The sequence below is a fragment of the Phocoena phocoena genome, chromosome 13 (assembly GCF_963924675.1).
Source record: "Phocoena phocoena chromosome 13, mPhoPho1.1, whole genome shotgun sequence".
Classification (NCBI taxonomy): Eukaryota; Metazoa; Chordata; class Mammalia; order Artiodactyla; family Phocoenidae; genus Phocoena; species Phocoena phocoena.
Genome location: NC_089231.1, coordinates 90366496 through 90419435, shown reverse-complemented (window position 1 = coordinate 90419435; position 52940 = coordinate 90366496). Strand labels below are relative to the sequence as shown.

General features: G+C 41.7%; 2 protein-coding genes across 2 annotated transcripts; both read right to left on the bottom strand.

The window, feature by feature from the left end:
• Window positions 1-8122: 8122 nt before the first annotated feature.
• On the bottom strand, window positions 8123-20400 carry ZNF140 (zinc finger protein 140). The gene is made up of 4 exons (XM_065889550.1): window positions 20392-20400; window positions 18681-18807; window positions 18217-18309; window positions 8123-9309 (listed from the first exon to the last, which is right to left on the bottom strand). The coding sequence occupies exons 1-4, from the start codon at window positions 20398-20400 to the stop codon at window positions 8123-8125; spliced, it is 1416 nt and encodes a 471-aa protein (XP_065745622.1).
• A 16386-nt stretch (window positions 20401-36786) lies between these two features.
• On the bottom strand, window positions 36787-41643 carry ZNF84 (zinc finger protein 84; the record flags this gene model as incomplete). The annotated part of the gene is made up of 3 exons (XM_065889549.1): window positions 36787-38771; window positions 40578-40673; window positions 41502-41643. Coding segments are annotated over 3 exons (2223 nt in total), but the record flags the coding sequence as incomplete, so codon positions are not given.
• Window positions 41644-52940: the final 11297 nt, after the last annotated feature.

Here is a 52940-nt window from a genome sequence, read left to right as displayed (position 1 = left end):
GCTCTGCTTGGTTGGGCGCTGGCATTTATGCACTAGTTTTGGCTCACCAGTGACTTGGCACACCAGCAGCTGTGGGCTCAAGCAGTCTCACCCGGTGTCTCACCTGGATTTTACTGCAGCAGCCTTGTGATGGGTTTCTCTGACTCAGACCTTACTTTGTTCCAGTACGTTTCCTGTGCAGCTAGCCCAGTATCCTTCTATCATTTTTTATTATTTATTACTCTTGGTGTTTTTTTATTATAAAAGTAATACATGCATATGAGAAAAAATGTAAACAACATCAGCCCTACACAAGAGAAAGTCCTCCTCCTTCACAGATCCTCCTGCCTTAGAAATTTAATATTGTGGATGAGTGCACTTTCTGTACATTCCATGTACATACAAATACAGATTTCTTTGTACAGAAATCGAGTCATAACTTTCATTCCATCTTTTTTTTTTTTTTTGCGGTACGTGGGCCTCTCACTGTTGCGGCCTCTCCCGTTGCGGAGCACAGGCTCCAGACGCGCAGGCTCAGCGGCCATGGCCCACGGACCCAGCCGCTCCACGGCACGTGGGATCTTCCCGGACCGGGGCACGAACCCGTGTCCCCTGCATCGGCAGGCGGACTCCCCACCACTGCGCCACCAGGGAAGCCCTCCATCTTTTTTTAATCATATCTTTCTATGTCATAGTATATGTCGTTCTGTTTCATTCTTTCATTGAAATAGTTTAGTATTTGATTATGTGGATGGACTATAATGTACATTTAATCCATTTTCCCCTCCAGATGTTCCATAATAACAACGAACACTGCATGAGCAATATTGTTAATACATTTTGCTTTCCTTTCATCTGTCCTCCATACTGCTCCCAGGGTGATTCGTCTCAAGTACTAATCTGGTTATATTACATCTCACTCTTAAATCCTCAAGCGGACTTCCCTCCTTTTACCTTAAATGTTCTACAAGACCCTTCATGCTAAACTCTTACCTGTCTTTTCAGGCCACAGCCCTTGCTGCTCCATCTCTTCACTCTCTCTGGACCTTAACCTGGCCTGTTCATCCTTTAGGTATTGTATCCTACATCTGCGTTAACATGCTTTTCACACCTTCACAGTATTGCCTGGTTAATAATGTGTCTTGCCCTCTAAACTTTAAGCTTTGGTAAGGTAGGAACTCTAAATTGTTCATTGTTTTATTCCTAGTACTTGTCCCATAATAGGTACTTATTTAAACATGTATGGTTTTTCCCAAACTTTTGTGCCTTTTATTTGTTTACTTAGTATTTCAGTGGAGGCTGAACTTAAAATAAGAATTGGGTTTCAAGTGATTGTATAAGGCAAAAATTGCATAAAATCAAAATTTTTTTCCAAGCGCTGGAGTCACACTCAGCATAGCAAGATATTCTAACAATTGACAGGCACGCAGATACTAAGACTGTTAAGAGAAGTGAGGTTTAATTATTCATATACCCTGCCCTGCCTCTACCACCCTCAAGTTCATATACCTTGTTTGGCCACTGTTCATATGCTGCTACAGTGTGTATTACATTAAAAGGGGTGAAATGACCCAGTACTGGTGAGGGTGCCATGTTCTTTAGGCTACTGATGGAAACATAAATTCACAGAACCTTTCTGGGGGACAGGTAAGCAGTACGTGTCCAAAGCGAGAATATTCTAAACCTGTAACCTAGCAATTTTTTCTTAGCTTTTATAAAAGAACCCTTCATTCAAACATGTATAAGTAACAATAGTCATCTGAGTTTCATACTCTAGTGAGAAACTGAAATTCCTAAATTCCCAATAACAGCTAATTGGTTTTTAAAAATTATGTATGACCATAAAATGGAATGTAATGTGGTCATTAAAATGTTATTATGTATTTATTGACAAATGGGGATGTATCTAATATACAGTAAGTCCCCTACATACGAACCTTCAAAGATGCGAACCTACGTTCGCATGTCCGATCACGTCAGTTCATGTGTCTAGTGTACATTGTCACGTGCATGCATCCTCTACAAGTGGTTGTGCTTTTGTGTACTTTACAGTACTGTATAGAATACAGTAACAGTGTCTTTACTTCAAGCCCAGGATGTCCGGAAGCAAGCATAAAAGCAGCGGTGATGTAGCTTGTACTACTGTATTTTTCAAGGTACTGTACTATAATATTAAAAACTTCTACTTTTTGTGTTTGTTTTTTACGTATTTGTGTGAAAAGTATTACAGTACAGTACTATATAGACAATTTTGTTAGTTGGGTACCTAGGCTAACTTTGTTGGACTTAACGAACAAATTGGACTTACGAACGCGCTCTCAGAATGGAACTCATTTGTATGTAGGGGACTTACTGTACTGTGATTTTTAAATACAATTATAAAATATCAGAGTATAACCATGTTTTTATTAAAATATATATTGTAAATATGTGTGTATGTGTGTGCATTGAAATATCCTGGAAGATTATATACCAAAACGTTATCAGTGGTCATTTCTGAGTCGTAATTTTTTTACTTGTTGCTAAATTTTCTAGTTTACATAGTAAATAGAGCTAAGTTGTCTATTTTTTTAAATAGTAAACAATTCCATCATGAACTACTTAAATAATTTTCAAAAGCATGATTTTAATATCTTCAAAGTTGTATATAGATTTGCTCAGGCTATTGTTGGATATATAGATTCTAGCCATTTTTTTTTTTTTTTTTGGTACATGGGCCTCTCACTGTTGTGGCCTCTCCCGTTGTGGAGCACAGGCTCCGGACGCGCAGGCTCAGCGGCCATGGCTCACAGGCCTAGCCACTCCGCGGCATGTGGGATCTTCCCGGACCGGGGCACGAACCCGTGTCCCCTGCATTGACAGGCGGACTCTCAACCACTGCGCCACCAGGGAAGCCCTCTAGCCATTTTTTAAAATCAGATAATTTTTTTTTACACTCTTTAAGCCAACTTTTCTATCTACAGCTTTTTAAAGGCACTTTTTGAAAATGTTGCTAAAGGGCCTGGGCTCTTTTTAGACTTCATCTAAATTGACCTCTAGGCAAAATTCAAAATATGAGGGAAACAAATAAGGTGCTATGATTAGAGGAACATATGTTCGATAAGGCAGTCAGGGAGGGCCCCCATGAGAAGGTGACATTCGAGCTGAAATCTGAAGGAAAGGAGTCATCCACAGAGGATTGGAGAAGTGGAGGGACACAGAGCTTGGTAAGTACAACAGCAAGAACAGAAGTCCTCATTGAGATCTTGACATGTTTGTTTAAAAAAAAAAAGTCCTAGACCAGTGGCTGGAACGTGGGCAGGCAAGGTGGTAAAGAGAGGCATATGTGAAACCAGGCTGGAGAGTAGGCCGGATTTAGAAAACACCTTACCAGCTCCGGCATGAGTTTATATTTTATTTGAAGAGCCATCAGAAGCTCTTTAAGAATCTTTCATAAGAGATTAGTTTTTGAAAATTACACTGACTATTGTATAGAAAAGTCTTGGGAGACCAGTTTAGGAGGCTACTGTAGCAGTTCATGTATGAAATTTGGATTACAGATAACTGTCATTTCCTTAGCAGACAGAGTTCTTTTAAGACAACAAATAAAATGAGATATTTACTTAACGTGAACAGGAAATTCACAGGTTGATAAATGTCACGACATAAACTCACCTGTAATTTAAGGCACAGCAAACAGATAAAATTATATTTTTCACCCATCAGCAAAGTTTCACATTGAATCTGAAATTTCTATTTTCTGATCAATTTCCATTTTTCTACATAATATTGTTCTCTGTGATATTGAGAGTATTGGTGATGCAGAATTTCTTAAAACTTAAAAAAAAAACTTTTCTTAAAATTCATTTCTTAAAAAATTTTTTAGAATATCAGATAACTAATTTGTTTACCCTTTTCTTTACTACCTTTTCTCTCTCCCAGTCTTTAAAGGCAGACTTTTTGAAAGTGTTACCTCTTTCTTCCAAGTCATTCACACCCAATCTGCAAGTTTTGCTGCCTCTCTGCTTTGAAATTTCTTCCATCTCTTCAGAAGGATTTAACACAGTTTCCTGTCCTGAGACGCACTGTATAATATTCAATAGAAAATTCTTTGGGGTCATTTCTCAGTAACAAAACTTGACCCAGCCTGAACTCTATGTGGGTATCTTATTTTAAGTCCCCTGAAGCACCGGTTGTTGCTTTCTAAGAAAATATAGAATTCTGATTGTTCTTGCAACAACTAATATTTACATCACTAGTACTGAATGTACCTGTTGCTCCATCTCCTTATCCTTCTGCATTTATAGTAACTTCTTGTTTTAATGTTGAAGTGTAATAATCTTTCGGGAAACTTGCAAAAACTTTACTGAAGCATAATACATAGAGAAATGTGTACAGCTTAATGAATTTCCCCCAAATAGAATACACCTATTTAGTCGGCCCCTAGATCGAGAGAACGAAATGAGTACTTTCACTGATGCTACTAGGATCTTACACTCAACTCCATTCATCCCCTCCAATCAAGTGTTACTGTCCTGCTTCTTTAGCTTCATGTATATTTTAAACTCCAGCTGGTATTATAATTGTGTTGACAATATTCATTTATATTTCTTGCAGAGTCATCTTTTTAACAGCCATTTAAAATGTGAAAACCTTTCTTAGCTTACAGGCCCTGATATAGCCCATGGGCCTTAGTTTCCCAATACCTGACTTATATTTACCCCTTGTGTTCTTTACTGCCTTCTGCACTGCAAGGTTTCCATTTAGGACCAGTTCATGCTGCCTGAAGAACTCATCTTTAATGTTTCTTCTAGCACAGTCATGCTACACAAGTTCCCTCCATTTTTGTTTATCTGAAACATCTTTATTTCTGCTTTATCTCTAAAGCACTTTTAGCTTGGTATAGAAATCTAGATTGGTCGAATATTTTGTTTTTTTCCTTGTCAGCACTTTAAAAGTGTTGTTTCATTATCTTCTTCCATCGTTTCATTTGAGATGGAAACTTGCAGTCTTCTTGTTGCTGCTGTGAAAGTAGTCTCTCCCCTACCCTGTACCAGCTCCTGATAACCAGGCTTTATCTTTTGTTACAATGTGCATAGTTGTGGTGATGTCCCACTTTAGCCTGCTTGGAACTTGCTGAGCTTCCTGAACCTGAGGGCTGATATCTTGCATCTCTTTGCAAGGTTCTTCACTAACTCCTCAAATATTTCTTCTGTCATCCTCTTCTTAAAAGACTAACTACACACATTAGAACTTTTGAGTTTGTCCTAAATGTCTATGTCTTTTCCCTTCTCCCTTCTGTTTTAGTACGGATAATTAGATCATCATGACAACAGAGTAATAAAAATATTATAACTGTTTCAGAGCTATCATGGTTTCCTTCCTATGTTTCACACAAAGTGTTCACAACTTGAATAGGCAAACCTAAGACAATTGTGTGTCTGTAATACAAACTCCTTATAAGTTTGTTTATTATAAGTTTATTATATTATAAACTCCTAGATCACAATGTTCAAATTGGATGTTTAGCCCTTCACATGTATTGAGATGGTCACACTATGTATCACCATTATCTCTTTGTCAAACCAACTGGAACTGAAATAATGTATTATACAAGTAATTTAAAGTACATCATATGCTTTATTCCCACTGTTTGCTTTTATACCTTAATGTGTCTGGCTGGCTATTGCTACTGAATTTCATATTGAAAAACAGGAAGCTTTTCTTTTGGTCTTCTGCTACCTCTGAAAAGTGCCACAGCTTATAAATGTTAAATACGGAAAGATATAACACAGACTTGGGTGCTGAAATTGACTGAAAGCAACTATGAACCTTGCCAGCACTGACTTGCTATGACAAAGAAAGCATACTGTATAAATGAAAATATCCACAAACTATTCACTTTGTTTTTTCAGTGGCAACAGTGTTTTGACATATCTTTTACTGTATAGCCTAGGAATTAACTGTATTTTGATTTAGTGTATTTAATACATTATCTGTATTTTAATTAAATTAAAAATAGCATAGTTATTTTGTGAAATATTTTACCACAAATGAACAAGAGGAATATTTGGGTGAGTTACATAGTTCAGAATGATGTTGCATGAAGTAAATTTTAGGGGAAATTTCTTATTTTTGATAAAAATGATTCAAGCAATATATTTGGTGAGCTACCTGCAAAGGCACTCCCTTTCCTGAGTGCCCCTCACTCACCTGATCATAGGCCTCTTCCCACTTTTTTCTCCATCATTCTTCACTCTCCCTTGCTCCATTAAGGAGGTCACATTTGCTTTCGAAATAAAAGTCCTGCTTACTAGGAGAAAATAGATAATTCAAAATATTATGGTTTTCCTAGACCCTAGGGAAGAGATGCTACTACAAGAAGAACAAAAACAGAAGAATGCATGCCATTTCCTACTTGGGCCAATTTTAAAACATTCCCTCAAGAACATGGAGTACAAATTCAGCCAGGCAACTTACAGCCCACCCCCTGATACTTCCTATGGAGAAGGCAGATACCTAAATTCAGATTCTGAATTTGGAGGATTGGTAAACTCCTTAGGCCAGAGTCCCATAGTTCTCCATCATTACATTCCTATATAAAGAACTGGGGGCAGGGTCTAATCAGTCCCATTCCTCCTGGGAGAAGTCTATGGCCACACCTCTGAATGTTACACACCTCTGAGATGACAAATACATTCTTGTTCACCAAAGACTGCCACAGGGTGTGAGGGAAATTATTAATACTGGCCACCACTATAGGAAAGAGGGGACTTATGCAGTGGAGTTGTTCTGATAGTTTGAGGCTTTGAATTGCTCTAGAAAAGTAAATATTAGGCAACAGCTGTGTTTTGTTGTTACATTGAATGGAAAAGAAATATGCCAGCCTCTCACTTTGTAAAAGAACAATTATATATGCGTGAAAAAATATGCTTAAATGAGGCACTCATTCAAGTTCTAAATTACGTATTTCATGTACTAAACGCAAGAGAAGTTCTTGAAAGGAGGCAATCAGATGCTTTAAAGGTAAGATAACCTTTACAATGGGAAAATAAAGTTTGGGCAGGTGTATGTGGAGATGAAAACAATCTGATTTATTTGGACAAATATGTGCTTACAGAAGAAATGTTCTTACTGAAAATGGAACAAAAGAGGTAAACAACCTTGACATTTTCCTGTGATGTACCTTATTTACATTTATTTCAGACTAAGACATCTAGTCAGATTCAAGGGTAAACATGAGTTAGCATAACCTTAAGTCCAAACGCTGTCTCAAAATTAAAACCATAATATATCTAAAGATGTTTCTATAATGTCTGTATGTTTTTTAAAAAGCATGCTACTCCTCATTGTTGATGTCAACATTGTGATAGTTGCATATTCAGAATCACACACGCTGTAGGAAAAAAATTCAGCCAATACTACATTAATTTACTATGAATCAAGATTTATTCGTAGCTTTTCTGAATTTGCCTTGAAACAAAAAAACAAAACCCAAACAAACATCCCCCTGTAAAAAATCCTCCCACACCGATTCTCTCCAGTATAACTTCTCAGAACTCTTATGACTTTGCCACGCTCATTACAATGGTAGTTTTTCCCCAGGATAATTCTGTAGGTTTGAAATACTGCAGAAAGTCACCCTATGTTAAGTTCATTTATAGGGTTGCTTTTTCTCCTTAGAAGAGTATTTAAGAATTTAATAAATATTGCATGGTACATGAAGGCATTCCGAAATCATTGTTTGTATGACTTGCCTTCATTATGAATTTTCTGATGTCCAGGAAAAAGTACACCCTTACCCATGTGCTCTGTCCTGTCCTGAGCTGACAGATGCAGAATGAGACCTAATCTCTAAAAGTTTTCTCACATTTATTGGACATGTATCCTTTCCTGGTAGGAATTTACAAATGTAGATTAAGGGAATCCTACCAGATGAAGAGTCTTCTTAGTATTGTTTGATTTCATTTTCTGGTATTACAAAAAGAATGAACAGCTATTAATGGCTTTCCCATACATTCCTTAGGTTTTTCTCCAGAATACTGAGTAAAGCAGAGACCACGTTTCATCACAATAAGCACATTCACATAAGGCTTCTTTCCAAGAGTTCTCTGAAGTCAAAGTAAGGCATTAGCTGCTTTTTTTTTTTTTAATCCATACATTCTTAGGTTTTCTCTACAGTGTGAATTCCCTGGTGTTCAGCAAGGAATGAGTGGTAGTTAAATGAATTTTCATATTCATAGGGGTTCTCTAGTGTGTGTGTTCTCTGATGTTTAGTAAGGTTTGAGCTCCAGCTGAAGGATTTATTGCATACCTTACATACATAGGGCTTCTCCCCAGTATGAGTTATCTGATGTAGAATGAGGGAAAAGCTCCGACTAAAGGTTTTGTCACATTCAGTACATGCATAGGGCTTTTCTCCAGTATGAATTTTCATATGTTGTGCAAGGGATGCATGCCATGTGAAAACTTTACCACATTCATCACATTCATAGAGCTTTTCTCCAGCATGAATTCTCTGATGTTTAATAAGGAATGAGTGGCAACGGAAGGCTTTACTGCATTCATTACATTCATAGGGGGTTTTGGAGGTATGGACACTCTGGTGTCGGGTAAGGTGTGAAGAACGGCGAAATGCCTTCCCACACTCAATGCATTCATAAGGTTTCTCTCCAGTGTGTGTAATCTGATGGCGAATGAGTTCAGAGCCACTGCTAAAGGCCTTCCCACATCTCCTACATACATACTGTTTCTTTCCTATGTGAATTCTCTGATGTCGAGTGAGGTTTGAGGCACGGCTAAAGGCCTTTCCACATTCGGTACATTCGTAGGGTTTCTCCCCGGTATGTGTTCTCTGATGTTCAATGAGGAATGAAAGGTAACTGAATGTTTTATTACAGTCTTTACACTCATGGGGTTTCTTTCCTGTATGTATCATCTGATGTTTTACGAGGTTTGAGATCTGGCTAAAGGTTTTCCCACATTCCTTACATACATATGGTTTCTCTCCAGTATGAGTTCTCTGATGTAACACAAGGGAAAAGCGCCGACTGAAAGTTTTTCCACATTCATGGCATCCATAGGGTCTCTCCACAGTACTAACATTCATATGTTGAGACAGGGCTTCTTGATGGGAAACTGTCACTTGCCCGATATATCCCTGATTTCCCTGCAGCATCTCAGTATCACCCTGACATTTCCAGCCTCCTTTAAAATTGGAATACTCAAGGCCTTGGCTTAGAAATCTTTCAAATGAAAGATCTGAAGATCTTATCAAATACTGGGATGAATCTTCTTCGTATATGACATTTTTTGGAGAAAACTCTTTGATCTCACCATTTGACTCTGAAGCTGAAAAAACAAAGCAAATGTTTCTTATTTTCTGTGTTGAGTAAAATAAAAGCCACTCCTCCATTTTTTAATGAGAATTACATTGAAAAAAAAAATCTTAGCATTGCATTTCTTTTACAGTTATCACATATGACTCTGAAATCTGAGCAGTAGACCCAGAAATTCAGAAGACATCAAACAGAGGAGAGCTGTAGGTGAATAAGGAGAAGATTAAAAATAAGAAACTGAAGGTGAGGGAAAAACAGAACTATCAGAAAGATAAGTGATTGTAAAGGATAGGTAGTTAATCTTCCTCACCTCCAGGTAAACTTTATTTGCTGCCAGAATGACTTGAAAATGACAATTTCATAATGATGCTAATAGACTACAAGCATTCCTCAGGTCCCACAAAGAAATGAGATTGTGTTCACTTAGTGCCTTTGGAACATCTTACAGTAACTTATTCTGAATGAATGAATAAAAAGGTTTCTCTGAATATCTTCTAGCATCCTCACTCTACCTCTACCTTCTAAACAGACATGTGAAGCTCAATTTAGGGATAACAGTGTCTTTCCATCAGATGCTTTTGACAGATAAACACAGGATTTTCTCCAGGCTAAATTTTAGTAAAGGATTTTATCATTTTGGGAGAACAGAGTTTTATAATAATACAAAAGTTTAAAAAACATATCTTTATTCTTAGGAAATATGTGGAGTTAAAGACTATGATGTATACAATTTATTCCCAAATGTTTCAGGGAAAAAAAATCATATACCAAATGACAAAACAAACGGCAAAATATTAGCCATGGGTGAATGTGAGTAAAGGGCATATGGGTATTTTTGCACTATTCTTGCAACTTTTCTGGAAGTTTAAAATTATTTCCAACTCGGTATATAGATTCAACAAAATCCCAATCAAAATCCCGGCAAGTTATTTCACAGATCTCCAACAAACTGATTCTAAAGTTTATACAAAACAGCAAATGACCTAGAATACCTAACACAGCACTGAAGGAGAAGAACAGTCAGAGGACTTGACTTCAGGACTTCTGTAGCACTACAGTAATCAAGACAGTGCAGCACTGGTGAAAGGCTGGACAAGTAGATCAGTGGAACAGAGTACAGAGCTCAGAACAGACCTGCATAATTATAGTCAACTCATCTTTGACAAAGGAGCAAGGACATCACAAGGGAGCAAATACAGTCTTCTCAACAAATGGTACTGGAACAACTAGATATCCACGTGTGTAAAAGTGAATCTAGATACAGATTTACACTCTTAACAAAAATTAACTCAAAATGGATCACAGACAAAAATGTAAAACACAAAACTATAAAACTCCTAGAAGATAACAAAGGAGAGAAGCTAGATGATGTTAGGGAGTGATGACTTTTTGGGTATAACGCCAAAGGCACAATCCATGAAAGAAATAATTGATAAGCTGGACTTCATTAAAATTAAAAACCTCTGCTCTGCAAAAGCCAATGTCAAGGGCTTCCCTGGTGGCGCAGTAGTTGAAAATCCGCCTGCCAATGCAGGGCACACGGGTTCAAGCCCTGGTCAGGGAAGATCCCACATGCCGTGGAGCAACTAAGCCTGTGCGCCACAACTACTGAAGCCTGAGTGCCTGGAGCCCATGCTCCGCGACAGGAGACGCCGCCGCGGCGAGAGGCCCACATACCGCAATGAAGAGTAGCCCCTGCTCGCCACAACTAGAGAAAGCCCACGCGCAGCAACAAAGACCCAACACAACCAAAAATAAATATAATTCATTAATTAATTAAGTTTTTTTTAAAAAAGCCAATGTCAAGAGAATGAGAAGACAGGATGAGAAGACTGACAGAAAATAGTTGCAAAATACACATCTGACAAGTTATTACCCAAAATATACAAAGAACTGTTAAAACTCAACAATAAGAAAATGAACAATTCAATTTAAAAACAGGCAAAAGACATGAACAGAAACCTCACCAAAGAAGATTTACAGATCCAAGTAAGAATATGAAAAGACATTCAACATCATGTCATTAGGAAACTGTAAATTAAAATAAGACACCACTTCACACCTATCAAAATGGCCAAACTCCAATTCACCGACAACAACACATGCTGGTGAGGATGTGGAGCAACAGGAACTCTCATCACTGCTGGTGGGGACGCAGAATGGTGCAGCCACTTTGGAAGACAGTGTGTCAGTTTCTTATAGAACTGAACATCCTCTTACCATACAATTCAGCAATCACATTCCTTGATATTTACCCAAGTGAATTAAAACTTACATCCACACAAAAACCTGGACGTGGAATAGCAGCTTTATTTATAACTGCCAAAACTTAGAAGCAACAAGATGTCCTTCAGTAGGAGAATGGAAAAGTAAACTGTGGTACATCCAGACCATGGGCTATTACTCAGCACTAAAAAAAAAAAAAGTTATCAAGCCATGAAAGGATATAAAGGAATGAGCCTCAAATGCATAATATGAAGTGAAAGAAGCCAATCTGAGAAAGGTAAATATCCTATGAATTCAACTATATGACATTCTGGAAAAGGAAAAACTATGGAAACAGTAAAAAAATCAGTAGTTACCAGGGGTTAGTGGGGAGAGGGGGATGAATAGGCAGAGCACAGAGAATTTTTAGGGCAGTAAAACTATCCTGTATCATACTAACATATGGATACATGTCACTGCACATTTGTCAAAACCCATAGAATGTATGACACTAAGAATGAAACTTAAGGTCAACTATGGACTTTGGGTGATAATGATGTGTCAGGGTAGGTTCATCAATTGTGAAAAATGTACCACTGTGGTGTGGGATGTTGACAGTGGGGAAGACTGGGCAGGGGGATATATAGGAACCCTCTGAACTTTCCATTCAATTTTGCTATGAACCCAGAACTGCTTGAAAGAAAATAAAGTTTATTAATTTAAAAAAATCATTACAGTATTTGCAGGGAAGGTTTAGAGTATTTTAATTGCTACAGTAAAGACTGAGAGATATAAATATACAAATTCACTAGCATCCCTATAGAAAAACAATATAACTTCTTAGAAAAGAAACTGAAGAAAGTTGCTTAAGAATAAATTCAACAACAGGTGTACAGGGATTTTACAAAAAAAATTCAAAATCTTAAGAAGCTGTGCGGATAACTCCTAAATCCTACTTTAGCTCAGCATCACCTGGGAGCTTGTTAAAATGTAAATTCCTGAGTTCCACCCCAAACCTAATAACTTAGAATTTCTGGAGTGGGGCCTGGGGTTATGCATTTTAAAATGATCCAAAGGACTGAACTTTGGGAAGCACTGTGATATCTCTCTTAAGCACCAGAATATGATACTCAATTGCTTACTGAATTTATATACTCGACTATCCCAGAGACCCAAAACTCAGTAAGTCACAAATTGATATAATCTTTCCCTCCCCTTCAAACTTGTTCATCCTTGTTTTTTTTTTTAAGGAGCTAATAATACCAGCAAAAAGAGTGCTGTCAACCACAATTCCTCAATCTTCTTAATGTCTTTTATCTAGTCAATCACCAGGTCTTTCTGAGTCCACTCCCTTACGTTGTTACCGTCTGTATACCTTCTTCCATTCCCTGGACACCTCCAAGGTTCAGGTGATGATTACATCTAGCCTAGGTTATGGCAACAACTCTTAAATGGCTGTGCTGTTTCCTAGTCTCGCTTCCAATAAATCTGTTTTCCAAACTGCAGCTAGAATGACCTTACTAAAATGCTCGCCTGCCTGCCTAAAATCTTTTGATGACTCCTTATTAGCCTACGGATGAACTCTAAGTTCATTAATAGGACCTATAAAACACCGGCATGATCTGACCAGTGCTTTCCCTAACCATCCTTAATTCCCACCATTTTCCTCCTTACACTTTATACTTCTGCTCAATCTAGACTGAACCTCATACTCTCATTTTATTAGTATGATCTTTATACATGCTGTAACTTTGGGGTTTTGTTTCAGTTATAAAATATGAATGGCTCCAGTCCTGTAAAGATGGAGTAAGTACACTCCAACCTGGCTCTCCCACTGAACACAAGTGAAAACCATGAACAGAATGCATAAAGCAGCTAGCTGAGAACTCTAAAAAGTAAACGGGGAACTTCCCTGGTGGCACAGTGGTTAAGAATCTGCCTGCCAATGCAGGGACACAAGTTTGAGCCCTGGTCCGTGAAGATCCCACATGCCGCGGAGCAACTAAGCCCATGCACCACAACTACTGAGCCCACGCACTGCAACTACTGAAGCCAGCGCACTCTAGGGCCCATGTGCCACAACTACTGAGCCCGGGTGCCCAAACTACTGAGCCTGCGTGCCTAGAGCCCGTGCTCCGCAACAAGAGAAGCCACTGCAATGAGAAGCCCGTGCACCGCATTGAAGAGTAGTCCCCTCTCGCCACAACTAGAGAAAGCCCGTGCACAGCAGTGAAGACTCAATGCAGCCAACAATAAAGAAATAAAAAATTTTAAATCTATTCAAAAAAAAAGTAAACGGTAGCAAGCTGCTTGCAGAAGGAAGCCAGAACACAAAGTAACACTGAACTGGTGATGAGTTTCTTGGGTTTTTTTCCCCCCTCCAGTCTCTCCAGGCCTAAACTCAAATGCAGCCTGAAAGCAGGAACTGGGCAGCAGGTGTGAGGAGAAAGAGCTCCATGAGAAGCCTCTATTTCTGTTCTTAGGAATGGGAAAGGGGAGTCCATACTGGTTAGAGAAATCTTATTGTCTGTTCATTTCCGATTCTCTTCTGCCCAAACCCAAAGCGTGTTGCAGCAGCTGTGGCCATACAGGCAATTAAACCTCTAAGGCAGGGTAACCTTCCTCCCTCAGCAGAAAGATCAATGGTCCCAAGAGCAGAGAGGTAATATCTCCCCCCTTTTTTTCTTTTTCTCTCCATCCCCTCGCTGCATGGCTGCAGAGGCAGACAAACTTGCAGGAAGTGCAGAGGGGAACCTACAGGCCTGCCTTTCTATCCAGAAGACCTGAAAGAGGGGGCCCTGGGAGCCAAAAAGGAAAGGGGACATGGTGAAAAAGGGAGCACAAGAAGATGGTCCCATAAAGTTGTGTATGAAATTCTGGGCTCCTCCCTGAGCTGTGCATGCATGGATCTGACCCTAAACAGCACACCTAAAGCTGTGAGAACTGAAACAAAGGGGAACCCGCTGCCTAAGGGGAACCCAGTGCCCAACACCACTAGGAGGTGCATATGGGGACAAATAAGAGAGACCTGAGAAGTCTTTGAAAACTGGACTGTCATTGGAACCACATGCACAGAAGACAGGTTAGAACTGTGGCTTCAACTTACGCATATCAACAGCCTGCTTAAAGTTAACATCTCAACAGGATTTAAATAAGACCCAAAGTCTTCATATTTAAAAAAAAAAGTTACAAGTCAAAGTTATAGGACATACAGAGAAACAAGAATTTCATCACCCCACAGGGGAAAGACAATCCAATTATAAAACACATTTATGGAGTATTTATATTATATATGGACAGTGCATTAAAATGAAATTAAGCAAAACATTTTGATGTGAAAATATTTCAGTGATGTAGAAAATATCCCTATACTTTATACATGATAGTGAAGTACTGTGTAGTGAAATATCAAGGTATCTGTAAATTACATTATTCAGCAAAAAAAGGGATGAGGTGAGGCAAATACAGTAAAATGTTATCCATTATTAAACCCATAACTAAGACTGTATAGATTTATGCAAAGATAGAAAAATAGAAAAACAAAAACTAAAGAACCCAGAAACATACGCAAAAACTGACACTTAACTTATGACAAACCAGTGAAGGAAAGGACAGACATGTCAATAAATGGTGCCTCGAGATCTGGATGTCCATGCAGAAGAGACCAAAACTGACCACTAAGTCACGTGACACACAAAAATAAATCCAAAGTGGACCATGGATCTAAATGTGAATGCAAAGTGACTTTTTAAAGAGAAAATCTAGGAAACTGTCATCATGACCTCATGGTAGGGAAAGATTTCTTAAACAGATCAAAAATATGTATATATATATATTGGGACTTCCCTGGTGGTCCAGTGGTTAAGACTCCGCACTTCCACTGCAGTGGGCAAGGGTCTGATCCCTGATCAGGGAACCAAGATACTGCATGCTGCACGGCACAGCACAGCCGAAAAAAAAGAATACTAATCATAAAGGAAAAGACTGACAAATCTGACTATACTAGAATTAAGAGTCTGTTCATTAAAAGAGGTTTTAAGGAGAAAAGCCGGCCACAGGTAAGAGGAGGTATTTGTAGTGAATATAATTACAATGATTTGTATCCAAAATATACAACTCCTACAAAACAAGAAAAAGATGGAGAATCCAATAGATAAATGAGCAAAAACCTTCAAGAAGCACTTCATAAATGAGGGTATCTAAATACTCAATAAACATACGAAAAGGTGTTCAACCTCATTAGTAACTGGAGAAATGCACGTTTAAACCAGAATAAGCTACCACTGCACACTCTCCTGATGGGTGAAGAGCACGATGCCTGGCAGTACAGGGCATTTGGTAAACATGGGGAGCAGCAAGAGGAACCCGCTTACTGTGTCTGTGGAAGTGTAAGAAAGTAAAAGCACTTTGGAAAACATTCTGGCATCATCTAATGTGTGAAAGAGATACATTATCCTCTGACTCAGCAATTCCAGTCCTAGACATAAACCACAGGAACCCTGTGCCAGGAGGTACCAGGACCCAAGGACAAGAGCAACATTGCTTGCAATAGCCCTAAACTGCAAACAACCCAAGAAGCCATCAATAACAGGATGGATACAAACTACTAGATGAGTATGCAAGATGCATGAATATTAAAAATAATTTTGAGAAGCAAATTACAATGTAATATATACATTGTGATCCCCTCTATATAAAGTTCATAAACATACAAACCTAAACTAGGGACCAGAGACACCAACAGTTGATAAAGCTATGAAGAAAACCAAGGAAGTTACTACCATTAAAGATTACCTTTGCAGGGGGCGAGGTGGGGCGTGACTGGGACAAGCACCCGAAGGGCTCTTAGGGACCTGGCAGTGCTGTGTCGACTGACCTGAGCGGTGGTTACATGGGTGCCTTAGCATAATTTAAGCTTCACATTTATGTTCTATGCGTTGTCTGTGAGCTACTTCCCTTTTCCAAAAAGGTACTGGAAGAAACACACAAAAATTCTAAGAGCTGTATTAAAGTAGTAGAATTAGAGGCAATTTTTCCATGTTTCCCCTTTACCTCACTTCCCTTGTACATAGTTTTATGGGTTTTATTACTTTCATAACGTTTAGAAAAGAGCATTTTTCTTCAACTCATCCTTTCACGAGGAAGTCTCTGGGCACTTGTCCCACCTCGTGACTTCAGCTCACACAGGGCTCTTTCCCATCCTTCCTCCTGAAGGTCTCGCTCTCACATCCAGAGCTCGGTTTTCAAGGCATCCTCTGTTCCCTCACTAGTCCTACCATTAGCTGCTTCTCCATAAACATAAGTATTCCCCTGTTATCTCGAGAGGACCACTCCCTAAAGGCCAGTATACTTCCATTAGAGGTTTGCTTCAGAATCAACTATAGAACTTATGGAAATTGTCATAAACACATATAATTGAGGCTCCAAAGATCTTCTATGTCAGAATCTTCAAGCGCGGTGCATGGCCGTATTTATTTTTAAAGAGCTTCACCAGCAATTTTATTTCAACCTAAGGTGAAGAAGGCTTTCAGAGCCTTTCTCAATCAACCTCATTGCTTCTGTTTTTCTTTCTTAATATAAGATTCCCACATCTACATCCCTATCTGGAATTTTTTTCTAAGATATATTCCAATGGTTTGTTGCACCCCTTCACTTGGAAATACCATTCTCTACTCACACCATACATATCTCAAACTAATTCACCATGTTTTGTTTTAAACTGACCCTTTTCCTGTCTTTTATATTTCTATTACTACTATTCCTATCCAAATTACCCAGGTCTATAATACCAACTGGAAATTCCTTTCTTCTCATCGTTGAACTGCGAACTTGAGGACCTCTAACAAAGTTATTTACAGACCCAATTTATCTCACTATGCCATGCCTTCTACTCTCTGAGGCATACCACCTAAGAGAAAGTCTTAACAATATTAAAACTTCAATAAATATCATTAAAATAGGGACTTCCCTGGTGATCCAGTGGTAAAGAATCCGCCTTACAATGCAGGGGATGGGAGGTTCGATCCCTGGTCAGGGAACTAAGATCCCACATGCCGCGGGGCAACTAAGTGTGCGCGCCACAGCTACTGAGCTCACGCGCCTCAACTAGAGCCCACCTGCCGCAAACTACAGAGCCCACACACTCTGGAACCCACGCACCACAATGAAGAGCCCAGGTGCTGCAACGAAAGATCCCACATGCCTCAACGAAGATCCCGCATGCTGAAACTAAGACCCAACACAGCCAAAAATAAATAAATCTTTTTAAAAATTTGTTAAAATAACACATGACTGAAGGAATAAGCCCATCAATTAACCAAAGTGTAATGAATCACTTTTTCAAGAGGGTTAGAACAGCAGTATAAAGAAAAATATATATACCTTTTAACTTAGACAATGGAAACATATAAGTCAATTTTTAAAAAGAAAGGGAAGAGAAACCAAAGAGAAATAAAATTCAGAGCCCAGACAGAGCTAATAATGAAAAGAAGGGACACATCTATCTGTGAGAAGGTGAAGAAAGGATGAGAACTGAAGGCAGACAGGTAAGTGGGTGTGAGTGGTCCCCTTGCTGTGGGCAAGACTTTACAGTCCCTGTATCTCTAGTACCTTTAAAGGAAAACTTTCCATCCAGCATATAACAAAGTACTGCTTTCTCATTGACTGGGTGGGTTGTTATTTTAAAAACTTCCCCACCAGCCTCTAACTCACTCACCTGAAAACAGACCTCTGCTCGCATCTTTCCCCAGCCACGGCTCTTTCCCTTGCTCCAGTAAGGAAACCACATGTGGCTTAGAAATGTTAAGACCTGCTTGCGGAAATGAAATAAATTCACAATTAGTCCCTGAATCCTTACGAAAGAGGGGGCGTTATTAGAAATGCCAGATGTAAGTATGAAAGATTTCTAAAGATTAGGTGAAATTCTAATCCCCCTCTTAAAAGCTAATAAAGGACTTCCCTGGCTGTCCAGTGGTTAAGACTCTGCACTTCCACTGCAGGGGGCTCAGGTTTGATCCCCTTGTTGGGGAAGTTCCCATGCCATGCAGTGCAGCCAAAATAAAAAGAAAAGCTAAAAAAAAACTTACCTCCCTTGGGAATGTTCAGCCAGGTAATCAAGATTCGCAACAGCCATCCTAAAGGTCAAATTCTGACTGAGGGGAGATGAGAAGAAATACCTACCCAGTGAGACCAGGTGGCCATAGTTCTCCAACATTACATGTCTGTACAAATCTCTTTGAGCAGGCTGGAGCCATTCCCACTCCTCCCGGGAGAAGTCTACGGCCACATCTCTGAATGTCACTGACCCCTGAAATGACACACAGACATCTGCACAACCAGCACCTATGCTCCCAAAGGCCCTGATCAAGGAGTGAAATGAGTCCCACTGTGGATGGTGGACAGTGTATACAAGTAGAGCAATGACAGTTTTCAGGATTCTGAGTAATTATTAAGAGTATAAGGAAGAGATTAGCTGTTTTGTTTTACTGTATAATTGGAGAAAAGACGAAAAAATATACATGCTTTGTCCTGAGATAATTTACAATTTTGTGGAAGATAAAGGACTATACATATGAACAACATGAATTTCTGGCTTTGGTTGCAAAGATTCTTAAGATCTCACCACGCTTTATGAATAATGAAGACAATCCCTTTATGTGTAATAGGGAGAGTATATTTTCCTTAATACCAGCCTATTTTAATATGATCTGGCAAGGATTTCTTCATAGGCACAACTGGCTGTAGCAGAGAGCAGCAGCTCCCGATTAAGGGGTACACATTCAAGTTTACCACACCTAACCCCGTTTCTGAAGAAATAGCCGTGATACTTAGCAATGTCACCGAACAAGACAGTGAAGGCTACAGTACAAGGGCCTCCCAGGGTGGAACCTGCAGCTTCTTCCCTTGGGGTCAGGATGAGTAATAAGTCCCTGTTTGCAGCCTGGTTTTGCAGCACTTGAGTGACCCACATAGCTGTTAGGCATGAACAGGGATTTTTAAAAGTCCCAAACTAGTAACAGCCCAAGAGGTATGACAGAGTTATATTTTACAGTTTAAAACAAATTTTAAGTGCCTATCATCTGTTATAGATTATTGACTAATAAAGGAAGCTGTTTCCTAATGTAAACAGTAGACTCTCCAGGACGGAAGGAAACTGGACTCCCAGCAAAAGTTGAAGAGCCTCTGGCTTTGGGGACAATTATGACAGAAAGTAGGACAGAGAAGTGACACTAAAACCAGATGGACTAATTTGGAAGGGCTGGCCTTCTTATCCCCGACCTCTGTGAAGCACAATTGCCAGCCACGCATTTAGCCTCCACCAAAACAACAATAATCAGTGTTCCTTGCTAGAGAAACTTCACGTCTTGCCTAAAAAATGAACTCGGTGAGTTAGGAGATTCTGTTTTGCTCCCCGCTGATCCCCAGGACCTAGGAAGCGCCGCGCAGGAGAATCACGTGGAGGGACTGTTAACGTGCAGACTGCCAACCCGCACACGCACAGGTTCGGGTTCACAAGGCTGGGGTGGGGCTCGCGAATACCCAAGTCCAGCAAGTTACCAGGTGATGCCGACAGAGCTGATCCAGGATCACGCACTGAGACCACTGATGCAGGCGTGAAAGGAGACGGCCAACGGAAGCAGGAGTCAGCGAATGAACGGCAGCGGGGGCGAGGAGCAGAAAGTGAAGCCCTCCACGTTCCAATTCCGGGGAAAGGAGGCGCAGGACAGCCCGCTCTAAGACCCGGCCGCCCGGTCAGCGCCCGCCCCGCGCCCGGCCCCGCCTGCCCTCCCACGTCCTCTTAGGCGCCAGAAGGGCGGCAGGGGGAGGAAATCCTGTGTGCCCAGTCCGGAAAACACAGCCGCGCTGAGGAAGAAAGGAAACACCAGCTCACCTGAGACATGGCTCACGGCAGGGACCGCGGAGAACCGAGCGTGGAAGGCGGAGCTGGCAGGGAGAGCGACGAGCTGACGCACGGGCCGGTGCCCAGGCTCCGCATCCACCGCCCTCGTCACGAGGGACAGGGACACCCGCGACAGCTCCCTCCCCGCCGCGGCGGGGGCTCCGAGCCTGGGCCCGACCCGCGCCCCCAGCGCCGCTGCCTTTAACGGAGCCGCAGCTGGGGCGTCTCCTCCGCGCTGCTGGCCGGGCAACCAAGGCTTCCGGAGCTCGGGGCAGGGCCACCGCCCCCGGCCCCCCGGGCCCCGGCGGGGACAGGCTCGGGCAGGGCGGGCCCCTCCCCTACCTCGGCCCGCGCAAGCAAGGCTCTCGGCTCTGCGACGGGTACCCCGCACCAGCGTCCCGCAAACTGCGCCTTCCGGAGCCTCAGAGACCGACCGCGACCACCGCGGGCCTCAGACAGCTCTCCTTCCCAGGACCCACCGCGGCCTCGGCGCGTCGCGGGCACAGTGCCCGCCCCACCCCCTACAACTCCCAGGACACCCCGCGCCCGTGACAGGGAGAACGGGGGTGGGGGTGGGGGGCGTCTCAGACAACTACACTTCCCAGGGTCCACTGCGGCCTCAGCCTGAGGCCTAGCCCTCCACGCTCGGACTACAACTCCCAGAACCGACTGTGGCCTCAGCCGTTCCATCCAGGACCTCCAGCCCTGGCCACGGCAGTAGCAGCACCCGCAGCCCCGAGGGGTCACTACTCTCAGAGCCTGGAGCCCCGCGGGGCGGCCCAGCCATGGCGGCCTGGACGGCGACCGCCCGCACGCTGAGGCCGGACTGGCGACCTGTCCGCGTGAGCAGAGGAGGCAGCCGGGCTCCCCTTGCAGTCCTGCCGTGGGAGCCCGCGATTCCTGGGGGCTTCCTTCTCCCTGCGCTGGTGGCTAGGTCCCGAGCACGGGGGAGGTCTAGGGACTAAGCACCTACAGAGCTCCAAGCCCAGGGGATGGGAGGCCGGGTGCAAGCTTTGTATTGAAATGGGAGGGTTAGGAGAGAGACTGGGCCCGCTGAATCATGGAACATTGTTCTAAGTGGAGCCAACAGTTTATAAGTTTATGAAAAAAAGATTAGAGACAACAAAGGAAAATGGTGTGTTATCAAACAAACCTTGGGTCCACTCACCTGCCCGCAGTAAAGCCGATCTACTGACACTGGGTTGTGATGAAGGAAAGTGCAGCGTTTATTGCAGGCGCCAAGAAGGAGTCCAGGGAACTAGTGCTTAAAAGGCCTGAACTCCCAGAAGGCTTTCAGGGAAAGGTTTTTAAAGACGGGATGAGGGAGGGGGGGTTGTGGGGTGTGTGATCGGCTCTTGGACCTTCTTCTGATTGGTTGGTGGGGAGGTCATCAGGAGTCAACATCATTAACCTTCTGGTTCCAGCTGTTCTGCGGTCTACGGTGGGCAGCCTACAGTTTACTTCTCCCAGCTGGTAGGGTTTTCAGAGCTGCAAAACAGCTCAAAGGACACGGCTCAGAATAGTATCTATAGCGCTTGAGGAGGAACTAAAGTTCCTTAACTTTGTTTAATGGCTAAACTATTATTATTTTGTCTTGCTTTACTATTTTCCTTTCTTTCTGCATTTTCTCACTTCTCTGATTAAATTTGTTCTTTGGAACTTGGGGAAGGCCTAGGAGGCTAAAGTTTTTCTACAAATAAGAGGCAGGTGGAGAATGAGGCGAGGCGGGGCGGGGAGAGTCTGTCCTGGGAAGGCCCCATGGGGTCCTGCTTGGTTACAGTCCAGTATAAAAGCTGGAAGAGAAAAAAGGAAGAAAGAAATTCACTGGCCTGGTGAAAAGAGGTCAAAGGAGAGGTGGCTTGAAAAGAGAAGAGACTGAAAAAGTAAGCATCCTTGTGAAGGAATGTTCATGCTGTGAAGTGACAAGACAATGAAGAGTTTTAAAGAGGCTGTGACGTCTCATGTGCAGTGTGGTGCAGAGTGGTAAGGGTGAAACAACAGGAAGAAGGACTTGAGCCAGGAAGGCCACTTGAAGGCAGTGCTTCTGTATCCTGGGGCCCGGGAGCTGGGGCTACGGAAGACTGATTCAGGAAACAATTTAAAAGAAGAATGTAAAGGGCCTGGTAATGAATTGGATACATGGAGGAACTAGGTTTCTTGCTTGGGTGAAATGCTTCCAGAAGTACATTCTTTAAAACTGCTTCTACCACTGTTATCCACTCTCATGACTTCAACTTCCACTTATACAACTTGCCCAGATATTTTGGTTAATCATCGTATTTCACTATGACGATAAAACACAGGATAAGACAAGTTTAGGATAGAAGAAATGGATTCATTTGGGACATGTTGAGATCGGCGTGTCCGTGTTTAATCTTAACTACTAATCTTGTCCAAACTATTATTTCTCACCTGCAATCTTGCTATAACTTCACATCAATTTCCTCCAAATCTTTTCTTTATACAGAAGTCAGCCTCATGTTTATAAAAGCAATTCCAAATATATTCCTCTGCTTAATATAATTCGATGGCTTTTGATTGCTCTGAAGTAAAGGCAAAAGTCCCTAACATGGTCCTCAGTACTCAGCATGATCTTACCCCTGTCTTTTCAAGCTCTTCTTATGGTATTTCCCTCCTCTCTGACTGTGCTAACCTTCTTTCCCTATATACCATACATCGCAGGACCTTTGAGCATGTTAATTTTCTCTAACCCTGAAAAGGTTATCTATCCCTTCATACAATAACATAATTAATACATTTCAGTTTATCCTTCATATTTCAGCTCAAGCAACTCTTAGAGAAGTGTTCTCTGATCCCAGTGTGATCTCTGAATAAGGTTCCTTTGACTGTAAACTCTCCTTGAATCCTATACTTATTCTCTTTATCACTTACAATAATTTGCAATTGTATTTGTAATTATTTATGTGTATTTATGATTATTTGTTAGTAATTATCTTCCTCACTAGCTTATAAGCACTATGAGATACACCCATAGCTAGCACATTGCTTGCCACAGAGGGCTCAATGAACGACAAATGGACAGCATCAAAATTTAGTATTGTTGCATGGTGAGTGAAAATATCTTGCTTTAATGTACTTTTTGCGATACTAAACAACTCTGTTTATTGACTAGGTCTTATTTATCTTGTGTGAAATACCTGTTCATGTCCTTTGCCTATTTTTCCATTAGGATCCCTGTGTTTTTATTATTGATTTGTAGGAGTTCTTAGTGTGGTGGGATTTTATAACTTTCATATGTATGTTTCAGATACAGCATATTCTCAAAAGTCATTACTTGTATATTCCCTTTGGGGTTGTGTGTGTGTGTGTACATGCAGTAATTTGAAATTTTTATGCAGTCAAATCTATCAGTCTTTCCCCTCCTGACTTTTGAATTTCTCTCACTTAGAAAGGGTATCCACATACCAAATTTTAAAACACACCCTATACTCTTCTAATACTAAATCCCCTTATATCTGGGTCTCTTTCCTCTGTTTGGTTCCACTGATCTGTTCTTCTATTCCTGTACGTATCATATGGTTTCAATTACTATAGCTTTCTGGGAAAGCATGTACCCTCTTTTTCTTTTTTCTAATTTTTCTAGGTTAGTGTTACGAGTTTGCCTCTCTGGGTAAATTTTAGAATCATCTTGCCTAATTCCCCATGCAAATTCACTAGAAATTCAGTTGTGACTGTTCAATCTGAAGATAGAAACAATGCATTCCATATAAGGAGACAACTGAATGACGGTGGATTTCTCATCTGAAACCATGGTGGCCAGAAAGAGATGGCACAACATTTTTCAAATGCTGAAGAAAAAAACAAAACTGTAAACCCCTAATTCTCTATCTAGCAAAAATGCTCTTCAGAAATGAAGGGAAAATAAAGACTTCCAGATGATGAAGACTTTCAGATGAAGGAAAGCTAGGAATTTGACACCAGAAGGCCTAACTGTAAAAGATTGGCTAAAGAGATTCTACAATTATAAAGGAACTGGTAACAAAAGAAAAAACAACAGTGGAAATAAGGGTAAACATAATGGACTGTCCTTCTCATGAGTTTTCAAAATCACATTTGATGGTTGAAACAAAAAATTATAATACCATCTGATGTGGAACTTAAGACAGTTATATTAATGCATGGGGAGGGTAAAGGGACTTAAATGGAGGTAAGGTTTCTGCACGTCAGTCAAAATGGTAAAATGTCAATACCCGTAGACTGTGTTAAGTAGGGTGTGTATATTGTAATACCTAGTGAAACCACACACACACACACACACAAATACATAGAAACACACTCAAAAATACTTTGAATGATTAAAAATAGAATTCTAAAAAATGTTCAAGTAACCCACAGAAAAGCAAGAAAATGGAAGAGGTATGAGAAACAGGGAACAAAAATTGTAAAAAGTCCCAACGTATGTTCATGTACAAAAACAGTACACACACCTATTTAGATGTGATTATACTATGTATTTTTTTGCTGTTTTTCCTTCTCTTTCACAAACGTACTAAAAATTCTCACTGATTACTCTTTCCTCTGCCTACAGCACTCTGTAGGGTCTCCACTCAAATTACCTTCTCACAAAGTCCTTTCAGAACTACTCCATCCAATTGCAGCTTCTCTCATACTCAACTTATTCTACATCATATTGCCCTGTTTTGTTTTTATCATAGTATTTATCTTTACTAGATATCTTCTTCTTTTAAAAAATTTTTAATGATTATTGTCTATCTCCCCTCATTAGAATATAAGCTCCTGAGAGCAGAAACCTATTTGGACCTTTACCTCATTGCCTAGAACTGTGGTACATGATAGGTAGCGCATGGTATGTACAGGCTCATAAAATACTTTTTGCATAACAATATATTCAGTAAGTATCTTTGTAAATGTGCATTCTTGCATTGTATCAATTTATCATAGGTTAGTCAAATAGATAAAAGACTTAAATGTTAAAAATAAAACTATAGACAAGTAACAAGACAATTTTATAGTCTATAACATTAAATTTATGAGGTGAAATCTATGCTTTATAGTTGATCTCAATATATGAAGAATCTTTTTCATCCATGATATTAAAAGTATTCATATAATTGTATATGATGCTTTTATTGTTTCTTATATTGCAATTATAAAATTATCCCTTTTGGAATTTCTATTTTTTAGTGTGATGTAGGGATGCAGTGTTATTGTTTTGTCCAAAATGTTTGGTTGTAGGTCCCCAAAACATGTATTGAATAAAACATACTGCTCTTAATTTTTAAATCAAATTTCTTCAGTGGCCCAGAGATCACATAGGGACAAACCAGAAGTCTTCTGTTCAAACGGGCTCCCAGACTCTGTCACATGAAGCTAACTTTTGAACATATTTTTTAAGAATAAGAATATAAATATATCCCCCTCAGGTTTCTCCTTTTATTGACTAACTTTTTCCTGTTCTATGGCCATAGTTTCAGCAGCAGGGATCAGAAGCAAGAGACCAAACCTTATGAGCACGGTGTACAAGTTTTTATGGACGCATGTTTTCATTTTCCTTGGGCATATACTGCTGAATCCTGTGGTCAGTACACATTAAACTTTTTAAGAAACTGCCCAGCTGTTTTCCACAGTGGTTGTACATTGTTTTACGTTCCCACCAGCGATGTATGAGCGTTCTGGTTCCTCACATCATTGCCAACACTTTGTACTGGAGTCTTTTATGTCTGGCCATTCTCAGCTTAATTGTTTCTTCTAAAAACATGAGACAATCCAAATGTCCATCAATAGGTGAATGGATGGACAAACTGGCATAACCATACAGTGGACTACTCAGCAATTAAAAAACAGACTACCAATACACACAGCACCACGCACAAAGTTCAAAACCATCAGGCCGACACAGAGGCTTACTTATTGTATAGTTCCATTCACATGAAATTCTAGAAAAGACAGAAGTAATCTACAGCGTTGGATGAGAGATCAATGGTTGGGGTCAGCGGTGGGAGTGAGATCTGACTGGGAAGAGGCATGAGGGAACGTTTTGAGTGATGGAAATGTTCTACATCTTGGTGGGAGAGGTGGTTATACAGGCACAGATATTTATCAAAATGCATGGAACTTGGGACTTCCCTGGCGGTCAAGTGGTTAGAACTCTGCACTCCCACTGCAAGGGGCCCAGGTTTGATCCCTGGTCGGGGAACTAAGATCCTGCATGCCGCACGGTGCAGCCAAAAAAGAACAAAAAAGCATGGAACTTGAATTCTACATTACAATAGGTACACTTTATCAATAAAATTTATTTTAAAAATGTGGTTCTAAAGAAAGAATGAAGATGGATACACTAAAATTTGTTAAAGGGACAATCTTTAAAATAGCAGGTCTAACCCCGTAGAAAGCAGCAACTGATCAGAGCCTGGGCCCTGTGGAGGACAGATCTATCATGTTTCATAAGAGGTAGCAAGTACCCAAGATGCCCTGATAATGCACACATGCCCCAAAAGGTGGGAGGTAAACCCCCCAAAGACTTAGAAGCCTGATATCAGTGACGTTTTTAGAAGTTTAGTGAACCAGCAATGCTGGGACAGCCCTCTAAAGTAAGGGATGAGGTACTAAAACTCACACCCCACACCACAAAAATGTACAACACTTTGAATGTGGAAGGCAGCTGGGGACACACTTGGAAATTCTATGTGAATAATTTGTGGGTATCTTGGAATGCTTCCAGTTTTGAGCGGAGCCCAGATCAAGAGCTCGGCAGCAAGGCCCAGGGCTTCATCCTCCAGATGAAGCCACATGACGCCGCAGCTCTTGCTGTGTTAGGACCCGAGGCAGATGGGATGCTGTGAGGTGTCTTCTTCAGTCTCCAATAGAGCTACAAAGCCCTCGGATTCAGTAGCAAGGCCATGACTTCTGTGGCAGAGAACGACTCTGCATTGGAGAAACAGATTCCGGCATGCCACACGCTCTAATAGAGACCAAGCCTCACCGCTGTGCAGTCATTGACCAGTGACGGCCATCCTCAGGTGGATTATCGGGTTCGTTGACTGCTGCTGCAATTCATCGTATTGTGAAAATGATTTATTTGGGACCGGGCCCTGGAAAGTCCAAAAGTAAAATGTTTAAATGGGGAGTCCAGACCCCTATGTCACTCGTGGGGGGCTCCCTATGACCACTGGCCGAGGAGGAGACAACTCAGGCCTGGCTCACAGATGCATCAGCGCCATCTGAAGGGACCACTGATGTGCAGCCCCCATTCTGTGAAGACCCTAAAGGACAGTTTTAAGGGAAAACTTCCCAGTGGTCAAAGCTGTGAGCAGGACTCTTGGCACCCTGCTTCATGGAGGAGGAGGGGTGGCTGGGAACATGGATATGGACCAATTGCTTGGCAGAAGTAACTGACTTGGCTGGTTGTTACAATCCCGACAGGAACAAAACTGGGACAGCAGGGACAAGGAAATAGGGAAAGGCCATGTGGTTGAGCTTGGCACTTTGCTCGTGGACATCAAGCATGTGGGCTTTTGTGTTTCACACTGATGCCGAGAAGAGGCAGAGGAAGAAAACGGGACAGGGTGACTCACCTTGTGCAGATCCAACGACCCATTTTAAGCAAAGATAGTGTAATAATGGGGTGGTGATCACGGGTAAGTCCGCCAGTGTTAACATCTATCTGCTTCCACAGGAACAGTCAGTAAAACGGCCTGTGGACGGTTCCGAAGTTTTACAGTATGTACTTGTGACCCAGTGACAGGGTCTATCCTCAAGGATATCCAGCTTCTATACTTTTTATTACAAAGATAAGACCTTCATAAGCTGTCCCTTTATTTTGGACCTTAAGATCCCATGATCAGTTAACCACTTCCAAAGGTCTCTATAGGTCCAGCAATTCTGACTACCATCATAGCCTGAACCCACTGCAGTTATAAGAGGGGCGGGACAGGGGAGCAGCCATTAGCGAATGACCGTAACGGAGAGACCCTTAGCTCGGGACCATCAGCCTGGCGGTTCGAGGTCCCACTGGGCCAACAGTCAGACGCGCAGGGGTCCTGGGTCAGAGAGTGCAGTGAGAGGTGGATCGCAGCCTTCTCCCCAGGGCTCTCCAGGTCCTCCAGCCTTGGGGCTGGTGGGTGAGCTGAGGGCCAGCTTGGTCCTCAGTGATGATGGCTGGGCAGGGTCTGGGGACCTGGCCCTGAGGGCGCCACCAGCTGAGATCTGCCTCTTCAGCCGGGCCTGGGTACCGGCGGGATGACCCAGACCGGGTGCTGGACGAGCACGCCAGGGCAGGGTGACCAGCCCGTGCAGGGACCCTCTGCTCACAGGCAGGATCTGGACCTTGGGGGCGAAAGTCAAGCCTTGGGACTTTGAACAAGTAAACGAGGGGAAATGATGTTGCTTTGCTCGTGGGATTTGTTAAGTGTTAAAAGCCGCCAGGAGGCTTAGAAACAGAACAGAGACTAGCTAGCTTCTGTTTTGTTAGAAGCTTACAGGGACATCATGACCTGCCGGTGACCTGACCTCAAGAACAAAGGATCTGACACCAAGTCTGCAACAGCTACCCAGGCCCCTCCCTCACCTTTCCTGTAAAAGGGCTTTGGGGAAAGCTTTCTAGGAGTTCAGGGTTTTTAAGGCATGAGCCACCCGTCCCTTGCTTGGCCCTGCAATATACCTTCCTCTGCTCCAAATTCTGACGTTTTGTTATTGTTTGGCCTCACTGTGCTGTCGGGTACATGGACTTACGTTTGGTGACACAGTAACCATGCCCACCTGGCTTCTCAAAACTAAATTCTGCTACCAGGACTGCTCCCTCGCAGACTCCTACACTCCCCTCTGATAGCAGTGGTCTCACGTCAGCGGCAGCATCTTCCCTCTTCACCCTTAGCCGATAAGCACATTTTCTTTTATAAGATTCAATTTATCAAAAATTCTAGACCTGGCATAACGTTAAAGCAAGCAGATCCGTGGTTAGGTCTGGTATGGGGGGCAGTTTGGAAAACAAGCACATTTTGTTATAGGATGCTGGGCCTGCCATCTCCCTGTAGTGTCTCAGTGTCCGGGTAAAAGAAGTGTCTTCTGGTCCCTCTTGGGGGTCAAAATTGGAGGAATTGGTGAGTGCATTACTCATGATAAATCTAGATCAACAATCATATTTCTTTAAATACTTTTGCCAAGGAATTTCTGCTGCCTTAGGATTGGCCTCTGCCATGTCCAGCTTTCAGCTAATTAACTGAACAGAAACAAAGGTACTGACAGATCAACGAAATCAAAATCTTGTTCACTGTAAAAGCTAATAAATAAACTTCCGCCAAGATGGAACAAGAATAAAAGGGAATTCACAAATATTATGAATGAAAAATTCAGAACTTCCCTGGTGGCGCAGTGGTTGAGAATCCGCCTGCCAGTGTAGGGGACACGGGTTCAATCTCTGGTCCAGGAAGATTCCACGTGCCGCAGAGCAACTAAGCCCGTGCGCCACAACTACTGAGCCTGTGCTCTAGAGCCCATGAGCCACAACTACTGAGCCCACGTGCCGCAACTACTGAAGCCCACACGCCTAGGGACCGTGCTCCGCAACAAAAGAAGCCACCGCAGTGAGAACTTCACGCACCGCAATGAACAGTAGCCCCTGCTCACCGCAGGTAGAGAAAATCTGTGTGCAGCAACAAAGATCCAAAGCAGCCAAAAAAAAAAGGAATTTTTCAAAAAGAAAAATCAACATAACTAGATACAGAGATTCCAAAATTAGTAAGAAAATACCTATAACTTGATGTCAATAAATGTGTAAATGACTAGAAAACCAGCCTCCCCAAACCTCCTGAATAATCTATAAGGTAGCATGCAGCAAAGTGAGCCCTATGCTACCCTTGGGGCAAGTTGCTAACCGTTCACAGGGCATCGCCCAGCCTCTGGGGTGCGTGTAGGGAATCAGGTCCCCAGGCTGCTGGCCACCTCATGTGCATCCTGCTTGACTGGAGTGATTTCACTGCCTCAGTGGAACACGCTGATGTTCTATGCACGTCCAGATAGTCTGGGTCTCTTCAGACTATATTATGACAGCCCTGGGATAAAACTGTGAATGTGTACTGCTGTCTGCTCCACGGTAATGCAAACATTTTCTGATCCTTTTTCCTGAGCAGGATAAAAAGAGTGCTCTTGTCAAATCAAAGGCTGCATGCCATGTACCCAAGGGCACGTAAATCTGCTATAGAAACAAGGCCATGTGTGCACGTTGGACCACGACTTGGCTATGGTCTAGCCTAGTGTTTAGCCTATAGCCATTCTCTAGGATACATCGGGCTTCTACCCAGGCTATGCTACCAAACCAAACAGGGACATGATAGGGACACGCCCCCAGGCACCCTTCAGGTCTTTAAGAACAGCACTAATCTCTGCCACCCTCTCTCTCAGCCCCTACCTGGAAGGCAGTAGTGTTGTTGTTTTTTTAAATAAATTTATTTATTTTGGCTGAGTTAGGTCTTCGTTGCTGCACGTGGGCTTTCTCTAGTTGCTGTGAGTGGGGGCTACTCTTCGTTGCAGTACGCGGGCTGCTCATTGTGGTGGCTTATCTTGTTGTGGAGCACGGGCTCTAGGCACGTGGGCTTCAGTAGTTGTGGCATGCGTGCTCAGTACTTGTGGCTTGCGGGCTTTAGAGCACAGGCTCAGTAGTTGTGGCTCGCGGGCTCTAGAGCACAGGCTCAGTAGTTGTGGCTCGCGGGCTCTAGAGCACGGGCTCAGTAGTTGTGGAGCACAGGCTTAGTTGCTCTACGGCACGTGGGATCTTCCTGGACCAGGGTTCAAACCCGTATCCCCTGCGTCGGCAGGAGGATTCTTAACCACTGCGCCACCAGGGAAGTCCCAGTATTGTTTTTATTTACTATCTTATCTGGGGAGTAAGTTTCAGAGCCATCCATCTGGCCTTCCCCACCACGGTGGCCCTTAACCAAAGGCCAGGGATCCAATGCAAGGGTTACTCTAATTGCCAAGAATGTCCACCCCGTCCAACAGCACAGAGCCTCTCTCACCATGGCTGATTTGGCCACTACAGAGTGTCTAAAATAAGAGACCAAGACTGAGCCCCAGTACAGCACCATTCCTTGGGGAGACCAACTGGCACTTGACTATGCTGACCCTCAAAAGGCTGGTGTGTTTCTCACAGGAGAGACACATATTCCAGGTATGTGTTTTCTTTCCTGCCCACAGGGCCTCAGCCAGCACCACTATCCAGAGGCTTATGAAATGTCTGATCAGCCAGTATGGGATCCCACATACGCTGCATCAGACCAGAGGACCCACTTTGCAGCCAAAGGGTGTGCGAGACTATGCCCAGCACAAAAGGACCCACTGGGTGCACCCTGTAGCTGCTTGTGCAAGAGAGCTTTGGAACAGCCTAGTGAAAGCACAGCTGAAGCCCCAGCTCAGAAGCAATATTCTGTCAGGACAGGGTGCCACCATTCAAAGTGCAGCCTATGAACTGGACAAAAGCCCTTTATATGGTGCTGTGTCCTCAAAGTAGAAGAACCCATGGGTCTGGGTGCTGAAGTGAGGGTAGGCCTCACCTACCACCGCTACCAACGACCCTCCAGGGGCCTTTGTGCTTCCAGTACTGTCCACTCCGGGCTCTGCAGTTAGAGGTCTTGAACCCCAAAAGGGACACACTTTTCACAGGGACAGAACATCTTCCACTTAATTATAAGAAGCCCATGACCAACCTGGGGACTGTGTGCCTGTACCCAGGGGCCATCAGGTGAGTGAAGCCGTGGTCTCTGCAGGGGTGTCTGACACACCATGGGGAGAACAGGCTGCTGCTACAGCTGGGCCAAGAGGAGTCCGAGTGGACTCGGGTGACCCACCGAAGGGCTTCTTGGGGCTTCCTTGCCCACTTGTGACGGTACCTGGAGAAACTCAGCAGCTGGGATCTGAGAAGGGCACGGTGACCAGGCCTCAGATGCCCCTCAGATTCTCGAGGACCTGGCTCATGCTGACGCCAGCATGGGTTGTAGCCGTGTGAGAATCTGGAATGGGTAACAGATGAGAGGAAACAACTGCAACAGGAGAGCTGTAGTTTGTCCTGATCTCCCTTTTGTTCGTCTCTCTTTAGACACGCCCAGCACTGGGAAGGGATGCTCTGTGCGGTCATGGAGATACACCACCCAGGTCCCTCTTCAGGGAACGACCTTCTGCCCAGCGGCAGGGACGCCTCCCCCCTCACCAGTGCATCCAGAGTTGGCCCCAGGGGGGAAAGAGCCGCTTCACCTGAGGTCACTCCCTTCCCAGGGCCGCCTGCCTCTGCTGACTGACCACTCAGGGCTGTAAGGGCCTGAGCATCCTGGCCAAATGTGAGATGCTCTTACAAGCGATGCTTGCTTCAGCGCCCCCGCTGGCCTGGCCAAGGTCTCCACAACCTGCAGTGCAGTGTCACTTCTTTCTCTGACGAATCCTTTCCTTTTTATTCTCCCATCACTTCATGTTGATCCTCAATAAACATCTTGCACCCCAAACTTCATCTCAGTATCTGCTTCCAGAAGCCCCAACTTACAACACGGCCTGACCTCGCTGTTAGTTGGGTTGTAACAAACACAACTTGAACCAGCTGAAGAAAACATGGGGATTTATTAGAAGGATGTTTGGGATATCTCACAGAACAATCCAACAACCAAGGCAGGAAAAAGGGCAGAGATGAACCCGGACATCAAGACAAGAACCAGATCCTGGGGCGAAGCCAGGGTGCTCATGACTTTGCTTCCATGGTGACTTCACTCTTCTCTCTCATTGCAGACTACACTTCCCCACGTGGTAGAAAACACAGCCACTGACACCACCCACATTTATGTACTAAAGCTTCAGTTGCTAAAATTATACAGACAAACAAGATAGTCCCAGCTCTCCAGAAGCTTTCTCATGGAAAAGATAAAACATGCAATGATAATATCACCAGTGACAAGTACATGTACAGGTTCACATATGCTGAATAGGCGTTAACAAGTAACAAGGGCATTTCACTGGCAGTAGATTTGCAAAAAGCATACGATGAGATTGTAGAAATCTCAAGGAACTGCGAATAGTTCAAGAAAGCCAAAAAACTACTGTGTAAGAGGAAAGATAAAGTATTCAGAAATGACGGGTAAAGTCCTCACGTACCACAGGATATTACACCTCCAGCCCACAATTAGCCACACGACACTTCAGCACAGGAGTATAAGATCAGAATTGCATCTTAAAATAACTACTACGTATAATTGCGAAAAACGGACTAAAAAAGGATGAAAGTAAAGGGGCAAAAAATATGCATACAGCTGCAAGGGTCATGGTTGAGTTAGTTTATCAGCATGTAGGCCAGGACTAGGTGCTCAACATCTGAAAGCTTGTTGGTACCATGTTTGTAGACTAACAAACTCACTGAAATTGACATCCTGGGCACATATTGCTGGAATAAATGACCAAATGACTGAGGTCTCAAGTGTAGGATCCAAATGTCTATGAATGTATATTCTGCTATGTAATACAGGTATTGGTAGATAAATCTGGTATTCTTTAGGTTCATTTTATTTCGGGGCTCTGCAAGTGCTGTTCTTGAAACCAAAATATCAGGAACACATGGACCCATACAGATAACTGTCAGAAGATATCAAAGCCCACAAAGAAAGGCTGAACACAAGGCAGTCCTGAGACAGGTCTCAAAATTCACAGACGGGACCTCCAGAAGATCCACTACTTAGTAAAAGGGATACAACAGAAACTGTGCTCTGCAGGATCGTCCCCAGGCCAGTGGAGGGAACTGGGTGGTGAAAGAGGAAAGGAAAGGAGATGCTCCCCCTCACGTATTCAATCTCACTGTAATTTATTGTGCTTCATGAAACTGCAAGTAAATCCAGTCTAACTTTAAAAGTGGCTTTCCTCTTGATGTGAAGTTTGTGGTAAGACTCAATGACAGGAAATGTGGAGACACATTTTTTTGTGGTTTACCAAGGTAATTTTAAAACACGACACTAAGAATCTCCAATTTCAGAATCAGAGCCCTCTTGTGACTTCAGAAGCGAGAGCTCCCAGTGAATTCTACACAACATATCTGAGTCTCCACCTCAGGTACTTTGATAAACAAAACCTCTGCTGCCAGCATCAGCCCTCCTGATGACTAACAACAGACCCTTAGAAAACACATTTGCTCTTGGGATTCAATCAAGAGGCTAGTGCTGAAGTTCCATCAACTCGTAAAGGAAGTTCTAAGCTTAAGTATTTAGTAGTTAACAGAATAATCTAGAATAGGAGTGAGCAAAATTAGAAAGTTTTTAGACAACAGACTCCTGAGCTCAATCCAAGACCTAACGAATCAACCTCTAGGCTGAGGAAAGAGACCCAGGATAGATGGAAAGGAAAAAATGGAAAAAAACACAAAGTAAGACACCACAGTGTAACTACTTATTCCCCCACCTGGTAAAATGACCTTCAGGTATTAGGGAGAAAAGTAGGAAGTCCATAAATTTAAGTATGAATAAAAATTTGGGAAATGGGACTTTTAAAAATTACCATGTGGAAAAAAAGGATAATCTGGCTGTTGAAATTCTGGAACAATGGTTCACAAAATTATTATCATTTATTAAAAGTCCCAATTTTCCAACCATGATGTAAAATTGGTAATTAGAGGGAAAAATACGCTAGAATCAAAGGTACCATACACCACACTGATAAAACAACTTATGCATGAGAGACGGCCTGATTTTTACAAGTTTGGAAACAAGGCCAATCCTGGACTTTTCTGAATTTCATCATCACACAAAAAATACAGTTGACTTTGTCAAGCAACATTATAGAGATTACTACAAAATTCTAAGTAAGCTCAGGAATATTTCATGCATTTTCAAAAGGAACCACACTTATAGCAATGGTAACTTTCCCGTGTGCATGATGTAACAGGTGAAAGGCCGGTGAAACACAAATATTTCAAATGATGAAATAATAAAAAACCTGTTTCCTAATACTTGTCCACTAATCACAGAAATCTGCAGGAAGGCAAAATAGGCTTCCTTGAATATGTCAAAGATATACTTCTCACCACAAAATTCTCAAATAACTGGTTTCTGCATCTAATTTTTTTACAAGATATTTTACAGAACACAAAAAACATAATAGCAGCACACAGTATCCATGCTATTTCATCACAGTAGGTTAAAATACAAGTTGTACTTGGGTGACATGGCACTTACAATACCAGGGGGCACCGCACTCTGTGAGGAGAGGGTCCCACCGTTTAGGGTGAGCGCAGAGTCCACACACCTCCTCTCCTCTGCTCACGAGTCACTTGTGCTGTTCTACAGTTCTGCCCTTGAATACTTGTTAACCAGGTTTTTGTATAAACTGCTTCTCAGACTCGGGATGCAAAAGACTTTATATAATGTTGGCTTTTGTTACTAAAGAGAAAGGTCAGTAACAACAATAGACGCTTTTATAAACCAACAAATCATAAGGAAAAGGAAATGTGGTGATACTACCCATGCTACTTACTGAACAACAAGACATGTATGAGTTACCATTTTTATAGTAACATTAAAATAGAAAAACCAGTGGTATGTGGTGTGTCTTAAAAGACATCAGAGGCACTACAAGGCATGTGCATCTCATGCTCCCAATTACATTACCATACACAATTCCTAAATACAAAACACATTATGTGACACAGGAAAATAAGCCACAATTACATACCACTGAGAAATTTCTCATTTAGATATTCCAGTGACTCAATTTAGTCACGTATTTTTAAAAACATACTTCTGCCTAAATATCATTTAGAATTGGGTATTTTTGGTACCCATGTCTATAAAGAATGCATGGCTTTCCATTATAGCATTATTTCTAGGGGCACATATTCCTAATGTTTTTAAATTGTTAGGTTTACCCACAGAATACAATATGGTGGGGTTACTTGCTGAACATTGTCCCATATTTAGTATTTTCATCGATTTTCATTCCTGAGGGCATCTTTTTGTGTACAATGAGCTTCATTTCTTGATGAAAATATTACCTCACTTGCTGTGTTCATAAAGTTTTCCTTAACTCACTGGACTAGGATTCATTCCCAGTGGGAATGTTTCTGACAGCTAATGAGATCTGATCTCTGGAAGCTTTCCTGATATTCACAGCATTCTTCTTTGCTGTTAGTTCTCTGCTGTGTAAGGTTTGAGTATGGTTTGAAAGGTTTTTAAAATCCACTGCATTTCATAGGGTCATTCTCCTCTATGCATTTTAACACGTAATAATAAACACGTTAATCTGCTGAACCTCACTTAAGAGTCCTTACCCTAAACGGGGACTCAGACACGTAACATGATGCGACTATTACCTGGAAGATTTACCATAACTGCATCCTCTGAAGTACAATGCAATTAAGATCTCTGTCAAAGACTAGTGTTAATGCCATTCCTAGGACTTCTTTACTGTATGAGTTCTCCGATGATTAATGAGCTGTGACTTTTGGGAGAAGGCTTTCCCACATTCGCTACATTGATAAGGTTTCTCTCCGGTATGAATTCTCTGATGATTAACAAGCTGTGACTTCTGAGAGAAGGCCTTCCTACATTCACTGCAACCATAGGGTTTCTCTCCTGTGTGGGTTCTCTGATGTGGTATGAGGTGCGACTTCCGAGAGAAGGCTTTGCCACAGTCGCTGCACTCAAAGGGCTTCTCTCCTGTATGTGTCCTTTGATGATTGATGAGACTTGACTTCTCCCTGAAGGCTTTCCTACATTCACTGCACTCATAAGGTTTTTCTCCTGTATGAGTTCTCTGATGTCTAATTAGTTCTGATTTCTCAAAGAAAGCTTTCTGACAAAGACTGCATCCATAAGGTTTCTCTCCCGTGTGAATTCTCTGGTGAGTGTTGAGCTGTGACTTCTGGGAGAAGGCTTTTTCACAATCCCTGCATTCATAAGGTTTTTCTCCTGTGTGTGTTCTCTGATGAGTTGCCAGACTTGACTTCTCGCCAAAGGCTCTCCCACACTCACTGCATTCATAGGGTTTCTCTCCTGTGTGAGTCCTCTGATGTGAAATGAGATGTGACTTCTGACAAAAGGCTTTCCCACACTCACTGCACACATAGGGTTTCTCTCCTGTATGAATTCTCTGATGATTAGTGAGGCTTAATTTTTCACTGAAAGCCTTCCCACATTCACTGCATTCATAGGGTTTTTCACCTGTGTGAGTTCTCTGATGTCTGACAAGCTGGGATTTCCTACTGAAGGCCTTCCCACATTTAGTGCATACAAAGGGTTTCTCTCCAGTGTGTGTCATCTGATGTGATAAGAGGTGTGACTTCTGGGAGAAGGCTTTCCCACACTGGACACACCCATGAGGCTTCTCTCCTGTATGTGTTCTCTGATGGTTAATGAGACTGGACCTCTCTCTGAAGGCTTTCTGACACTCACTGCATTCATAGGGTTTCTCTCCAGTATGAATTGTCTGATGTCTAATGAGCTCTGATTTCTCAAAGAAGGCTTTTCTACAATCGCTACATCCATAGGGTTTTGTTCCTGTGTGGGTCCTGTGATGTGTGATGAGCTGTGATTTCCTGCTGAAGGCTTTCCCACATTCTCTGCATTCAAAAGGTTTCTCTCCTGTGTGAGTCCTCTGATGATTGATGAGATTTGATTTTTCACTAAAGGCTCTCCCACATTCAGTGCATCCATAGGGCTTCTCTCCTGTGTGTGTCCTCCAGTGTGATATGAGGTGTGACTTCCGGGAGAAGGCTTTCCCACACTCACCACATTCATACGGTTTCTCTCCTGTATGTGTCCTCTGATGGGATGTCAGCTGTGACTTCTGGGAGAAGGCTTTCCCACACTGGCTACAACTGTAAGGTTTCTCTCCTGTGTGCGTTCTGTGATGTGTAATGAACTGTGACTTCTGGGGAAAGGTTCTGCCACATTTACCACAGCCATAGGCTATTTCTCTTATGTGTCTGCTCTGATGTTTAATGAGACTTGATTTCTTACTGAAGCGTTTCCTACATTCACTGCATTCATAGAGCTTCTCCCCTAAATGGGTTCTGTGATATATGATAATCTGTGACTTCTTACAGCTAGCTTTATCATACTTATCACATTCATAGTATTTTAACCAAGTATCAGTTTCCTCAGTCTTGGTATGGAGAAACAATTTATCAAATACATTTAAGTCAGCTGGTTCTGTTTTTCCATAATCTGCTTTTGGAATAAGTAAATCTATATGATGTTTTAAAATTAATCCACCTATATCACCTTCACTGTTTGATTTCCTTAAAGGAACAAAGTTCATGCTCAGATTGAAATTTTTTCCAAGTGCATCACATTCTTGATCTTGTTTCATATTTTTAAGCTTCTCTTGGTTATCCTTGTGCCAAGTGATGTGACCATTTACTTGCAAGACTTGTTCTAGGAAAAAAAAAACCCTGTGAACCCTTCTATAGTTGTGCTTACTGAATAAAACCTAGAAATGCTATCTGAGGGAATGAATGCCTTTTAAAGCTTAGTTTCCCAGTCTGAATACAATGTCTATCCTCTAGGTACTGAAAAAAATTTAAATGCTGTAAACAAGAACAGAAAGCAGACAGTAGATTGAATAGAGTCAACCACCAACTTGGGGGGAAGGAGGAAACAGCTGAACAGGCCACATGGGCTTGCTCCGTGGGTCCTCAGCCTCACCTACTCCCTCAGCTACACTCAGAGGACACTGCAGCTCGGACTGACTGTGGGGCCCACCCCAGGTGCCCACATCTCTTCACCAAGACCTTCCGTGGGCTGCAAGTGCACGTCTGGGCCGTGTGCAGGCATGCTAAACACTCTGGAGCCCTAATGTTCCCTGCAGCAGTGCTCAGTCACTGAGAGACAGGAGGGTTACGGTGATACCAGCGCTCTGGTCCTTCAGAGGGTTCCCAGCAGCACACCCTTTGTGCATTCCTCCCCCGCCCCATCTCACTTCCTCTTCTCCCACTAACACTGTGGGGTCACAGCCCCACTAAGTTCTTGCACTCAGATAAGTATCTCAGGGTCTGTTTTTGAGGGACCTTGAAGTAAGTCAATATCACAGCAGGGAAAGAGGAGGGAGGTCCAGCTGATCAGAGCACTGCTGGATGCTTGGTGGTGCCACATAAGACAACTTGCAAAAGGAGATGAGAACCTGGATCTATCTAGCAATTTGGGAAGTTCAAGATTAGGCCCAGTTTTAAGTGGGAATAGAGAAGTCTTTAAAAAGATGTTTTCCAAAGGGCAAAAAACTTAAATAATAAGAAAACATGTTAGGAAGAGATAATTCCAGGTACTCCATGGTGTCTAAGCCCCAGAAAAAGCACACCGGAACCTAATTTAAAAAGCGAAGATGGGACTTCCTTGGTGGCACAGTGGTTAAGAATCTGTCTGCCAGTGCACGGGACACGGGTTTGAGCCCTGGTCTGGGAAGATCCCACATGCCATGGGATCAACTAAGCAACTAAGTCTGTGCACCACAACTCCTGAGCCTTCGAGCCACAACTACTGAGCCCACATGTCACAACTACTGAAGCCTGCGCACCTAGAGCCCGTGCTCCGTAACAAGAGAAGCCACCACAATGAGAAGCCTGTGCACTGCGAAGAAGAGAAGCCCTCGCTCTCTGCAACTAGAGAAAGCCCACGTGCAGCAATGAAGACCCAACGCAGCCAAAAATAAACAAATAAATAAATTTGTTTAAAAATTTAAAAAAATTTTAAAAAATGATTGTGCTACATTCCTTTAAAAAAAAAAAGGGAAGAAATGGACCGATGGTTTGGGAGGAACGAAAATCCATTTTCTGACAATGAGACTGAAGAGAGAGCGCTTCATGCCAGAGATGCCCAAAGTGAGGGAAAATAAAGCCCTGATGGACAAGCACAGGTGTCTCTGATCACAGAAGGAGGGAGGACAAAAGAGGCTTAACCACATCAGGGGACAGAACACCTAACGAGAAGTCAAAGTCCCAGATGTGACAGACAGGGAATAACATCATGGCCCAGACCAGCTGGAAATATTTCACTTCAAGCTATGAGCAAAGAAGCCACATGTAAATGTGCTTTACCTGAGTAGCTCACATCAACTGTTCTGAATGGCCATCAAAGGTTGGAGATTTTGAGAAGAGCTCTCTAAGGCACGTTTCAAAGATACCGACCCGTACCCAGCTGAGACTGAACTTCCACCTTCTCCCCTCGGTCTGGTCCTCAAACACTCACCTGAAGAGTCTGAACCTGGAATTTCTCCATCTCCTGTCCACGGCTCTTCTCCGTGCTCCAACTTGAGGATGACACCAGGTTTCATAACTTCATACCCTGTTCAGGGGAAATGACAAAGGCCTTGGCCCCCACTGCTTGACCTCTGGGGCCTCTGAAGAATGAGCAAGGGTTGGCATTAGTTGACCCAGTGAAGCCACCCATCTGAATACCAACAGAGTAAGTAATTCTCAAAGGAAAGGTAATGGTCTTCCCAGTGGCTAATAAGGTCTAAGAATCTTTGATTTCTATAATTCAAGTCCAAAACCATACACCATTCAGAGACTCTGTAGCTGGTCTGCCTGGGTTCAAATCTGGGCTCTTTCATTTACTAGCTGTCAGTCCTTGCGAAAGTTACTTAACCTCTTTTGCCTCAATTTCCTCATTAGAATAAAAGAAAGAAAACAAGGAAAGTAACACACCTGCCACATAGGATTGCTCTTATGATTAAGTGAGCCAATATACCCACGATATGTGAAATACAGTTAATTACATGTTTCAGGAGTTACCACTACCACTGTTACTATTAACTTCAGAGGCTGCACAATGAAATTAAGACTTCATTATTGGAAGGTGAGATCCAAATACTTTCCCTGGAGTCACAGTCCAAGAACTTTGATCTCCTAAATTTAGGTCCAAAATCATTAAAAAATTTGGAGGTCCCAGAGCTCTCAGCAGCTAAAAAAGAAGAAGCAGGTACTAGACACAATATGAGGTCCTCTGGGCAAGTTTGCTTTTTTTTTTTTTTTTTTCCTTTTTTTGGCCACACTCACAGCTTGCAGGATCTTAGTTCCCCAAACAGGGATCAAACTTTTGCCCCCTGCAGTCGAAGCACAGAGTCCTAACTGCTGGACTGCCAGGGAATTCCTAGGCAGTTTCTTCTCTTACCTAGTGACACGAGGCTGCTATAGTTCTCCAACATGACATCCTTGTATAAGTCCTTCTGACAGGGGGCCAGTAGTTGCCATTCCTTCTGGGTGAAGTCCACAGATAAATCTTCAAATGAGAACGACCCCTGTAAGAGCACAATCCCAGCGAATCAGAAGCAGCTTTCACTAGGTGATGTGGGAAAGAAGTACCAGAGCTTGAGCACATCATTCTCACCAAGGCAAGTTACAGAATGTCTACTGGGTCCCTACTTTTGCACTCTTATTTTGTGAGATAAAATGTCATTATGCATTCTTTCATCCTTCCACTTACATGAGAACTGAAATACACGACTTTAAATCTTCCAAACCACCAACAAAATATTTACTGAACCTCAAATCTGACACCAGAAGAGATGGCAGTGAAAGACAGATAATAAAATAGTATCCTAAGAAACTGCTCAGTTTGTAGACAGCTGCAAACATGTACACCTATAAATAAAAGAAACTGCTTTAAGAGCTGAGACAGAAAGACAGGGAGAGCATGACATGGGTCAGGAGCAGGGAGCATGGCACTCCACTTGTGGTCACATCAGCCTCTATTGAAGAGGTGAAGCTTGAAATGAGTTTTAGGAAATTAGTAGTGCTTTCTACAGAAGAGGAGATGCAAAAGCATTCTGAGAGACAGCAACTCCAATATGGGGCCCCGCACTGCTGGGGCTGAGGTGATACAAACAGTTCAGTCAGACAAGGTCACAGGGCGTGGGGTAGTGACTGGACTGCAGGCCACAGTGGAGGCAGGGCAGACGTGGTGACCACACCACCTTCTTGCTGCTGACAGCCACTAGAGCTTTTACAGGATGGAAGTGATACAACCAAATTTAACTTTTAGAAAGGTATCTGGATTTTAGATCAAGATGGATTTCTGTCCCAAAGTCTCCTAAGATGACAAGAAAGCACAAACACTCTTTTAAAAATCCAGAATACCATCAGAAAATAAGAAACAGCACACCACAGACTTTGAGAGTAGCAAGGGAATCTGAAAGATAGTCCATAGAAAGTATCCATTTTGAGCAACCAAGAGAGAAAAACTTGAGAATGGAAAGAGCTCAGGTCACTGCAAGACAAAGCAAATGCATGTCATGGGAGTCCCAGAAAGAGAAAAGAAAGAGCATGGTGAAAAAAAAGTTTCAAGAAATGGGCTAAATGAGGCTAAATCCTCCCCCAAATTTGGCAAAAGATATAAGCCTGCAAATTCAACAAGCTCAGTGAACCCCCCAACTGGATAAACAAAGAAATCCATGACCAATCACATCACAACCAAACTGCTACAAGATGAAGACAAAATCACATCATTTATAGGGAACAGTGATTCAAATGACTGCAAATGTCTTATTAAATAGCAGAGGCCAGAAGGAAGTGCTTTAAGGAAAGACCTGCTAAGCCACAATTCTGTAGCCAGCTTAAATATTCATCAGCAATAGTATGACAGGGACTTCCCTGGTGGTGCAGGGGTTAAGAATCCACCTGCCAATGCAAGGGATGTGGGTTCAATCCCTGGTCCAGGAAGATCCCACATGCCATGTAGCAACTAAGCCCATGCGCCACAACTACTGAGCCTGAGCTCTAGAGCCTGCAAGCCACAACTACTGAGCCCATATGCCACAACTACTGAGCCCGTGTGCCTCAACTACTGAAGCCCGAGCACCTAGAGCCCGTGCTCCACAAGAGAAGCCACCACAATGAGAAGCCTGCACTCCACAATGAAGAGAAGCCCCCACTTACCACAACTAGAGAAAGCCTGTGTGCAGCAACGAAGACCCAATGCAGCCAAAAATAAATAAAGTAAAATAAATAAATTTATATTAAGAAAAAGGAATAGTGTGATAATACTTTCTTATGAAGAAAAACTAAGAGAATTCAAGGGTAGCAGACTTGCTCTAAAAGATTTACTAATGGAAAATCTTCAGATGGACATGATACCAGAAGGCAACTTAAAAAAATCGAGAAGAAAGAACAGAAATGGCAAATATATGGGCAAATAAAATACACTATTCTCCTTTTCAGTTCTTTAAATGTTTCATGGTTGACAGCAAAAATCGTAATGTTTTCTGATGGAGTTTTCAGTGTATGCAGGTGTAACTGTGTAACACAGTTACGATATAAAGGAAAGAGGGTGAGGGGCCTAGACAGTGGTGAGGTTTCTACATTCCTATTGAAGTGGCAAAATAAAATTTAAAACTTTGCACTTCAACCAACGTAATTGAAAAATGAAATGACAAGCCACAGACTGAAAAAAATTATTTGTAGATCCAATTTCTGATAAAGAACTTGACCCAAGAGCTTATTTTAAAAACTCAATAATAAAAGATAAGTAACCCAATTAAAAAACAGGCAGAATATTTGAATACATTTTAATACAGAAGATACAGAAATGGCTAATATGCACATGAAATGATGACCAACATCATTACTTATTAAGGAAATGCATATTAAAACCACAATGAGACACGACTTCATGTTCACTAGAATGACTATAATCAAAAAGACACAATAACAAGTGTTCAAAAAGTTGTGGAGAAACTGGAACTTCATACTGGGAGAAATATAAAACGTTCCGACACTGGAACTGTGGCAACTTCTTTAGAAGTTAAATATAATTTTACCATACAACCCAGCAATTACACTCTTAGGTATGTACCCAAGACAAATAGATACATGCTCATACAAAAACTTGTACATGATCCCAGAGGAGAAGAGAGAGAGGACCTGAGAAAATATTTGAAAAGATAACAGCTGAAAATGTCCCTAACCTGGGAAAAGAAACAGTCACCTAAGCCAAGAAGTGCAGAGAGTCCCATACAGGATTAACCCAAAAAGGGACACACCAAGACACACTGTAATCAAACTGACAAAAAATAAAGATGAAGAGAGAATATTAAAAGCATTAAGGGAAAAGCAACAAATAACATACAAGGGAACTCCCATAAGACTATGAGCTGATTTTTCAGCAGGCCAGATTTTTCAGCAGGCCATATATGGCACGATATATTTAAAGTGATGAAAGGGAAAAACCTACAAACAAGAATACTCTACCCAGCAACACTCTTGTTCAGATTTGATGGAGAAATCAAAAGCTTCACAAACAAAAGCTAAAAGAATTCAGCCCCACCAAACCAGCTTTACAACAAATGTAAAAGGAACATTTTTAGGTGAAAAAGAAATGGTTACAACTAGAAGAAAATTGTCAAACAAAAAAGCTCACCAGTAAAGGCAAACACACAGTAAAGGGAGGAAATCATCTACACACAAAGCTAGTAGGAAGGTTAAAATACAAAAGTAGTAAAATCATTTATATCCACAACAAGCAGTTAAAGGATACATAAAACAATTAGATGTAAAATATGATATCAACAACAGTAATCGTGAGGGGAGGAGAATACAAATGCAGGGTGGGGTTTTTTTTGCGGTACATGGGCCTCTCACTGTTGTGGCCTATCCCGTTGTGGAGCACAGGCTCCGGACGCGCAGTCTCAGCGGCTATCGCTCACGGGCCCAGCCGCTCCACGGCATGTGGGATCCTCCCAGACTGGGGCACGAACCCGTGTCCCCTGCATCGGCAGGCGGACTCTCAACCACTGCACCACCAGGGAAGCCCCCAAATGCAGGGTTTTTTAAATGCATTTGAAATTAAAAGATCAGCAACTTAAAACAATCACATATATATACAGTCTGATATACAAAAACCTCATGGTAACTGCAAACCAAAAAATCTATAATAGATACACACACAAAAAAGAAAAAGGAATCCAAGCATAACACTAAAGACAGTCATCAAATCACAGGAGACGAGAACAAAAGAAGGGGAAAAAAAGACCTACAAAAACAAATCCAAAACAATTAACAAAATGGCAATAAGAGCAAACATATTGATAACTACCTTAAGTGTAAATGGATTAAATGCTCCAATCAAAAGGCGCAGAGTGGCTGAATGGATTAAAAAAAAAACAAGACCCATATACGTACTGTCTACAAGAGACCCACTTCAGATCTAGGGACACACACAGACTTAAAGTGAGGGGATGAAAAAAGGTATTCCACACAAATGGAAATCAAAAGAAAGCCAGAGTAGTAATACTTATATCAGACAAAATAGACTTTAAAATAAAGACTGTTACAAGAGACAAAAAAGGACACTACATCATGATCAAGGGACCAATCCAAAAAGAAGATATAACAATTGTAAATACATATGCACCTAACGTAGGAACACCTCAATATATGATGCAAATATTAACAGACATAAAAGAAGAAATCGACAGTAGCACAACAATAGTAGGGGACTTTAACAGTCCACTTACATCAATGGACAGATCACCTAGACTAAAAAAATCAATAAGGAAACACTGGCCCTAAAGAACACATTAGACCAAATGGATTTAATTGATATATACAGAGCATTCCGTTCAAAAGCAGCAGAATATACAATCTTTTCAAAAGCACATGGAACATTCTCCAGACTACATGCTAGACCACAAAACAAGCTGGGTAAATTTAAGAAAACTGAAGTCATATCAAGCATCTTTTCCAACCACAATGTTGTTGAGGCTAGAAATCAACTACACGAAGAAAACGGCAAAAAAAAAACAAGCACATAAAGGCTAAACAACATGTCACTAAACAATCAACGGATTACTGAACAATTCAAAGAGGAAATGAAAAAATACATAAAGACAAATGAAAATAAAAACACGACAACCCAAAACCTGTGGGATGCAGCAAAAGCAGTTCTAAGAGGGAAGTTTATAATGATACGAGCTTACTTCAGGCAACAAGAAAAATCTCAAATAAACAACCCAATCTTACACCTGAAGTAACTAGAGGAAGAAAAACAAAACCCAAAGTTAGTAGAAGGGAAGAAATCATACAGATTAGAGCAGAAATAAAACAGAGACTAAAAAAAAATAGAAAAGATCAATGAAACTAAAAATTGGTTCTTTGAAAAGATAAAATTACTCATCAGGAAAAAACGGGAGAGAGCCCAAATCAATAAAATGAGAAATGAAAAAGAAGTTACAACCAACACCATAGAAATACAAAGGATCATAGGCATGTAGGTATATACTACATGCCACTATATACCAATAAAATGGACAACATAGAAGAAATGGACAAATGCTTAGAAAGGTACAATCTCCCAAGACTGAACGAGGAAGAAATAGAAAATATGAACCAACTACCAGTAATGAAATTGAATCAGTAATTTAAAAACTCTCAATAAATAAAAGTCCAGGACCAGATGGCTTCACAGGTGAATTCTATCAAACATTAGAGAAGAGTTAATACCCATCCTTCTGAAACTATTCCAAAAAACTTCAGAGGAAGGAAAACTTCCAAACTCATTCTATGAGACCATGATCACCCAGATACCCAAACCAGACAAAGATGTCACAGAAAAAGAGAATTACAGGCCGATATCACTGATGAACATAGACACAAAAATCCTCAACAAAATACTAGCAAACCAAATCCAACAAAACAGTAAAAGGATCATACAACATGATCAAGGGGGATTTATCCCAGGGATACAAGAATTTTTCAATATCCACAAATCAATGTGATACACCACGTTGACAAATGGAAGAATAAAAACAACATGATCATCTCAACACAGAAAAAACGTTTGATAAAGTTCAACATTCACTTTGATAAAAACTCTCCAAAAAGTGGGCATAGGGGGAACATACCTCAACATAATAAAGGCCATATATGACAAAATCACAGCTAACATCACACTCCATGGTGAAAAGATGAAAGTATCCCCTCTAAGATCAGGAAAAAGACAAGGATGCCCACTCTCACCACTTTTAGTCAACATAGTTTTGGAAGTCTTAGCCACGGCAATCAGAGAAGAAAAAGAAATAAAAGAAATCCAAACTGGAAAAGAAGTAAATCTGTCACTGTTTGTAGAAGACATGATACTATACATAGAAGGTCCTAAAGATGCCTCCAGAAAACTACTAGAACTCATCAATGAATGCAGTAAAGTTGCAGGATACAAAATTAGTACAAAGAAATCTCTTGCATTTCTATATGCTAACAACAAAATATCAGAAAGAGAAATTAAGGAAACAATCCCATTTACCATCGCATCACAAATAATAAAATACCTAGAAATAAACCTACCTAAGGAGGTCAAAGACCTGTAATCTGAAAACTATAAGATGCTGATGAAAGAAATTGAAGGTGACATTAACAGATGGAAATATATACCGTGTTCTTGCCTTGGAGAAGTCAATATTGTTAAAATGACCATACTACCCAAGACAATCTACAGCTTCAATGCAACCCCTATCAAATTAACAGTGGCATTTTTCACAGAACTAAAACAAATTAGTATTAAAATTTGTATGGAAACACAAAAGACCCCAAATAGCCAGTAAAGAATCTTTAACAGAGCTGGACAAATCATGCTCCCTGACTTCAGACTATACTACAAAGCCACAGTAATCAAAAAAGTATGGTACTGGCACAGAAACAGACATATAGATCAATGGAACAAGATAGAAAGTCCAGAAATATACCCACACACTTATGGTCAATTAATCTACAACAAAGGAGGCAAGAATATACAATGGAGAAAAGACAGTTTCTTCAATAAGTGGTGCTAAGAAAACTGGACAATTACATGTAAAGGAATGAAATTAGGTTCTCTAACCATATACAAAAATAAACTCAAAATGTATTAAAGACCTAAATGTGAGACCAGATACTATAACATTCCTACAGGAAAACACAGGCAGAACACTCTTTGACATAAATCGCAGCAATATTTTTTTGGATCTGCCTCCTAAAGTAATGCAAATAAAAGCAAAAATAAACAAATTGGACCTAATTAAACGTAAAAGCTTTTGCAGAGCAAAGGAAACCAGAAACAAAATTAAAAACAATCCACTGGGACTTCCCTGGTGGCGCAGTGGTTAAGAATCCTCCTGCCAATGCAGGGGATACAGGTTCAAGCCCTGATCTGGGAAGATCCCACATGCCACAGAGTAACTAAGCCCGTGTGCCACAACTACTGAGCCTGCTCTCTACAGCCCATGAGCCACAACTACTGAGCCTGTGTGCCACAACTACTGAAGCCCACGCACCTAGAGCCAGTGCTCCACAAGAGAAGCCACTGCAATGAGAAGCCCATGCACTGCAACGAAGAGTAGCCCCTGCTCACTGCAACAACAGAAAGCCTGCACACAGCAACTAAGACCCAACACAGCCAAAAATTAATTAATTAAAAAGAAAAAGACGACCTACAGAATGGGAGAAAATATTTGCAATCAATGTGACTGACAAGGGCTTCATTTCCAAAATATACAAACAGCTCATACAGCTCAACATCTGAAAAAAAACAAACACCCCAATCAAAAAATGGGCAGATGACATAAATAGACATTTCTCTAAAGAAGACATACAGCTGGTCAAAAAGCACATGAAAAGATGCTCAAAAAGGCTAATTATCAGAGAAATGCAAAACAAAACTACAGTGAGGTATCACCTCACACCAGTCAGAATGGCCATCATCAGAAAGTCTGCAAAGAGTAAATGGTAGAGAGGGTGTGGAGAAAAGGGAACCCTCTTGCACTGTTGGTGGGAATGTAAATTGGTGCAGCCACTATGGAGAACAGTATGGAGGTTCCTCAAAAAACAGAGTTACCATACGATCCAGCAATCCCACACCTGGGCATATATCTAGAAAAGATGAAAACTCTAATTTGAAAAGATACATGCACCCCTATGTTCACAGCAGCACTATTTACAATAGCTAAGACAGGGAAGGAACCTAAATGTTCATCGACAGATGAATGGATAAAGAAGATGTGGTACATATACACACAGTGGCACACTATTCAGCCATAAAAAAGAATGAAATACTGCCATTTTCAGCAACATGGATGGACCTACAGATTATCATGCTGAGTGAAGTCAGTCAGACAGAGAAGGACAAATATATAATATCACTTATATGTGAATCTAAAAAAAGTAATACAAGTGAACCTACTTACAAAACAGAAATAGACTCACCAACATAGAAAACTTATGGTTACCAAAGGGGAAAGGAGGGGATAAGTTCAGAGTTTGAGATTAACAGATACACACTACTATATATAAAATGGATAACTAACAAGAATCTACTGTATTGCACAGGGAACTATATTCAATATCCTGTAATAACCTATAATGAAAAAGATTCTGAAAAATATATATACACAAATACGTATAAATGAATTACTTTGCTGTAACCTGAAAGACGACATTGTAAATCAACTATGCTTCAATTAAAAAAAAAACAACAACATGTGTAAATATTCCAAATGTCCATCAAGTGGTGAATGGATAAATAAAAAGTGGTATATCCTTACAATGGGATACTATTCAACAATAAAAAGAATGAATTCCTGACATATACTAAAGCACAGATGGACCTCAAAAATACTATTCTTATTGAAAGAGACTAGACACAAAACGATTACACATTTATATAAATCCATTATATGATATGCCCAAAAGGAAAACCTATATAGAAAGTAAGCAAAAAAAAAAAAAAAAAAAAAAAAAAAAAAAAAAAAGAAAGTAAGCAAATTAGTGGCTGCCTCAGGCTGGTGATGGGAAGAGGAACTGACTGCAAATGTCACAAAGATCCTCTCGGGGTGATGGAACTCTTCTAAAACTGGATTGTGATGATGGTTACACAACATAAAGTTACTAAAAAAAAAAAAAATCACTGAATTGTACACTTAAAATAGGTGGATCCTACTGACATCATAGTACAATAAAGCCGTTAAAAAGATAATATTAATAAATTTATGCCAACATATTTGACAACTTAGATGAAACAGATATATTTCTTGAAAAATAATCTACTCTGAAGTGACACAAGAGGGCTTCCCTGGTGGCGCAGTGGTTGAGAGTCCGCCTGCCGATGCAGGGGACGCGGGTTCGTGTCCCCGTCCGGGAGGATCCCACATGCCGCGGAGCGGCTGGCCCCGTGAGCTGTGACCGTTGGGCCTGCGCATCTGGGGCCTGTGCTCCGCAGCGGGAAGGGCCACAACAGTGAGAGGCCTGCGTACCGCAAAAAAAAAAAAAAAAAAAAAAAAAAAAGTGACACAAGAAAAAAGGTCTGAATTAGTCTGTAACTGTTAAAGGAATTAACCCTCACATTTTAAAACCTTCCTTCAAAGAAAATTCAACGTCTAGATGGCTTCAAAGGTGAATTCTTCCCAACATTTAAGGAACAAATAAAATGATCTCAAATAAATTCTTCTAGAGAACAGAGAAGAGAGTGCAAACTTCTCAACTCATTTTATAAGGCCAGCAGACCTCTAATCCCAAATCAGACAGGAACACAACAAGAAAAGAACATTACAAGTAAATAACTCATAGAATCAAAATTCCTAACAAAATATTAACAAACTGAATCTAGCCATGCATAAAAAGTGTAACATAGCCTGACCAAATGAGGGTTCCTTCAGCTGTGCAAGATACCAATTCAGAAATCCCTGTCATATTAACAGAATAAAGGAGAAAAGCCATTATCACCTCAAAATGAAGAAAAGGTATACGGTGGAAATCTGTTCAGTGTAAAATACTATCAACAAACTAGGAATAGAAGGAAATTTAATCTGATAATCATAATCTACAAAATACGTACAGGTAGCATCATACTTTATGGTAAAACACTGAGTACTTGCTCTCTGAGGACCAGAACAGCACTGTCCAGCAGAATTTCTTGTGACGACTAAAAGGCTCTATATCTGCACCATCCAATACGGTAGCCACTAGGCACCAGTGTCTACTGAACACTTCAAAGGTGACTAGGCACTGACTTTTCTATTTCATTTAATTTTAATTAATTTAAATGTAAAGAGCATGTGTAGCTAATGGCCACCTGTTGGATAATAAAGACTGTCTGGTCTTTGTCCCAGGTTCCTGCGATGGAGCTTCCTTTGTAATTCGTGGTGGGCCCCTCCTGAGTTTACGGAACAGGTAACTCATGGTGGGCTCCTGGAGTCTCCAGGTGGGCGCTGCCCATGCTGGAAGTTCCAACCATTTGATTGGAGGGTTGGGGCTTTGAGGCAGACGCTATCAGCCCAACCTCCAGGCTGGAGGCTGAGTTCAGTCACGTGGCTGTGATTTTATCAATCACACCTACACAATGAATACCCAGTAAAAACTCCGGATACTGCTGCCTCATGTTAGCTTCTTGGGTGGTAAACAGACATGGGCCAAGAGGGCGATGTGCCCTGATTCCATGGGGAGAGGGCGCAGAAGCTCCATGTTTGGGACCCTGCCAGACCTCACCCTGTGTGTCTCTTCATTTGGCTGATCCCAACTTGTGTCCTTTATAATAAAACTGCAGGGGCTTCCCTGGTGGCGCAGTGGTTGAGAGTCCGCCTGCCGATGCAGGGGACACGGGTTCGTGCCCCGGTCCGGGAAGATCCCACATGCCGCGGAGGGGCTGGGCCCGTGAGCCATGGCCACTGAGACTGCGCGTCCGGAGCCTGTGCTCTGCAACGGGAGAGGCCACAACAGTGAGAGGCCCGTGTACAGCAAAAAAAAAAAAAAAATGCAGTTTTAAGTATAGCACTTTCCTAAGTTCTGTGAACAATTCCAGTGAACCTGAGGGGGTCATAGGAACCCCCCAAATTTGCAGCCTATTGGTCAGAAGTGCAGGTGACCTGGGGACCCCGAAACTTACAGCTGGCAACTGAAATGAAAGCACTCTTGTTGGGGATGGTGCCCTCACCTGCAGAGTCTGCACTAACTCCAGGTGACTGGTGTCAGAGGTGAGCAGCTGTGATGTGCTATGTAGTGGACAGTGCAGGCCTAGGGCGAGGCAAGGGTGTTCCCAATGCCACCTTTAGTCCACAAGGTACTGCAGGTACAGTACTGGCCAGTAGGTCAGTACAATATAATGCAAGGAAAGAGTATAAATATTGAAAGGAAGATGTAAAACTGTCATAGATGGTATGACTGCATAAAGAAAATCCAAAAGACCTTACAACAACTAGAATTAGTTAATTGTGGATATTCTTCTTTCATAAACATCAAAACTAATCAACTGGTCTCACAGAGATAAGCTACAATGTAGAATCTTCAACTATATCAATGAACTTCTCACACTGTTACATTAAATATATTGTTTTATCTTCCTCCTTAAATGGATCATTTACCCACTAATGATTTTATAAATCATGCATTGGTCATGTGGAAAACGCTGGTTCCCTGAGTTTACATCTTCTCATAAAAAAATGGCTTTACCAGTTAATTCTGAAAACATTTAATGCAGAAATAATTCCAATTTTACTAAACTCTTATAGAATATGGAAGCAACTTTTGATAAACCTTCTGATACTAACATGACCTTGATAACAAAATCCAATAAGGGTATTGCAAGAAGGGAAAA

Bases quoted from the DNA above. Each gene is read 5' to 3' on its own strand.
- ZNF140 (XM_065889550.1), bottom strand. The intron at 18,310-18,680 runs GTAGGTATTTCT...TTCCGCAAGCAG, and splicing joins TGGCCACCTGGTCTCACTGG to GTCTTAACATTTCTAAGCCA. The intron at 9,310-18,216 runs GTGAGTGAGTTA...TTGTTTTTTCAG, and splicing joins GAGCAGAGGTCTGTTTTCAG to CTTCAGAGTCAAATGGTGAG.